The sequence below is a fragment of the Saccostrea echinata genome, unplaced genomic scaffold (assembly GCF_033153115.1).
Source record: "Saccostrea echinata isolate AGI-Se365-2 ecotype Australia unplaced genomic scaffold, CSIRO_AGI_Sech_v1 ptg000002l, whole genome shotgun sequence".
NCBI classification, from domain to species: domain Eukaryota; kingdom Metazoa; phylum Mollusca; class Bivalvia; order Ostreida; family Ostreidae; genus Saccostrea; species Saccostrea echinata.
The window spans coordinates 9,532,138-9,604,226 of record NW_026889751.1 but is presented as its reverse complement, the minus strand read 5'-3'; the positions used below and the strand labels follow the sequence as shown (position 1 = coordinate 9,604,226).

The 72,089-nt window shown below is 33.2% G+C and overlaps 6 protein-coding genes across 16 annotated transcripts in view; 5 read left to right on the top strand and 1 right to left on the bottom strand.

Annotated features, from left to right (window-relative positions):
- Positions 1-11,471, top strand: part of LOC133171976 (sodium/calcium exchanger 2-like) — a 52,335-nt gene extending 40,864 nt beyond the window's left edge. For 9 of the 10 annotated variants that reach the window (XM_061306799.1, XM_061306819.1, XM_061306785.1 and 6 more), the window contains 15 exons: positions 2,186-2,325; positions 2,787-2,886; positions 3,590-3,617; positions 4,017-4,199; positions 4,611-4,773; positions 5,003-5,126; positions 5,385-5,514; positions 5,843-5,857; positions 7,264-7,354; positions 7,494-7,575; positions 8,014-8,136; positions 8,343-8,418; positions 8,548-8,701; positions 9,131-9,306; positions 9,723-11,471. In XM_061306799.1, coding sequence (XP_061162783.1) covers positions 2,186-2,325; positions 2,787-2,886; positions 3,590-3,617; positions 4,017-4,199; positions 4,611-4,773; positions 5,003-5,126; positions 5,385-5,514; positions 5,843-5,857; positions 7,264-7,354; positions 7,494-7,575; positions 8,014-8,136; positions 8,343-8,418; positions 8,548-8,701; positions 9,131-9,306; positions 9,723-9,857 — 1,720 coding nt within the window. In that variant the 3' untranslated portion in view covers positions 9,858-11,471. The remainder of the gene's footprint in view (positions 1-2,185; positions 2,326-2,786; positions 2,887-3,589; positions 3,618-4,016; positions 4,200-4,610; positions 4,774-5,002; positions 5,127-5,384; positions 5,515-5,842; positions 5,858-7,263; positions 7,355-7,493; positions 7,576-8,013; positions 8,137-8,342; positions 8,419-8,547; positions 8,702-9,130; positions 9,307-9,722) is intronic. The other variant, XM_061306777.1, reaches the window with a different exon arrangement.
- Positions 11,472-16,018: 4,547 nt separating this feature from the next.
- On the top strand, positions 16,019-21,401 carry LOC133200144 (uncharacterized). The gene is made up of 2 exons (XM_061335901.1): positions 16,019-16,243; positions 20,193-21,401. The coding sequence occupies exon 2, from the start codon at positions 20,245-20,247 to the stop codon at positions 21,346-21,348; it is 1,104 nt and encodes a 367-aa protein (XP_061191885.1). The 5' UTR covers positions 16,019-16,243; positions 20,193-20,244; the 3' UTR covers positions 21,349-21,401.
- Positions 21,402-24,908: 3,507 nt separating this feature from the next.
- On the top strand, positions 24,909-31,040 carry LOC133204184 (MAM and LDL-receptor class A domain-containing protein 1-like). The gene is made up of 9 exons (XM_061339935.1): positions 24,909-24,975; positions 27,516-27,656; positions 27,985-28,080; positions 28,174-28,340; positions 28,447-28,513; positions 28,861-29,067; positions 29,167-29,426; positions 29,609-29,693; positions 29,956-31,040. The coding sequence occupies exons 1-9, from the start codon at positions 24,909-24,911 to the stop codon at positions 31,038-31,040; spliced, it is 2,175 nt and encodes a 724-aa protein (XP_061195919.1).
- Positions 31,041-35,695: 4,655 nt separating this feature from the next.
- LOC133200130 (ankyrin repeat domain-containing protein 11-like) lies at positions 35,696-45,059 on the top strand. 2 transcript variants are annotated; one of them, XM_061335882.1, is made up of 7 exons: positions 35,696-35,894; positions 38,413-38,481; positions 39,124-39,153; positions 41,601-41,754; positions 41,964-42,244; positions 42,519-42,704; positions 43,498-45,059. In XM_061335882.1, exons 1-7 carry the CDS (start codon positions 35,784-35,786, stop codon positions 44,497-44,499), a joined length of 1,833 nt encoding a protein of 610 aa, XP_061191866.1. In that variant the 5' UTR covers positions 35,696-35,783; the 3' UTR covers positions 44,500-45,059. The 2 variants fall into 2 exon arrangements, with proteins under 2 accessions (XP_061191866.1, XP_061191874.1); XM_061335890.1 differs by lacking the exon at positions 39,124-39,153.
- Positions 45,060-48,014: 2,955 nt separating this feature from the next.
- Positions 48,015-54,168, top strand: LOC133171966 (proteoglycan 4-like). Its single transcript, XM_061306762.1, has 10 exons — positions 48,015-48,266; positions 49,952-50,034; positions 50,138-50,395; positions 50,685-50,753; positions 50,881-51,027; positions 51,773-51,908; positions 52,303-52,439; positions 52,820-52,996; positions 53,299-53,370; positions 53,508-54,168. The coding sequence occupies exons 1-10, from the start codon at positions 48,035-48,037 to the stop codon at positions 53,946-53,948; spliced, it is 1,752 nt and encodes a 583-aa protein (XP_061162746.1). The 5' UTR covers positions 48,015-48,034; the 3' UTR covers positions 53,949-54,168.
- A 551-nt stretch (positions 54,169-54,719) lies between these two features.
- LOC133172099 (peptidyl-glycine alpha-amidating monooxygenase B-like) lies at positions 54,720-62,015 on the bottom strand. Its single transcript, XM_061306911.1, has 10 exons — positions 61,835-62,015; positions 59,510-59,682; positions 59,226-59,345; positions 59,046-59,118; positions 58,813-58,952; positions 58,648-58,721; positions 58,198-58,300; positions 57,797-57,909; positions 55,934-56,043; positions 54,720-55,691 (listed from the first exon to the last, which is right to left on the bottom strand). The coding sequence occupies exons 1-10, from the start codon at positions 61,949-61,951 to the stop codon at positions 55,590-55,592; spliced, it is 1,125 nt and encodes a 374-aa protein (XP_061162895.1). The 5' UTR covers positions 61,952-62,015; the 3' UTR covers positions 54,720-55,589.
- Between the last annotated feature and the right edge of the window lie 10,074 nt (positions 62,016-72,089).

Here is a 72,089-nt window from a genome sequence, read left to right as displayed (position 1 = left end):
TTTAGAAATAAAACTACATCATCAGTCTCAGTTTCTCATTTGCTTTGCAATAAGGTACATTTTAAACTGATTAAATTGAACTCGCTTATATGAAATTATCACTTATTTTGAAGGAAATTATCAGTCTGATGAGCTGATAATAAGTTTCTTTTATAACAGCCATCTTGAAGTGCTAGCTGGCCTGGACACTAGCTGTAATGTCAGGGTTAGCGACTTTGTAATTTCACAGAAGCTCTTCATGCTGAGTGTCTTAAAAATTTTTGAATATAGTGCAAAATTCAACAAAAATAAACAAAGATTACTGACTTATTCAAATACAGTTAAACTTAAATTGATCAAAAGGTATCTAGAACATCAATATCTTGAATACCATGGATATTTCAAAGTGTTGCAGGAATTAAGTCCCAACCATGTATTTGAACCTCAATATCTCTAATCTCAAAGTTTTCTCAAGAGTTTTTTTTTCTCTGTTCCATCAAATTCAAGATAATGAGGTTTTACTGTAAATTTTTAATGGACAGTCTTTATTTCATTATGCAAGTGTTTCAAATTTTGTAATGAAAATGTAATAAGTAATGAATGGTGTAACGTTTGTTTGTGCTTTTTAGATTGTAATCAGGATTGAAAACAGTTTCTTCACATTTTTCAATTTTGCTCCTTTTGAATTTAATTTTTTTTTTTTTTTTAAAAAAAGAAGTGTTGGACCCCTGAATTTCAATATATCTGGAGTAGACTGTAGTTTCAATGTTGATGCTTGTACATATTCACTCATTCACACATATATATGAATGTACATCCACAGTTACAATGTATAAAAAAATTACATTCCCAAATAAGATTTAGTAATTGATCAGAGTTATGAAACAATGAATGCAGATCCATCATTTTTTAACTGATGAATTATTATATCACAATTTAATTGACATTGTATCTCATATATGTTAATTATTTTGTTTCATTGTCAAACTGTCACACATTAAGATTTTTTTATATAAAAATTAATAATTTATGTTATATATAAGATTTTAACAGGAATATCATGTAAAGTGGGTAGCTTTTAATATTTAGAAAGAGAAAAAAATTGACTGTAGACTGTGTTGGTAATTATATAGCTTCATGAATTTGTAAGTAAATAACATACACTGTATGTATCATAAAAAAAGAAAGTCAAATATTAGAATTATAAGAGGTACTAATAATAAAAATAATAATACAATATATATGCAAAGTCATTTTTAATTAGCTAATTGAGAACATATATTTCCAAAGATCATCCTTGTAATAAATGCTAGCTATGAATGACATATGACAATTGGGATGGGGGGTGGGGGGGTGGGGGTAAATTTAGTCATTTAATAAATGTGTCATTGAATTGGTTAACTTTATTGCAATTTAGTAATGGTAAGCTATGCAGAGAGTGGAGATTGTAATTATAGAATTAATAGTTAAATAAAAAAAAATCTTTTAAATCTTGAAAATGCCAATATATTGATAAATATGACAAAATGGAAACCCATAGCCCTGCAGTCTTGTCTCTAATCATTGCAAACTAATGAGCTTTTTAAGTGCCAAGATAGGAAACAATGTGTCTCAAACTCATCTATCCAGGCTAATTTCTGTCTCTGAACATGCAGCCTGAGGTCTTCTTTAATTGGTAGGACATTTTCTAAGCTGAGACATACAACATGGCATGGAAAGTATAATTGGAATCAGTCTGTCAATGAATATAGTCCTAATATTCACCATGTTTTCCAGTTAAAATGTCACACCATTAACAATTGTCATGAATCTGCACAAGACAGTGTGCTTCTTTCTAAATAAATGGCATGACTGATGAATTGGATTCTTGATGCTTTTATCAATTAGACAAATTAGAAATAATTAGGTGAAATGAGTTCTGCTTGATCAGTGCCATCTACTTTGAAGTCTTTGCAATTTTTATTTCTTTAATTGTAGTATACAGAGAACTGTAGATGTATAGATTTTGATATTCAGAATAGTCTTCAGTATAAAATCTTCCTCTCTCCTTTATACATATAAAATGTAAAGCAGACTTATTTTTTGCACAGTCACTCTCTATCTGATAAAAACAAAATTCTCTTTTACTAATACATAATTGTTACAAAGAGAATTATGATGGGTCAGAGTTTGAGAAATGATTTTCTTCCCATACCTAATTTTGTAGATTCAGGCATGCGGTGGTCAGTGCAATGACTGGTACCAAAAAGAGAGTTGGTAGTGGTCACAAGTCTGCTAGGTTCGCTGAATTGGTCAAACAAGTTCAGAGCATCAACCAGGCAAGCAAAGAGGGCAAAATGCCTGCAGGTTAGTCTCATTTAACAGTTAATTTTCATTGGAAAATGCTTTGGGACAAAATGTGGCTTCACAATAAGTAGGCATTCACTATAAGAAGTATATGTATTTTTGTACTACAAGAACATGTGCATCCCATAAATTAACCCACTGGTTTTGTCATTTCCCTGGATATGAGGGCTGCCGTATAGTTTAGCTGCATGCGTTTTGAAATTTTATGAAATCTGAAAAATTAGATAATTATATGCTTTTAGTTTCGTTTATATTTTACATGTCCAAAGCAAAGAATTTGCAGTATTTAATGAATAATGTTCTGAGAACTTTTGAAATAAATTTTCCAATGTATAATTAGAAAAGCAAAATGGTTATGTAAGTGCCTTATTATGTTTTCAATTTCAAATATGTGTCAACATCTAACCTGCTGATTTTACAAATAAAGAAAGTACAGTTAAGATTCCCTGTTGGTTTTGTAGGTGACTTGTATGGAAAGTTCACATTTGCATCTGACAGATATGCTGTTCTTGAAAGTGCTGGAAAGCTCACCATTGATGTTCTCTTTCATCGAAACATGCCGTAAGTGATTGTACTTAACCCTCCTCTTATGTAAAACAGAGTTTTTGCTTCTTTTTACATGACATTTCAACTTTTCTATCTTCAAGGACATGTTCTTCCATTCCTACATGTTAAAAAAAATGTTCATTGCTGGAGAATTTTTTTTTTGTGTAAATATTATCCTTGATTCCAACATCAGTACTTTGTAGTGTGAAGCATGTGGTTTGAAAAGGAGACAAAACATATCCCTGAATCATGTTAAAGTGTCAATTGCTTTATGAAAACTTAAACTTTTTCATTGTTTAATTTCTCTGTGAAGAAATAAACATAAAAGGTGCATTATGCAAATAATTGTAGAAGTCTGAAATTGTGGTTTCTGGGAGGATTGAGGTCTTGTACACACTGGAGTACCATGATGTTTACATTTTGACAATCTGTATTTTTATACACAGGAAGGAAAACTTGTAAAAATCCTAGCAAGTCCTTGACTTTGTTATGTTGCCCCATGTTGTTTTCAGTGTACGATTTAAGTAGATGATGCTAAGAATTCTTTGGAATTCATTGATTAAAAAAACCCAAAAGATTATTTAGTTTTTGTTTTTGTTTTTTTTTTTTTGATATTTAAATGAGGGAAAAAATATTGATATATAAAATATATTTATATTTCTCCTGGAATCTGTCCTTTTACAATCATGTAGTCTTATTTATTTCTCTAAATATACAGGAAAGCTGGCATGAAAGCACAGATTATGGTGAGTAATAAGTCAACATTAATAAGTGACTGTACTGCATGTATGAAAAGATTTCCAGTGAAAGCAAGGATTTGATTAAGTATAGAATGCTTCGATTGTGAGAAAGTTCCATCTAAATCCTCATTTATACAATAAAACTTGGTTATAAAGAAATCACTGGGACCTTGAAATTCTGCTTTCTTATTACTGATATTCTTTATACAGTAAAACTTGCTTATAAGGAAGTCCTTGGGACCTCCGATTTTGATTGCTAATAACTGACATTCTTTATATCTGTATAAGGAACATTAGCGAAAATTTTTCTATAGAATTTGTAAAAGTTTTCTTATAAATGAGATTTCCTTAAAAAGCGAGTTCTGTATAACAAAGTTTTACTGTATTTTTACTGATTTATGACAGAACGGAGACACTGTTGCTTTCAAGAATGGTTCTACACAACCAACATCAATCCCTGCCACTGCCAACCCTGCCAGCAAAAACAACATGGAGCAGGTTTTTGAGGGGACGGTCACTGTTGAATATGAGACGAGGGAAGGCTCTGGGAAAGCTGGCAAAGATTTCAAATACAGGACTGGTGTCTTGGTTAGTATCCATTGAGAACAGCAAACATTTAAGAAATACTTTCTATTTGAAAATGTTAAGAAGTGTTTCATATTCTAGTTGGAAATTTTAAGAGTGTTTAAAGTGCAAGTATAAGTTTAATTTTGCAATTAATTCAGGATTTTGCTAGGATTTGTTATGGTGAGTCCATTAAAATTTTAATTAGTTCCAGCTTTTTTTTTTGTCTTAATTATAGCTAGCATAAATATTGGCTATCATGTTCACTACTCCAGTAATGCTAGCTTTCCCTAAGTAGCAGCCAGGCTAACTTGTTCAAAATTTGTTCCTATATGTAGAGGCTATATATGGCCATTACAGTCTTGAACATAATTAACCCAAATATAAACCGATACGATTTTATGCTCCTTAATGACCAAGGTCTGTTTATTTTAGACTTTCAAGGACACAGAATACAGACAGAGCATCACTATTGATATCATCAATGACAACCAGTTTGAAAATGATTGTGATTTTTACTTGATTCTCAAAAATGCGACAAATGGCACTTCGCTAGGAGATCCCAGTGTGACCAGGATCACCATTGTGGATGATGATGGTTAGTGTTTTATGTTTTGATAAGGAAATCTTATTCAGCTATGGTTAAGTCCATAAAGTTTAAACTTATGAATTGTATGTGATAAATGCACAGTTTCCTTAATTAATCTTGGATAGTATACATTATGCCATTTCATCTAAATTCTTTTGCTAATAAAAAGATTTATTTCATTTTTTTTTTTTTTTTTGATTCATTGATTTAAAGTAATTTTAAACTTCTAATTTTGTAGAACCTGGAGAATTTCAGTTTGAGAGTCCACATGTCTATGCGGATTTGTCCTCTGGGAAAGTAAAGGTCACTGTACAAAGAGAGTTTGGAGTAGATGGCAAAGTCACAATGGAATACTCCACCATGTAAGATTTCATCATCTCATTTGTATGCCCCTGATAGTCTTGTAGAAATGGTACTTCTGATCTTGAAAAATGTTTAGGTTCATATTTTAGCAATAAAATTTTTGTAAAGTTTTAAAAAATGATTTTTATATATGTATAGATATCAAGCAACAAAAAGTGATTACGTATTTAGAAAAGACTTTATTTGCCAAATTGCCATAGAAGTATTTTGTACTACCAGTATATATAATTCTTGTACATGCATTCAATTTTTTGTAGTGATGGCACAGCAGTAGGCGGGACAAGTCTTTCCAAAGATGTGGACTATATTCAGGTGTCAGGCACTCTAGAATTTAAACACCAAGAAACCAGCAAAACAATAGAAATCAAAATCAATAAAGAAGCCAAGGTACGCAGTCGTATCACTATAGATTAAAGAGTAATGGTGTTCATGATATTATGACTACATGTATGTTTGCAATGTTGTATCAGATGTATTGCTGTATACATGTTTGTATATTGGGTTTTTGCTTCCTGTAAAGTTTTGATTATATTATTTAGAATATTAGTTTGTAAGAAGTATTTTATGTGTTATATTAATTTTTAGTGGTACAAAATTTCAGTAAGTTAAGTAGCATGAGAAATATTACACAAAATATCCACATGTATTTATGCCAAACAGCATGTACCCAGTCTTCTTATATCAGTGTTAGCTATGTACAACTTAATCATTCTAGTATCTACCAAGTATGGTAAATATTTTCTTATATTTTTTTTGCAAGTTAATTTTAATTGTTTCTCAAAGTTTACATTATTTACCCCTTAATGTCCCCTTTTTGTGCACTGTCCCATATTTCTCTTTAACACACGTACGGTGTAAATTTGAAAGCCAGCTAGATTACAAGCATGTCATCCCACTGTATAACACTACCCTCTACCACACGTGTAAGTGGTGGTTTTGATGTCAATTTAAGCACCGAAATCCTCAACCGAGATTTAACATTTTGAAGCTAATACCAATCAATTTATCACTAGACTACTGTAGATCACCAAATTTTCGTGACACCTTATTTTTGCAAGAGAGCTAGTTGTTTGCTATTTATAAGGAGACAAAAAATAAATTGCGAATTTTGGTTAAATTTTTTTTATAAAATCTTTTATATAATCTTAAATGATACAAAAGAAATTTTTGTGAGCAGAGGTCTCATGTAATTGCGCGAAAATAAAAAGTGGTTTGCAGTATTAACAGAAGTAATCTGAGTGATACTGGCACTTATATTTTTGTACGGTTTTTGACAATTTTGACTGCAAAAAGACCAACCAATAACTAGCAGCATTTAAAGACAATATTTGCAGGATAAGACGAAGTGTTTTTGGAAATCTGCTAATTTAGTGAAGTGCATTTTTGCAAAATTTGATGAGACATATATTTAAATATTTAGTAGTTCCACAATATTTTAATTATTTTAGTGTACTTATAATAATAATTTAGGCATACTTGTAAATTAATTATATTGTTCTACAATATTTCTTTTACTTACTGTAAGTTTATTCAATGATAATTAATCAAGTGAAGGTTATGCCTAAAATATATTGAGGGATAAATGGGACCAGTGCTTCAAAAAGGTGGAAAATAGGAAACAGAGACAGTTGTTTGATATGGACTTTGTTTCTTTGGATCCCTTTACTTTTATACTTTTATTGGTGTTCACATTTTAATCAAATCAAGTTCTGTTAAAATTGATTAAGATTTACTTGTCTTCATAGGAATTGCATTCATGTTTTGGCTCTACTGGAAAAGGACTGAAAAATTAATACATAATAAATATAATACAGACTGTTCAAGTTTATGGAGAGTCCTATGAATGACTTTCATATGTTTCTTATTAATGTATAAATATGTTCTCAAAAACTTTCTCCTTTGAGAATAAAGCTGGTTCTCAATACAGATAGAACTGACAAATAATTAACACTATTACAAAGAATTCTTATCATTATAGTCATTTAAATTTCTTATGCTGCTTCATTCAAAATCCATTTTATTGACCACGCATGACACATTTTAAGTGTTAAACTGATGCCATAGTAAATGTCCATGAATTCCATATGCATGTGCCTTTTTGTTCATATATATGTAAATTGTATTTCTTTTCTTCAGGGATCTAAAAACTTTGTTATTGCTCTAAAAAATCCCAGTCTGGGTGCAAAAATAGGTCACAGAAGTGCTGTAGTCTGTCATATAAATAAAGGTAAGTATATTTAACTACTGAATAGAAATTAAAGAACACAATTATTAAAAGTTGAGATGTGGATCTATGTGCACCCTGAATATATTAAGGTAACACTCTCATTGTAATTAAGCTAACGATGAATTGCTTGCTGTTGTAGAATCCATAGAGGACCGTATCGCAGAAGTCATTAAGGAGGAGGAGGAGGAAGAACCAGTCACATGGGCGGGGCAGTTCAAAAAGTAAGTCAGTTAATATACAGTCAAACCTTGTTATCTCAAACTCAAATGCGCCAAGAAAAAATGGGATAAAACTGAGGACTCAAGATATTGAGGTTGAAATACAAAAAGTTGGCACTTCCAAACTCACTTCGAGATATCCATGGTATTGGTGGTACTGGAGATATCAATGGTTGAGATAGCATATATCACAAGGCAATTCAAGAATTCAGGACATATACCAAAAATTTATACATATATCACACAAGTAAATTTATGTGTCTATTTTGTGTTAAGTAATACCCAAGAAAATAAGGGCAAAAATATTCAAATAAAGTTAATAAGGATCAGTGTAGTTTGATTGGTGCATGATACAGATATCAGTCTTTAATCTCTGACAATTTCTGTTTCATGCATGAAGCAGATATCAGTCTTTAATATCTGACAATTTCTGTTTTCCAGTGCCATGTCTATAGAGGGGGGTCAGGATGACGATGGAAATGACATTCCTCCAACATTTATGGATTATTTACTCCACTTCCTCACCTTCTTCTGGAAAATTTTAGGAGCTATGGTGCCGCCAACGTAAGTCATAAAGCTCTATTAACAGCAGTGCGATATTTTGGTTCTGTTTATTATGTAAAACAATTACATTATCTCAAGAAATCTAATTAAGAGCAGATTAAATCAAGTTAATCACTTCTTTAATGCTGAATTGAAAGAGAGAAGAGTGCACATAAATAATATGGCAGACAGTCTGTAGTCCTTTCATGTCTTTTGTATTTTTGTAGGACATTGTTAGGTGCTTGGCCAGCATTTGTATTTTCTCTGGTATACATTGCATTACTCACATTAGTTATAGAACAGGTATGTTAATCAAAAAGGTATATAAAGATTACAAATTGTGGGGGGAAAATGTATTGAAATTGCTTTGATTTGATTTTATGTAAGATTTCACACATTTGAATACTACATCAACATTTTTTTCTCTGGCAGTTGGGGCATTTACTTGGTTGTGTAGTGGGTCTAAAGACTAGCGTAGCAGGTATAACAATCATAGCTTTGGGAACCAGTTTACCGGATACATTTGCCAGCCGGACTGCAGCCATTCAAGATGAGCATGCTGATGCTGCCATTGGAAATGTAACAGGTACACTGCACAACATAAATGACAAAAGATTCAGAAATCCACAATACAAATGAAAACAAGAATTTAGTACAGCAGTTCTAAATGTTATAAATTAAAATCAACTAGCTGAGAAAGGGTATACTCTAAACATTGATATTTAGGCAGTTTTTAATTACACCAATTGGTAGCAAAAAACATACTTTTGGGGATTATATTGTTAATAACACATTACCAGAATAATGTATTGTTATTACTGAATCAAAAGTGAATAAAAGCATTGGTGCGGAAATTTTTATGCAAGAAGCTTTCTTATGTCGTATTTAGCGTAAATACCCCCATTTCCACATGTACAGTCCCCCTTTTTTTTTTGCAAGTTTTTGTTACGGTAATTACCAAACAGAATAACCTTTTGTCATAAATAACTTTGCCATAATGAATGTCTATTTGCAGGTAGTAACAGTGTGAATGTATTCCTTGGCCTGGGACTGCCGTGGGTTCTGAGTACCATGTATGCTTACGCCACTGGAACCCAGTACAAAGTTCCCACTGGAAACTTAACTCAGAGTGTCATCATCTTTTCCACATTAGGAGCTCTTTGTATTCTTATACTTGTCTTAAGGAGGAAGGTAAGAAAGCAGTTTGTTGTGGAATTGATACATGATCAAATTATTTGACTGAATAACTTGTTGTTCAAATGAACTATGCTGAAAAAAAAAAAATCAAAATTATTTTTCCTTTGCCATATTGTTTAGAAGAAGGATTTGTACTTAAAATCTTGTGTATACGATATATTGGTTTGCCTGTATTTCATTTATTACTGTATAAGTGGAATTTTTAGCGAGAGGCAAATTAAGCGATTTGTTCCTAAAAACTGGTATATAATTTTAGCGAGAAGTAATTTTAGCGATTTTATGATGCCTAGGCACATATCAGTTTCCTCCAATGCACAATGAATTGTTAGCGATATTCAATTTTAGTGATCTCAACACCCTTGCTAAAAATGCCAAAATTGAATACGTTAATTTATCTGATGATTTTACAGTTTGTTGGGGGAGAACTTGGAGGCAAGAACCGCATTATCAAGTGGGGGTCCAGCCTGCTTTTGTTCTTTATGTGGATGATCTACATCGTCTTGGCCAGTCTGAAGGCATACGACATCTTGGACTGGGAGGTTTGAAGTGGAAAAACAGTAATAACTGTGTGAATGTGAGTGCCAAAAAACCGAGCTAAAAATAACTGAAGCAGTGGCCACCAAGAGGGACTGTGGAGGTGTATCTCAGCGAGGACTTATTGGTTTTTAATTGTTATGGTTGTTGGATTCTTCATCAGAAGTTTGAGAGAGAAAACAAATTACTACTTATGTACTAATTTATGAAAATGATAATTATGTATTATCCTCAAGTGTGAAAATTTATTGACATTTTTGCATTTTTTTTTAAGGAATACATCTTAAATATTTCACAGAGAGGTGAAGAAGAACTTGCTTGTAAATAGAGGTAGTTATATACTTGTTAAAGACTTCACGTGATTTTTTTTTAACAAGGCATTTTAATTTTGACACCTGTAAGTATTACCATACAAAATGTTATAAACTTGATGATGATATTGTTACATCCTAGAGTGCTATAATATTAGATGCTGTTAGTCGTAACCTTAAGTTAAAAAAAAACAAACAAACAAACTGTGATAAATTCTTTGTTGTTTTTATTTTTGTAATAAATGAGAGTTTATATACATTCCTCTGTCGACCTGTATATTACCTACCCACGGTGATCGATATTGTGCTTCTTAGAGGAGATTGTTACTAGATTCTTTAGTATGAATTCTTATTTTGTTTTTATGTTTTATTGTTTTCATTAATTTATGTACAGATTTTACTCCATGTTAGAGCCAAATGTGATTGCGAGTGTTGAACAAAAGCCACGTGAATTTGTGTGTGTGTCAGTTTGTAGTATTTCATTGTTACGCATGGTATAGAAAAAAAAAATGCATGTGATATTACAGTATTGAAATTTATTTTTGTTGATTTTCATTTTATGTGATGCATTTTAGTATTCATTTTTAATCCGGATCACCAGTCCATACTAGCTGTTTTATTTTACACCAAATACTCAGTGATAAAGAATACCTTAAATTGTTATTCATTTGTGGAATGCAACCATTTAATTTGTTTTCCCCACACTCATAAAATGTAATGATGAAAAACTATGATGCATTATTGAAAAAAAAATTATTTTATTTTAGAATATCAGTGTTGTATCCTGTTCAAATGAAAAAAAAAAAACAAAACCCAAATTACCATGTTATGATCTGAAAAAAATAATTAACATGCACCAATAGAACATTTCATACTTCACTAATGAGAGATGAATGCTACTCTGCCTCTAAGGTTGAGCATTAATTAACCATCAACTAAGTTGTGATAATTTTTTCCCCTCTTATTTGTGTAGTTAATATAGTGAACTTCATCTCTAAGTACTTGTGTATTTAACTGTTATGTGATGTTTATCATCTCAATTTTTCAACTGCTGATCAAAATTCCCCTACAGGAGAAATGTGATTATCAACAGTATTATCCTTATCTTCAGCAGATACATCAAAATAACTCACTCTGGTGTGTGTGCTTTTTTATTAACGATTCTGTGACAAACATTTGTAGAGTTTTTTTTTTCTGATTTCATGGCTTGATCTGATCTAACAGTTTCCAAACTTTTTTTATAAATAGGTATTGTCTACAAGAATTGTTCAAGTGAGTTTAAAAAAATGATAATAAAGTTTGATATTATCTGTATTACCTTGTTTTATCTACTGACAAACATACTGGATGGAAATTTATGGATGCCTCCTGAAGATTGGCCTTGGTTTATCTGTCTTGTGACATATGATAAAGTATGTAGTGATAAGTTCATGGAATCAATCACTTTGAACGTGCTAGATTGAAAACAAATTCCAAAGATAGGGATAATTCCAAAAAGAAAAAAAAACTGATATACAAACAATGAGGAATAAATGAAAAGAATCTGTTTTCAAAGAATTTGATGGACTTCACTTACTGGAAGTATAAAAGAGAATCTATTAAAACTCTGTAGGTTTAAATTAGCTTTTGATTTCCATTACATTGTTGTCCAGTGTTCCATTATGGAATATAAATACAGTAATTAAATATAATGAAGTATACTGTGGAGGAAACATCACATGAAATAGATGTGCATGAGTTTTACATGACAGATGTTGTCTGACAACAGGAGTTTGACATGATCGCAAAAAAATAATAATTCAGGGAATTTGTGTCTCTCACTTTATAAGAAAAAAAAAGAAAAGGGCGGAAGACCTGGAAAAGATGCAGATGGAGAAAGAAAAAAGTCGACCTTGACCTTTTAGCCTTGAAGTCAATAGGGTCTTGTAAAGAAATTCATTATCTTACGTTTCATTGCAAAAGCTTACAGAGAACTGAAGTTATCTGAAAATTATGTATACAGTATAGAATTTCTGACCTTGTTCTTTGACCTCAAAATCAATAGGGATTTTCTATGAATCATAATGATGAAAAGTAAAAAAAAATTCGTTTCAAAATCTCCGAGAACTGAAGTTATCACCAGGAAACTATTTTATGCAAGATTTATATTTTGGACCTTGGCTTTTTGAACGAAAAATCAATAGGCTCTTCTTTAAGTCATTTGGAGTTAAAAGATTTCATTGAAGAAGCTCAAGGACAACTAAAGTTAGCATCTGCAAACTTTTTTTTCGTTGCAATGTATGAATTTCTGACCTTGACCTTTGAACGTTTGACCTAGTCAGAGGGAGTTATAAAATTTCATTGAAAAGCTCAAAGAAAATTAAGTTGTCATCTGGAAACCATATTTGCAATGTATGAATTTCTGACTTGACCTTTGATCTTTTGAATTCAGGATCAATAGGGGTCTTTTAGGCCATAGGGAATTGTGATATAAAATTGCTAAAGCTCGGACTTCTTGAGATATCGTCCGGAAACAAGTGTTAGACATAGAAGTATGAATTTCTGATCTTCACCTTTGACCTTTAATTCATTAGGGGTTTTCTTTAAGATATCGATAGTTATGATATAAAATCTCATTGAAAAGGCTCAGAGAAAACGAAAATTATCTTCTTGAAACCATTTGTTGCAATATATGAATTTCTGACCTTTACCTTTGAACTTCTATATTGACAGATGTCTTTTTCATGCCATAAGGAGTTGTGATTGAAATTTCATTGCAAAAGCTCAAAGGCTTTTTGGGATATCGTCCAGAAAAGAAAGTGTTACACACAGACAGAATGACAGCTAGACGGACGGACAGACCAAAATGAAATATCTCCCACTTTCAGTGAAAAAAAAATCCTGATTTACCTGAAGATATGAATCGGGTTGCACATTGTTGGACACTTCTCATGGACAAACCGCTTTCTTTCTTTTATGACTTTTTCTCTTACCAACTTAAGGGGGTGGGTGTATTCCGTGTTTCTTGGGGGGATAGGATGGTAGCTTCTACGGTCCTTTTCTGGTTACTTTATTTTATAAATAGTAGTTCCTCTCTCCATCAGCTCTATATCGAAAGAGAGATAACTACAAGTATCTGTGGAGAATATTCGATACAATTCCTTTACAAGTCAATGCTTTGTAACAATGTGTCTCGAAAGCTTAAATATATTATATTTTTTCTCTATTTTTGCTCTATTATCTATTAGTATGATTAAAATTTAAAAGCTATTGATTAACTGTTATTTACTCATGGCCGTAGGAACCGGGGGGGGGGGCGGCAATAATTTTGCCGACATATAGATAACTATAGAAAATATAGCTACTATTATCTTGTGCCCCCTCAATAAAAACGTCTGATGAACTTTTTTTTTTTGCTTGTCATCAAGGTATTTTTGGTAGTTGATAGTGCCCCCCAACTGAAAATGTATGGCTGTGCCCCCCCCCCCCCCAACTGAAATTGCTTCCTACGGGCCTGTGACTATTTGTCACGTAAAGATAGTCAAAATATGACGCTACTCTGTCAGAAAGGCAAAGTTCCCATGCATTTTGAATTGATAGTGTAAAGTAGGTACTTTTTTGCACTACACTGTACCTGGTAAATCAATTTCCGTGAGCTGGAGGGGGATCAGTTTTATGCAACACAGAAATAAGACACCTCATACATGTAGCAGATAATTTTGGTAATTACCTGCGAAGCATTGGTTGTTCACCTCCAGGGTTCCAATTTTTCTAAAGATTACCATGTTTTGACTTCGTAAAAAAGCACATAGACCCGTAGATTCTCAGTTTTTTTTTTTTTTTTTTTTTTTTTTTTGCATCATTCAGTTTTCATTCGATTTTGAGGTTTGTTGGAAAATAGTAGTAATTTTTTTCCCTCTATTCCGGTAAAATTCTTTACAAGAATTAAGATGTGGGGATTGAGTGCCCCATTTCTTTCTCTTTCATACACCTTTTTTTTTTTGACATCCAAGACATGTATGTTTTGGAATGTTCTTAATCAGAGAGAGAGAGAGAGAGAGAGAGAGAGAGAGAGATGTGAACCCCCTGTCCAGACATCACCATGGAAATTTTTCTGTCTGGGAAGGAGGTGAACAAGTCTGGTGTTTCTTTGTTCATCTCAGTGCTTATTCTTTAATCTACTTTTTTGAATGATGATCAATAGAACAAAAAAATTCTCAACAATCATCGTCAACTCAATCAGCCTTTATCAAAGTGACGAATCGTCTTTCGTACAAAGAAGGGTAACTCACAATTGTCAGTTATAATACAATTTAAAACTGAAATAATAACTTAAATGTCTTGGGCACAGGGTTGTAGACACGGTTACGTAATGCCTCAAATTCCAATTAGCTGCACTCCGTTGAATACAAGGAGTGCGCTCGAGCAGGACTGCAGTGATTGTTTTTTAAACAAGACATCTGTTCTATCGGCTGAAAACGGAAGGAAGGGGGTGAGTTTAGCTCGGAGTTTGAACTGAATTTATTGATACCGAATAATTTTTAAAATGATCAATTCTATATTTTTAGAGATACATATCTTTAAATTCACATTTTTTTCTTTTGTCTTGTACGTTGTTTATTTCATTCTGGTCAACCATGTGACTCATGGAATGTTTGAGTATTTAGGATTGACAATCCTTTCATAGTTTATAAGGAACAGGTAAATATAAATCTGTTAAAAATTCAAGTGGATCTTAATATATATATATATATATATATATATATATATTTAGATTATAGTACCCCATTCGTTATTAACGCTTCAGAACACTCCTGTATGAATTCCTAGACCCCCCCCCCCCCGGTGGGGGACTATCATCCCCTGTTTAAATGGACATTATTGTTTATTTATGTATATCGTAAAGGTGCAGGGAAGTCTACATGTAGTTTAAACATGTACACGTATTCAGAGGCCCCCAGGGTTATTTTGTGGTGGAGGGATGGGACATTGTCGGCTAATTTCTAGACTGAAGTTTGACTAGAATATATCTATATATAAATGTAGCCTGTGCGAGTTTGCTTAGTAATCAGCTCCCACAGTATAGTCCTGTAAACGAAGAAAATCACATGACTAGCGGACTAAATGCAGTTAAATTGCTATTTTCATAGCGGAAAAAATAACTGGAGGTCATATATACAATTGTAAGGTGTTCACATTGCTTCTGTGATTAAAAAACGCGATCGAGCAATGTCCCGCATGAAAAAAAAATCGCAATATTTTTACATGACGAATCCTATCAAATTCTTGTCATTTTTTGATATTTTGCTATTTGTAGAGTCAGCGATCTATAATAGACAGTCCAGGAAATAAGTCTGAATCAATATAGCCAATCTTCCCTTTTCCATGAATATAACTTGGAGATGTCGTACACGTCCCTAATGTGCAGTATATGCTTAAGCCTAGTAATAGATGCAATGTAATACAACATTGCGTGCAATATTGCAATTATTTTTCGTAACCATTATGCAGTATAAAGGAAAGACATTACAGGGCAGGAAAATCAAATCTTTATGGTGGAAAAGTTGAATAAAAATATCTAAATAGAATAAATTAAAGTTGTGGTGTTTTAGGTTGAAAATGTGTATAAAAAAAAAAAAAAAAAAAAAAATCCTATTGGAGTTAACTTAAATAATCTTTTTTTTTTTAAAGATTAATCATGTATGCTAAATTCGAAATGGATAATGAACTATTTTTATCTAGGATTACATTTGTAAGAAGCGATATATTTAACACTCATTGACAGATTAATAACAATACATGTATTATTACAATTTATAATCACCCTTTCTACACAAGTTTCACAACTTATCAAATCTTATATGATCCGCCAGACGATTATTTCATATATTTTCTTAATTTTTCGGCAGACGATATATAACTGCAATGGAACATAACATATGACCAAACGATAGACAGAAATGATGTTTCAGCCTTTTTCATTGATTTTTGTGGAATCAGGAAGCAGATTTTCAGAGGAGGGGGAAATAGCAGACAATTGTGGTCTAGGGTCGACCGCCACTCCACCCCGGACAGGACAGAAAGGGATCTAACTATAACCATTGAAGGTAGGTGGCGGATTCAACAATTTGTGGCTCGATTTTAAATATACTTCAATTTTTTTTTCACAGATCGGAACAGTTGTCGCATCCAAGTTTCCTTTGATACTAACGAAAAATTTTATCATAACGAACTGTTAGCATGAAAAATGACCTTTATGCACCAATGATAAAAAAAACAGTGGATCTTTTTAACCGTTCGTGGGATTTTTCAGAGGTTCTGAAAGTAACACCCCAGCGGAGATTTATTTAAATGGTACTTATGAAGGGTGTCGTTGTCCTTGCATGTATCAAATATCTTGTTCCAATCTTTAAACCTATCTCCTCTGTTATATTCACGGTATATTTAATCCAAGGATTGTAAATTTGATGTATATCCGATATGCTTTGAAGTCTGGGAGTAGGGTGTCTATGTTTGGTGTAGAATTACCAATTGTAATTTTTTGTGTATTATTTACTGCTATATTATAAAATTTTATGTGTATAAGCGCTGAAATTTTAGATGAACAGCTTGACGTCTTCATAAGAGATTCATCTTAAAAATCCTTTAACAATGATTTTGTTTCAGAGAGAGAGAGAGAGAGAGAGGTGCAAAATTAATTAGACAAACAAGATCGTGTCTTGACTACAAGGCTACTTCCAAGTTCTGGAGTACAACAAGACTCATTGATTTTCCTCAGCTAATACAAAGCACAGCGTTCTTATCAGACAATACATGTATATTCCATCTATTATATCTTGCCATGATATTTCTTAATTAACTGAAAGTCCCCATAAAGATGGTTGTTCACGTAAGTGATAATATATTGGGGGTTTTTTTTATTGTAATACAATTTGATTTCATTTTAGATTTTCTTTTTTTTTCGACACGATATCTATTTTAACCAAAATTGAAGATTCAATACCCCATTCATGAGCAAAAAATTAGCACTCAAACAAACAGACATTGTAAAAACAATATAGCATTAGATTCGTGCATCTTTATATGATTCAAAGTTCTTTGGGGTCTCAAAAACGGTCTGTTAAAAGTAAACATTTTTACCCTCATTAGGTACAATAAAAATACATTTTTATGGAAATCGAATTTTCTTAATTCTTGCCTTAGATATCAATGCTTATTAGCATGAAATGAAATTGGAAGTGATCTGTGATATCTTGCAATTATGTCACATGCTTATTACACTATGTATTTTTCAAATAACAACTGAAGTTAATAGAGAACTAAAATACTGACGATTTTCAAAACTTGGTGAATGGACTACCATAAAATATCTTTAAATTCAAGATCAAAGTAAATAATTGGGTCATTATAAACTTTCAGAGATAACTAAATTGAATTATTTCAAGGAGATACCAAAATATGCATGATATGCAAAACTGTCTATACTGTTTGAAGCAGAAAATTCAAAGAAGCCAACAATCTCATCATTACCCACAGCAATTCCATAAAACCAAACACGTATTGATTTCTCTTTCGAGCGAGAGTGATCTTATACATGAAGTGCACATCTTATGTAATTTTTGGTACATATCGAGTTCATATCGCCACGGCATAAGTTGCGGCCCTGTAGGTTTCTTAATTAGGTTAGCACATTTCACCCATAAATCATTTCTTCCATCGATTGAGAATTACCAACTAGGATAATATAACATCGTAACCTTCACTGTTACATGTATTTAGTTATACGATTTCAGTGCCTGGGAAGGTCAAGCAACAGGTGGGGCCAATGGCCCCACTGTTCATAAAATGTTGGGGACATTTTGAAATTTAAGGGGCCGTGGGGAAATATATTGGGGCCATTCTAAAATAAATCATAGTACGATGCTATAGCATAATGCATATATCTCTGACAACAAAATTTAGGAAAATTAAAAAGAAAAATGCGATAGGAATTGACAAGTCATATGACATTGACTAGTGCAAATGATTTTTCCGTTTCTAAGAACTTCAGTCAATCGTCATCTAGATTCTAACCAACTAGTATTTCGAAAAAAATATATTTAAACCAAAAGCACCATTTTTTAACGATGCCGATTTAGAGATCACGGGACAGGCTAAAATAAGTGGACTTAGTTGAAAAGGTTTTTCATTGTAAGTATATAAATTTTCCATGTGCGTGACTTTCGTAAAGCTGTGGTCAACCATCGAAAACGACTTGACACTTACGAATCGAACAACATTAAAAAAAAAACTGTTTCTTTGCCAGTGGATGTCAATATGCCGGATGATGGTTCCGATTTTATTATATAATACATTACAGATTCCATCTAACTTCGATGAAGAATACAGATAGTGCGGACTGCGATGAACTTACAAAGTAATTAAATATGCATACCCGCATTTTGCGGGGCGCGCCGCGTGGCGCTGCGCACCATTATTTCATTCAAACTTCCCAGGCCCTGCGATTTGTCAAAATATCTTGGAATAATTTTCAATGTATTGTTTTGGCGCCGAAAAGACGAATATGGGATCAGTGGTGACTAAAATGAAGTTCCGAAATAGAGCAATTGAATCTACATGGATGATATTTCAAAACATAAACTAGAGGTACTGTGAGCACTGGGCTCACAAAATGATACCCCCCACCCCACCCCCAGCGTGAGTATAATGGCAAAGCCCATTTTTGCCATTGGAAACGCCAAATGATTGTTCGATCAGAACATAAATTAAAAGATTCTGTGAAAGACTCGTTAAACTTCATTTTGTGCTATATATTTTGTGCTATAAGAGGAGTTCTGGATAAGAGATGGATATCCGTATATTATATAGAAGGATGGGAATTTTCAATTTTTGCTATTTTAGACCCTAAATATCCATCCGACCAGAACATAAAATAGGAGGTGCACAATGACACAATGTAATAAAGATTCTGTAAAAGTGTCATTAAAATTTATTCAGTGATATAGGAGGAGTTCCGTATAAAAGATGGATACACTCAATATCATAGAAAGAATGGCATTGTCCGTGTTTTGTTATGGAAACCCCAAGTATCTTTCCGATCAGAACATAAAATAGAAGGTGCATAATGGCACTTTGTAATAAAGAATTATCTGTGAAAGTCTAATTAAATTTTATTCAGTGGTATAAGAGGAGTTGTAGATAAAAGATGGGTACCCCCAAATGTTATAGAAAGAATGGCGGTGTCCATGTTTTCCTATGGTAAATCCCAAATAATAGGAAGTGCACAATGGGACTACGTAATGAAGATTCCGTGAGAGTCTCATTAAGGTATAAGAGGAGTTGCAGATAAAAAAAAACTTTAAAAAGGGAGGGGGTACCTTGTAAATCAACCCACAGCTAGTGTCCTAACAATGAATAATTTTTCTTCTGATGCTTTTGATATTGATTATTACTTTGCAGTTGCCCGTTATTTTAAAGCTTTAACATAGCAAGACTAAAGAATTTCAATTTCTGCACAATTATATACATACATGTGTATTTTCCGAGAGTACAGCTCTTGATACAAAATGATGTTTTGCTTTAGGACATCTTGCGCGCCAAAATAATTTTGACGAGACTCCAAACAAATCAGAAAATGAACCTAGAGAGTTTGCATCGATTAGAAAATTTCTAAAGCTATGAAACTATACGATGGCAACTTTTTTAACATTTAGACGGATGCATTTATACATTTGTTAAGTTTTGATTAACTGACGGACATTTTCATTAAAAAAAAGGGTTGAATGCAAAAAATATATGCCGATCGAAATTCTCAGTCTGTGATCCTGTTTCCATACTGAGGGACATTTTGTAGCCTGTTGGAACAGTTGCACAACAATTTTACGTACACTGTTCCTTTGATCTCTAAAGTGACACTACATCTGACTACAGCGGTTTTATATGATTACCTGTATTGCAGAGCAGCTTTATAATGTATTCAAGTTTGGGAATATTTCTTCCTTTTTTAAACGAACTTATCATAGTGGTAAAGTCATGTTTATTTCTGTATTGTTTTAGATTGATCCACGACATGTAAGGTTATCAGCCCAATATTGTTGAATAGATTAGCATGAGCGGTCAATCCGACACCTATGTAAGAGAAATGGTGAGACACGTCATACAAAACATGGAGGACTTTCAGCATAGCCTTGATTCCATGGTCAAAGATCTTCAATGTCTCATTCACGACATCGACACGGTTACCACGGAGATTCAGGCGAGAATCGACCGGAAGTCTGCAACACGCTGTAACCATCCTAGTGATGCTGAATGTCCACGTCGTGAAGACGCTTTGCAGAAACTTCTGGACAATGTCCGAACTGTGGACGAATCTCCCGATCTCGACTTGTCGTATCTTCAAATTACCTCGTCATATCAGCGACCAAAGTGGGGAAGATCTCTGTCGTTTCCAGTATCCTCATTTACGCTTTCATCCATAGTAAATCCGAAGGAGGAATTTTGGGACGACCGTAACGCTACAAGTTTTGTCTGTGACATTCCTAATTTCGATGCTAGACAAGTATCAAAAGTAAGAACTACGAGTTGCACTGCGCAATTAAAAGATTCTGCTAAAATTAAAACCATTCCAGAATTTAAAAGTTCATACTCTACCATTGATAGACAAAGCTCTGCATCAAGTTCAAGCGGTACCTATAAAGAAATAACCTCCATTAAAAGGTCAATTTCAGTTTTTGAGAATGCTCAGAATGAAATGGTGGAAGCAACGACACAGACAAGTTTCTCATTGGACACTTTTGATACATCGACTGTTGATTTTAACAGTGAGGTTTTTTATAACGATGCGCCAGAACCACCTTCCTACACAGGTTCGTATGAACGTGAAATGGAAACAGAACTTGAAAACTTATTCGAATCTCTTCATCAGTCATGTGACCCTGACGTCAATGATTGGGTCATGGAAACCGGAAATTCTACTCTTTCTAGTGATGGCGATACAGAGCTTGATCAGGACTTGAATACCTGGGTGTCTTTCACTTTATCTAATGCTGCACAATCTTCTGAGAGTTCTGAAAGCAGTTTTTCTGCATCGGAATCGGACATCATAAACCACAATACCAAAGCAACCAACGTGTATGGCAATCTGATATTTTCTGATAATCTAGTCATCAATCCAAGTAAATCTCGAGAAGTTATCAAACGATTAGAAGTTTGACAGAGGTTTAATCTGACTATAGATTGTTAATAAAAAAATGTCATTATGTTACATTTTCTCTCTTTTTTTTAATTTTATTTTTATCATTCGTTTATTTTATAATTTGCTTGTTTATTTTTTTTATTTTATTTTATTTTTTGTTTTTGTTTGTTTGTTTGTTTGTTTTTGAGAATGCTTTCACTTACATGATTGACGACAGACACATTCTTTGTAAAGTTAAAAAAGTAGTAAGATAAATTATAGATCTTGAGAATTAGATTTAGAAGTATACACATCAGAATACTAGTAAACTCACAAACCCAGATCCCACAACGTCAATTTAAACAGCAAAGCCATTCTAGCGGCAAAGGGCAGTAACTCCATTTGAAACATTGGTCTTGTTTTCAAACAAACTTGCATTTCTTTCACCTTAAACTGACCAGATGATAAGTTAAAACAATATAAAAACGATATCTCAGTATTCAGTTAAAAGATAAATTACCAAGTAAACCGACATTTATAATTTTTATCAGTTTAACGAAAACAGCTTGCTTTTTGCCAGCGATCACGTTGACATAATATCGATAAACATGTTTACAGCCCAGATAGATAAAGAAATCGACATACTTTTACGTTCACTTACTGACTTTCATTCATTTTTACGGAGAAGGAATCAGGTTCAATCTCAAAGGATATTTTTGGAATAGGGTTAAAGATATTATTAAATAATGTGTTTATTTTCATAAATAATTTTATTTTAAAAATTGAAATGACTGACTTTTCTGGACTTGTTTTATTAGATTTTTTTTTACAATATTCATTTAGTAAGAGCAAATATTTACTCTTAAACATCTTTTGCAAATTATATATATATATATATATATATATATATATATATATATATATATATATATATATATATATATATATATATATATATATATTTGTAAATTTTCTCTAGATAAAAAGTTATAAAAAATGTTGCTTAAAATAATTAAGATTTAATATTGGTCTTTCAATACTGGAACATATTTTAAAAGAAATATTTATCCATTAAATAATTTTTTTGTGTGTATCATTCCTCCCTAAGATTACAGACATAATTACAATGAAAAGTAAAGAAAAACATAAAATAATATTTCGAGATTATAAAATAAAAAACTCAAAATGCGTCGACTATATACCAAGCTACATAGTTGATTGGCATGAAAAGGTTCCTCTTATCCATACTACGTGTATTGATTAGATGTAAAATGATGTATGAGAAACAAATTAGTACGTACATGTATACATGGATGTATAAGCTCTTTGTAAAGACTAAAACCAATTCCGGTCCTATAGGTCCATGCTATATTTATAACGACGTGATCTTTTCTATACATGTAAGCTTGATAAGTTTTCCTAAATATATACAGTTTTTTTTTAATTTGTCCCTACCCATCATATTCCTACACTATTTGTTTGTTTTGTATTTTGACAAGGTGTTGTATTTTTTTATGCATTTCATTTATCAGTACAAATCTTCATCACGATAAGTTTATGTAATAACGCAGTTTACATGTCGAAAGGACAGTGCTGCACAAAATACAGATTACAAATGTTCATGAAGTGCAAGTTACATTTTTTAGCCAATAACATCTAAGATCTACATGCTAAATGAAAGTAAGCTTACTAAAGCAGGTATAAGTCCTCACGTTCAACTACGCTTCAACAAATTACATGTACTTACATATACATTTTATATGTAGAATATAGAAGAAATTTGTCAATGCGATTTTAATTTCATAGCAAGATATCCGTCCTTACTTTTTTAATGAACCCTTAATGTAATATTTCAAGCTAAGTACGACTAGTAACTAGTAAATATATAGCGATAAGAAATCAAATCAGTTTTTTTTTTTTAGCAATACCCTATTCCTCACAAATACCAAAAATTGTGAAGAAATAAAGATTACTAGGTTTATATACTAGTAGTTTATAATATATCTACAACTTTATGATGCAATATGATGATCAACTGAATCTCGCAGTTGTTTTGGCACTGCTGTGGTGCTACAGTGCTTAGCTTCAATATTGAGGGTATGCATAAACCGATTTATCTGTACTAAGAAATGACTCCTCTGAAGTCCACGAACACTGCGGCATTTGGACTACTTTTCTGCATTACATTTTCAAAATTTCTTTGTCCGATGTAAAAATACAAATTGTAAACATACTTGATTTCCACAAAAAGCTACTGGTTCATCGATAAGTGTGATTAAAATAAAATCACGTGCGGGGCGGGAGAAAGAAAAGAGAAATAGGCGGGGCTTGTAGCACTTGAATTTACGGAATTAAGAGCATGTAAATATCAGAAATTAACTGTCAGATTTTTTGGTTTTATGATGATGAACAAGCAATTGGCTTGCGTGATAATTTTATGCATAAACGCCTTCGGCGTTTATGCAAATTATTGCGCAAGCCAATTGCTTGATCACATCATGAAACCAAATAAGTTTTACGTTGTTAATGGTTTTGCTTTGTTATAATACACGTATTTGCATTCTCTATCTTTAAAAAAAAATACAAAGTGAAGCCCGATGGTTTAGCAAATTGAAAAGGCTTTGAATCCTCAAAAATATATTTGAAGTGGAATCACACAAAATAAGACATTTTCATGATCCATGATATAATTATAATTAGAGGGTGAGAATAGAATAATGCTTTATTAGTCCCCTACCGGTGAAACCGGAGGGGACTATAGGTTTCCTCTGAGTCTGTCCGTCCGTCTGTCTGTCTGTCTGTCTGTCCCACTTGGTTTTCCGCACTTTTTTCCTAAACGCCTGCAGATATTGAGCTGACTTTTGGTATATGAGTGTATCTTGATGAGTTACAGATCAAGTTTGCATTTCGTCCCGCTTCATTCATTTTTGACAGAATTATGGCATTTTCAATTCTTAACGGGAACCAGATTACAATTGCCGGTAGGGGACTAGTATTGCTAATGCAATACTCTCAGAATGCTTGTTTTACTGAGGGAGAAGATTGGACTGTGAGGGGCCGACCCCACATAATCCACCCATTTTTTCGTTAATTTGAAAGTACCACGTATTTTTGCCTCCAATACTTTACAATATTAAAGATTTAATATATTTTGAAAATTTTTAAATAGGGTTCAAAAAGCGTTATATCCCTCCTTTCCTTCCTCCATGTCATGTCATCCATTTTCTCACTTTTTTCCTACCCTAATAAATTATCAAAGTCATTAAAATTATTATTTCATCTGGTCAAGGCTGGTTTACTATAAGCCCCGCTTCACTATCCCTTCAAATTTAAAGACACTCCTCCATTCAAACCGAGAACGGCCAGATAAGCTTGGGAACTTGGCACTTTGGTCTCCCCGACTTCAGTCATGGGGACGTGGCGGCGATAGGAGGGGGATACCGCGTAATCTGTTGGTACAGCCGCCCCTTACGCGTCATTTTTTTAAGGACCAGATCACTTGTTGTTATCTCATTAAACAAATACTCAAATATTGATGTGATAACTCATTAAAACTGACTCCTATTGAGAACAGCAGGGGCTGTACAAATCTAGCAGGGATGTGGTCATTTGGAAGTACATTATTCCTGGTAGTAATCTTTGTTCTTGACCACACTGTATCTGCAGGTAAGTCTAAACAGCTTATTATTTGGGATTTATTTTTTGGGAGGAAAATGCTCTCTTTTAAAAATTATGAATTCATTACCTCATTTAACATTAAAACTTCGATTAGATTCCATTCTCTTTTAGAAGAATATTTCTTAATTATCATATCCTTATGTGATCTTTGAATTTTCAGATGATATAACCAAAAATATATGTACGTTTAAAAGTAAATTCCTCTTGAGTTGATAGATTCTTCCGTTTTCAATGCTTCAAAAAAATTTTAAGATTAAAAATGAAAGATTAAAGATCTGATATATCAAAGTTCCTATACAGCAAGAATTAATCTTGTCATTTATCGTTTTGCATAATTAATTTTCTTTCACATCCATTTATTTCATAAATGAAGATTTGCGATGCCCATTCATGGCACGATTCAAAGTGATAAGCTCGACTTAGTGAATCGTACGATTTAGTTGTAAAATTTTATCAATGGGCTGACCTTTGACCAGTGCCAATTTGATCAGCCTAACGTATAGTAAATACAAATTCACCTCGTACAAAAACATATCATCTTCGGATCGAAACCCCTTGGTCAGTGAAGATGAAAACATGCAAGAACTTGACAAAAATGTATAATGATAAAATATTTCCAATAGGTTATCTTAAAAAAAAAATGATATGCTCTATTAGATAAATATTTTTGTGGGTATAAGTACAATGTACTGGTTTGAATAGTGTATAAAGCGTTCTAGCAGTGCAAATTTTGTTAGGGATTTTCCTCTTTTTTATTTATCAATTGTCACTTGGGTTAATGAATAATATTTTCAATAATGGCAATTTAATGTAAAATGTATATTGTACGTAAGCCCCATTGGCACTAAACTGTTCTAGAATGACAAGTTATCACACTCTGCCTTGAAATATTTGTTCAGCATGCAAAAGTAAAAACATGCCCGCTTCATAAAATAAATGTTTTCGGTTGAAAGTGGTTGGAACTCCACTTTCCTTAGTTTATTTTCCATTGATTAATTTTACATATAGTCAATAGTTGATGTGATAAGGGTTACCCTTGTCGTACACCTGCTACTGATTAAACGATTTTTTAATCATTATTCATTAAAAAGGTGAATTTATATGATGATAAAGGACATCTTGTGAAATCAAAAGTCCTTAAAAACATGGTTTTTAGACGTACTGGAACTTTCACTTAGAAGTCAATAAACATATTCCCATAATGTTGAGTGGATACATGGTGCATGCAATATTCAAGCGTTAATGAGAAAACAGTTAAAGAAGGAAGAAAGGGTTATCAAATTACACAAAAATCAAACTAGCCAGGTCTTAAAACTTGTGTTCTCAATTTCCGTCCATGTACCAAAATCATTTCAAATTCTGTTTTTGATCTTGTTGAAAATGTCTTTTGAAAGTGAATGTGGACGTTACTTGAAATTTAAGAAATTTTACAAAAATTATTGAAATAATTATTCTGATAGATCATTATCCACTATATAACAATTTATTCAATCTATTCAGAATACGAATACATATACATGATCATACATGTAGTAGTTTACCAGTCAATCAAGATTTTTTTTTATATCAAGGATATCAATCAACGAACGACTGAATCTTGTATTTCAAGACAACTTAAAGTGTCATAAACGTAGATTTTAAAAAATAAATAATATAATTTTGTACTATTTTTCTGCAAAGCATAAAGAGCCACACCTTTGATTTACGCGTTAGTTTATCATATTGATTGTAAATAAGTACTCCAAGTTAGAAGTGACTTTAATGATAAAGGGCATCTTAAGTGACGTAAAGTTCTTGTACGGTACAAGGGCATTTTATCATGTTCACATTGAAGTGCATTAATGTATCATCACTGAACTTTTTTTGAACTGTCGAACCATAATGCATCATCTTATTGCAAATCAGATGTCAAGGTTGTACAATGTGGAACTGCTTTTAAAGGTTTTAGTGGCTCAACAGTGTACTATATCTCTTAGGATGAAGATTTTTATTTATGCCAAGGGCATCAATGAATGAATGACCAAATCATGTATTTCAAGTGCATTGTGAGTAGTTGTTTTAGTTAGAACAATTTTCACAGCGTCTAGGTGAAGAAAAATCCGATCACTTAAAAAAAAAGAAAGAAATTAAGCCACTTGCCCAACGATAGCCGAGAGTAAACAAACATGCCTACATACATGTACGTAATACTGGTGTAACAAAAAAAGGGAAAAAATTATCTATTTTAGAAAAATAAATAATAAAAATTAGTATGTTCTGCAACTTTCTTTCATCCACTTGTAAGGTAATTGACCTTGTACTATATAAATATCTACTGTTTGTTTCGGGTCATCGCATCGATTTGGATTACTTTAATTGATAAAAGTTACTGCAGTTGTATAACAGTTATCAACTTTATCAGATAAGTAACCAACAGAAACTTATCTGGGCCACAGGACGCTGACGTCAAAAGTACTGCAAAGTTACTTAAGTTTGCAAAGACAATATGAAACAAATTATGCATATCTTGCATGTCGTTAAAATTTCAGTATTACCCCCATCATGCACATTTGATGATGGCTGGTGTCAATGGCGACCTCAGAACAGCGCACAAGGTTTCCAATGGCATCTCGGGAACGGGTCAACGCCAGATAGATCTTCCGGGCCAGTCGGGGACCACACAACAAAATGTAAATCAGAATTTTGTAGACGCCTACCCTGTATATAGCATGAAATGACCAATGTGCATTTTCCATTTTAAAAAAAAAAAGCAATCTTAAAGTTTGCAGATGAAAATTTAAAAAGAAAACGCAAAAGTTCATAGATTTAAGGAAAAAAAAAACATCTGAAGCAATTGTCTGCATTAATGTTGACAATAACTGTTTCCAGAATGAAAGATTGATTTAGTCAAAATTCTTCCATTTTATCATAATTTGCATACTTGAAAAGAAATCATTGTTAAGTTTTATTCAGAAGTTGAGTTATTTTACATTTTGAAACACAAGATCTACCTTGCAGTCAGGAATGGCAGTTACATCTTTATCAAGGGAATAGAAGCCCACAGGAACAAATCAATCAAAGCTGTCGTAGAGGCGAACATTGACGTAACTTCCGGTAAATAAAATGAATTCTTTCACTAACAATTGAAAAAAAAGAAATTCTAAAAAAAAAAAAAATTCAAGCAACTAAATGGATTTTTTTCTAAAGATCTGCAAGTATCCTTCTGGTATTTTATGAATGGAGTTGGTATTGGTATATTAACTTTAAATAAAATGGAGGGTGATGGGTCAAAGACAGAACTTTGGAGAAAAGAAGGAAGGCAAAACCGAGGATGGAATCAAGCAACAATTAGTTTACCTCGAGGAAGTTTTGTGGTAATGATATTTTTAGTACCGACATTCTTAATAAATATCTTGAATTCTTCTCGAATTCATTTATTTTTTCAAAGATTTGGATAAAATTAATCTTTATTCTTTGTAGCTAAGTTTTGAGGCATCTGCGCGTTTATTTTATGGAAGTGACTTGGCTGTTGATGACATAGAAATCAGTGAGTATTTAAGTACCAGTCCATATAAAAATCAGACAAAATGGGTATGGATCATAGTGCAAGAGAAATCTATGTGTGGAAAATCATTGAATTCTGAGAGCCTTCGTGTATCACCTTTTGTCTGATTTTTTATATGGACTGGTATATATAAAGTGCAGTATCATTGCTCTCGTGGATGGATTGTAAGGTTTGAAAAAAAATGTGTGCATTAGACTTGTTTGACACATTGAATTCAGAGTAGACAATATAAACAGCGATTATTCTTATTAAGTAAAACTTTTGTCGACCAAAACTTAGATTTTTTTTAAAATGTCTCGACCTAAAATTGATTTTTGCTTCTTTGTTAGCACCAATCCAGACCACAACAAATCCTCCTCCGTCAACATTACCGCCTGCCATGGAACTTCCGTTTCATTGCGACTTTGATTTTGAATCCGGGCGGTGTGACTTGAAGCTTATACCCTCTCTAGGAAATACTGTTGGCTGGAATATAACTTCTGGATCTGTTTTATATAAAGGCAGAACACTAGTATCTGGCGACATTTCTGGAAAAGGTGAGTAATTTGCATAATGTTTTAGAATGAAAGGTAAACATTCAAATATATTTTATATAGTAATGTTAGAAAAATAAACAATTTTTACTTGATATATAGGTAAATACTTAATTTTAAATAACTGGAACTTGGGCGAAAATGGTGACGCGGCACAAATCATCTCCCCTGTTTTTGAAAACACTGGCGCTGCCTGTTTGAGCTTTTACCTGTATTTAGCAACAGCTACAAGTGGAACGCTATCCGTCTACCAGAAATTGCTTCCCTCAATGGAACTTGTCTTGTTACATGAAGCTTCATATATAGATCCGCCTGGCTGGAAGCTTTTGATGTTTACCCTGAAGGGATCTCCCTACTTTCAGGTTTATACTCTTTCAGAGAGGAAATATAGATGAAAAGTTCTTTCAGTGAATAGAATATGTCGACAAATTTGTTAATGAAGAGTAATTGATGGTTTTATCCTTTGATAAACTCAATAGATGGTCTTTAATGGTTACATTTTGATATACTTTTTTAATCATGATGATGTATGAATATTTCGCAGATTATTATGGAGGGTTCTTACGCAGATTCGAGATACTATGGTTCCGTAATAGGCGTTGATGACGTCACAATTCAAAATGGAGAATGTAAATACATTAAATCATTGAATCAAAATAATTATTTTCATTTTTTTAATATCGTTAAATTTTCGCGTCTTCAGTAAAGTCGAGAATTTGCTTAGCAGTAAATATTTTTCAAGTATGATCATTTACAACATCAAACACATGTTTGATATTTGTTGGATATCAACACATGCGATTGCCCACCAAAGAAAAAATAAACTCTTGCGAATTTAAACCTCAATACAGCATGTCACTTTATATCACAAATATTCAATATTTTCAAAAGGTGTGCTTACTACGACTCCAACAGCAAAGACAACGTCACCAAAACCATCAACAACAGTCTCAACAACACAGGTTGGTATATCATCTACATCGAAGAAAACACAAAGTTCATCAACTCTCTCATCGACGTCATCGAACTTGGATGTGTCGTCTCAATATTCCACTCGGACATCTACAATGACTACTAAACTAACAACAAAAGGTCATACATCTTCATCTTACAAACCAGATACAACAATTAACCCTTCAGAACTATCATCATTGGTAACAAATTCTCAAAGAACAACGAAATCGTCATCACATCAACCATGGCTTTCATCAATTCAGACTTCTAAATCATCTACTTTGTCATCAAGTGTGGCAACAACAGAAAAGGAGGCTGTCTTCATTTCATCAAAATCCTCATCTCCATCATCACTTCAAACATACATTCCATCAATGACAAATTCATCGTTATCTAGCAAACAAACAACTACTCTCTTGACAACGAAACCTACAAGTAACACATCTGTCACCATGACAAGGATATCATCACGTTCACCGTCAGTCACATCCAACATGGCAAAGCCAACATCACAAAAATCAAATTCATCAACTTCATCGCCACCATCAACAGGTTCTACATCTGTAATTCTATCAACACTTATAACGGATGTCTCAACATTTACTTTCCAGTCATCCATGTCGTCGATTACAACGGGGAAGTCCGAAAGGAGCACATTAGGAAAACACACCACGCAACATACATCATCGTCAACGTCTGATATCCCGGGAATGAAAACTTTGACTGGTTCACATACAACCAGTTCAACAACATCTTCACTTCCTGCTTCAACAAACGAAGCGAAATTAGCGGGAAGAGAGACTACAGCCATTGTTCTTGGCGTTTGCATACATGTACCTATCATAGCATTAGTAATATTGTCGGTTATTGTGCTTATATGTAAAAAGGACCATTCAATACATAAATCAGCGCAAATCAAGTCAAAAGTTGGTCCTTACAAAGTAGAAAAATGTGCTAATGCTGACACTATTGAATTAGATGATCATGTTTCTATAAAGGGTTTTCGAAAGTTAGAAACATGACCCTAGTAGCATAATATGGAGATGAGGATCTCATTTGCCATAATAAAACGTTTTCTTTTGTTTAAAATTCATAAGAGGTGATGCACATTGTTTTTTTAAATACATGTACAATTATATGTATTCATATTTATTACTTCTATTAAAATATCCAATAAAGCCGTTACCTATTTTATGTATGAATAATTAGATGATGATTTTGGAGAAAATGGCATAGAAGGTTTTGTTTAAAATTCATAAGAGGTGATGCACATTGTTTTTTTAAATACATGTACAATTATATGTATTCATATTTATTACTTCTATTAAAATATCCAATAAAGCCGTTACCTATTTTATGTATGAATAATTAGATTATGATTTTGGAGAAAATGGCATAGAAGGTTTTTTTTTAATAAAAGATGGATGGAAGCAAGAAAAAAAAAAGATCGCTGCTGCGTACATGTGTTGAAAAAGCGTATTTTTTAAAAATCAAAATAACACTCTCTTATTTATTATGCTCTGCTTCATTTAAAATTTGATTTTTTTTTTACTTTCCAGTGAAATCTTTTTAATTTTTTCCATGACATACCGTAAATTTTTAAATGTCTTAGATTATTAGATTTATAACAAGAAAGATAACTGAGGAATGATGACATTTATATTACTTCAAATCGTAAGTTATGTCTCTTCAGTTTTGTATAATGATTTTTTTCTCCATAGCGTGTAAATATATATATATATATATATATATATATATATATATATATATATATATATATATATATATATATATATATATATATATATATATATATATATATATATATATATATATTCATAGCCGTAGGAACCTTTTGTTTTATTTGTCAAGGGAATTTTAGTGGTTGATAGTGCTCCCTCAGCTGAAAATGTATGGCTGTGCCCCCCGCCCCCCCCCCCCCCAACTGAAATAGCTTCCAACGGGCCTGATATATATATATATATATATATATATATATATATATATATATATATATATATATATATATATATATATATATATATATATATATATCTTCATGCATGTACCTGTATGAAGTTTTTCGAAAGTCATAGGTCATTACGTGACCTTATCACACAGCACAGTAATACATACATAAATAGACTTACTCTACTCTGCAATATAGCATTTTTTCATGTACAAAAATATACAAAATACGGAAGTAAAATAATGACCATTTTATTTACAATGTAATCGAGTATTTAATAAAGTAACTTTGAAGATATATCATACACTTTACTTCGTGAATTCGGGGACATTTTTGCGAGCATTTTCAATTACTTAAGTTCTGATTTTCAGAACCTGTGGATCATACTACCTTAAAATCGAAGTTGTGTACAAAACGTGCACTCAGTTAGCAGATATGTAGCAAATGTGATCATATTGATAAATAAATTTTTAGTACAAAGAATTCTTTGAATTTCCATTTCTTCGTACTAAAGATATCTACCGGTAGAAGAAAAGAAGACTTATTTATTTTTTCATTAAGTTTAATAAAGATATTAAAAATGCACGTGAAAAGATTTGAATTTTTATTTGAGCGATGGGTTTTCAATTTCGTGAAAAGAAAATATGAATATGTTCATTCTCATGGCACACCGGTCACCCTATCGTCAGGAGCAACTGATTGTTCTCGAGTGCGAGCTTCTACACTACTCTTCCTGTACTATGACCTTGTCAAAAATTACACACTTTGGAAACCTATGAAATTGACCTTGCCACATTGACCCAGTGACCTCGGATCATAATCTTCATCTTGAACGTCAACCGTTTGTGCAGAGTACTTATAAAGTTCTTACGTTCTTTACAAGTTAAATCTCGAAGTTATACAACTCTAAAGTCTGTGACCTTGCCCTTGTAAAGAAAATTAGTTTAGAGTACTGACACATCCTCTTGTCATCTGCAATTTTTGTACCATGCATGTGCTTGATTACATAGTTGTGGTAATCACACGAAGCGGAGAGGATAGGCAGACAGACAGACATATAGACAAGCGGGCATGGTGATATCATTGCTCGGTACGTCTCTAAACTTTGCGTATCTCAATACAAAAACTAGTAAGCAGCAATATGACAAGATTATGGAATTCAACATTCCGTATACTAGTATACGGTGTGTCATATGCATTGGCAGAATTGGTTTGTTCGTCTATATCAATTTAAAAATAATTACGCCTGTTTTCAAATTCGATTTTTTTGTTCATTTTAATATACTTCCATCTCAAAGTGTATTGTTCAACGGAAATTTAAAAAACTTATATCCGGATTTGTTGTTTTATATTGTTGAAGCACGTTCTATGATTAAATTTTAGTTCAATTATTTTCAGAGAAACGAGTGCTTGTGTAATAACAAAGACTTTCTCTATTAAATTTTCGGTAGTTATTTCACATATACATCGCTTTATGTCACACTGAATGCAGGCTTTTAAACACGCCTTACAAAATTTTTCATCGATGTAAGATTTATATTGAACACGGCTTTTTCTATTCGCCGTATCTCAACCTTACACGGAACGATTCGTTATCGCGCTTTTGGTAAATATTCTGTTTCTGGTGAGGTGAGGGAAATATATTGAAACCATTTCAGACCTCAAACAAACATTTTGGGGGTTGTAATTGAAAGCAATACAAAAAGACAGACAATGTGCAGTTTGGGATTGACAAAAATTCAAAAGGGGTACGTCTTTGTTAAAAGGGGCTTCTCATTTCAATGAATTTCTGAAGGTTTATGTCAAACGTCGTTTAACACGAATCGGAAATCTCATTCAATCTGTGTTTTCCCTTGTATACAATTCCGTTGTGAAGGAGAGTGATAGAGGAAAACAAACTTTACCCTTGTGAGGCGGAACTGAGATTTTAACAGTATTTCTGTTGGATGTTTCACTTATCTCGAAAATGAAGGATGCGAAATAGATTTTTGAGATTCATTAGCTTTAAAAAAAGGTAAGTATATACAAAAAAGGATAATTATTACCATGCATACTATAAAAAATCTTTTAAAAAAGTAAATTTATTGGAAAAGGTTAATTATTACCATACATACTAAAAACAATGCTTCATATTTATACTTAAAAAGATTGAAGTGGGTCGTTAATAATTTCAGTTTAATCTAAATTTTCAAGGTAGATCAATTGAAAGGTAAATAATCTAGATGTACATATTTGGTACCAACTTAATATTTCCAGTGGAGGTACTCTAAATCTGGAAATACGTTAAAAAATGACAAAGATTAAGAATCAGTCAAAATGTTTTGGGAAATCATTTTATTTTTTAGTATACACATGCATGTAAAATTCAATCTAGTTTCTATGGGATCTTTTTTCTTACTTTTCTAAGATACATATGTATGCTATACATTCAGTCTGCTTCGAGCAAAGGTCTATGAAATAAATTGATTTAAAAGGGCGTGCTACTTTTTATAGCACCATATAAAAATTATCTGCACCCTTAGAGGGATTAGTGACATTAAATAAACTGATTTAAAATGCCAGTTATTAATAAACACAAGGAGGTTATAAATCAAAATAAACACTACCTACTTGATAGGTTTACAATGCAAAAAAAAAAAGGATATCCCTATGCATTATTCTCTCTAGAGAAGTGGACGGACATAGCCGTGGATGTTACTTTGCCTGTCCACTTCACTCAAGAGATGAATATATTAAGTTATTAAGAACATGAAAAACCACACCCCTTTCGGTCCTGTGGACATGTGTCCCTTTTAAACATGGCGCATTCCAAAAATTGATTGAAAATCGAAGTACATATCTCCCCTACTGTGCTCTTAGCTCAGGAATTGTTTCAAAAGCATGTTAGTTTCCTTTATTAAGTTTTTCTCCTGGAATCTCTTTTATGTTTTTCTTTATTTGTTATCCTGCTCAGGATTAATATCACGAGATGTGAATACAGGGACAGTAGGGTATCTTTACACTCTACAGAACTAAACTACAGGGACATTTTTTTAATTGATGAGAAAGAAGATGAAAAATTGCTTAATAAAAAGTTTCATTATGGATTTTTTCCCCACTGCCCACTGATTTAAGCACCCCTTAAGTGTTTGACTGTATCGGTGAATTAACCTCTAAAGCCAGTTGATGCCCAAATGTTTACCATTTGAAGCCTTGGTAAACATTCTGTCGACCATTCCTGGGCTTAAAAGTATTGAATATCCCTGTCCATTCAATCTCACAGTAGATGTATAATTAAGACGCGCTCTTTTCAGTGTCATACAGAGATTTTTAGAAGGCAAATATAATCTATTTGTAATAAACATTCTGTAAATAGTCCGCGATAGAAAGTTAGCGATAAATCCGTTATCGACAAAAAGGCACATCAAAACATTGGAATCGTCCTATTAAAACTTTATTTTACACTAATTTCTACGGTATTGATTTTACATCTATGTTTTTTCTCATCAAAAACTGGAAACGTTTAATGTTTTCATTCTCAATTGGAAAAGTTTATCGCACAGTGTATCGAGTATGTGTGCATTTGCTTTTAACACATTGAATTAAAGGAAACATTAGCATTCAACAAATTAAGTTGAATTGGGCTTATATAAACGAAATGATTATGATTTAAAATGAAATTCTGAATAGCAATGTATGATGTTGTTTTTATGTGTTTAGAAACGGCGAATCTATCTTAACACCAACAGCAGTAAGTCGAAACATTAAAAATAAGTTAAAAAAGATGGCATAACTCTGGTGGAAATCATTGTCCAAGATGGGCTGCGGTGGTTCCAAAGATGACGTCAACACGCAGGCCCAAGGTAAAGGAAAGGCCCAAGGAGGAAAGGCTGTGGGTGGCAGAAAAGGGACTGTCAAGAACCAACAGGTAAGGGGAAACTGTACATCGAAAACGGTTTCTCAAAAAAAAAATCATTAAGGGAAACTGCACCTTGTGACCAATTACTGAGGGAAAAAAATACCGATTTTTTTCTTTCATTTTTTTCCCCAATAGATGTATTCACGAAGAAATTTGATTGAATTATCATCATCCCATAATCCAACATATATGATATTTTGACATGCCTTAAAGCTTTGACGCAGAATTTTTATCAAGTCATTAATAGAAGTATTCTGTCATTTTTACGATAATTCGGTGCTTTATTTGCATTTTATGGGTCTCTATTTTATTGATTTTTCGCTTGATCGCAGAAATATACATCATAAATAGACTAAATAGCTGGAATAAAGACCGGTGATCGATTTGAAGGTACTCAATTTGGGAATAACCAGTGTATTGAAATTTTCATAGGCGACAAATCTTTTGATCCGAATCAAAAACGGCAGTTTATACTCTTTTTTATCCCTGTATCCAGAGAAAGTGAAACCATTGCAAACGTTTCATAACTACAAGTATTATAAATTTTAAAGAGAACAGTTTTTAAAAAAGTTAACTCCTTCGAACCCACATATACATAATTACGTCAAATTTACTTATGTATGAATAAAGTATTGCCATAATGAAATTTTTTTACACTAAAATTTGAATGTTATTATTTTTTTTCTCTGTGATCTTTCAAATAATAATACACTGTCTAATCCAATTTATAAAAGATTTTTAGGTTGTTTAAATATCATTAATTGAAAGAAATTAACACCTTTTCATCTCTGATCATGTTATCTCTTATACATGTACATGCATCTTCAGCTCCAACATTTTAAACCATTACTCACACCAACTCGAGGGTAAATGTAAAATACTAGTAATGCATGGAGGTCTTATGTTATGGTATTTGTTACAATTTCTGTGCATTTTTTTTTTTTTTTTTTTTTTTGGTATTCATTAAAAAATTATTTTTACATAATGAAACTATGCATGTATTTTGAGTTTACTAGTAAGTCATTTCAATCTATTTATTCATGCCTTGTTTATGAGTGGTGGATTTGAATGCTTTCTTTTCCATTTACGCATACATGTATATGAAACTCAGAGTTTCTAAGCTAAATGATTCTTTGAAATATGGATCCGAAGTTTTCAAACAAGACCCCCCCCCCCCCCCCCAGGAAAATCGTACTAAAATCTGTAACTTAAAAAAAAATCACCTCATATATAACATAAATGTTTGGTTGTAATACTTAGTAATATGTATATCTCAAGCCGAGGATTGTTGTGAATAGCCTGTGGGTCATTACCGGTGTATAATAGCTATCTGGAGTAATTAGTATCAATTACCATGGAATTTTATGGGTGTGTTTTCAGCAAAAAGAGTTCAATACTATAGTGGAAACTGATGACGTCACTTCCACAAAGCGGAAACCTCAAACCGTGACCAAATTAGATGAGGTATCAACTAGATATCAGGACTTTCCCTTGTTACAATCTATATTAATCAGACTGTCAATATCATTTTTTTCCTTCTTCTTTTTCCATCTGGGAAAAAGCGCACTGTATGGATCATTTTATGTTTGTACCTCAGGAATGGAACTTTACTCTTGCTCGTTATGTGTACCACTCACTTCTTTGCATATTTAACCCCTCCAAAATATATAAATACTCTGTATTTCTCTTGTTAATAAATTCTGTTTACTGAGTATATATATATATTTTCCCGTGTAATCAATTTAAATTCTGTCTCCAATTGAAAGTCTTCCCCTATTACAGACTATAAATCATGCAGGTCGATCTGTCAGATGTAGTAAAAATTTTTAAAATATAATACAAGAGTAAACGCTTTAGTGACGTTGTCAGGTGGATCACCCTCATTTATTTATTTACGTAACTAGAAATAAAATCTGTATGTTCAAGAAATTGCTTTCTGTAACGGTATGTTATTTGTTTAATTATATTGAAATAACTTTTGAAATATTTTACGAATTCTTATCGATCAACGAAGAAAAATTTCTTTGAAATCTTGAAGCAAAACTCTTCAATATGAATTATGGAAGGCTTTAACATTTTTCATGTATTTTTCTTATCTATCTTGAATCAGGATTAGCCACGTGTCTACAAAAATAATGAAAAATGACTTTTAATATTACTCCTTCTAATGAAAAAGCCTCGAGTTTGAAGTGGGGCAATTAACTTCAGTATGGTTAAATATTACGAATGTTATTCTCGTAATGTTTTGAAGTTACCAGAGTTACAGTAAAAATGCTTCGAAAATCATTTGTATTCTTAATGCCAAAAATTTTGACATAAAAATCAATACTTATTCTCTTATATTTTTTTTTTCAAACACTTACATATGCCATAGTTTGATTGATTCAATTTTATGAATCTTTTAGATCGAAATAGAGGTTCATTCTTATTTATTCATGCATCATACTGTTCCCAATAACTTATGCTATGTACTTTTTTTCTGTCAAATTTCGATAGTAAAAAAATAAAATTAACTTATTCCTTTTAGCAGGGAAATAAAGGTGGGAAGGGGAAAGTTAACGAAGTAAGAGAACCAGTCAACGAAAAAGGTTATAAGGTGAGAGGTCATTTGCATATTTTGATGTATTAGGTTACGTATATACATGTACATGTGTATGTATATTTCTTTCTTTTGACTCGTGTTTTGTTTCTTAGATATTTTAATAGATATTTATTAATTAGCTGGAAATGTGTAGCCCTGTTAGTTTGATACTTTAATTTGTCTCTAATGTGTTCAATTTGACATGACAAAATTGAAGATCATCGGAAGAGAACACTAGAATTCCAAAATTAGTATGTTATCAGAAAATAAACAAATTTCAACAATGGCGCTGATTAAAATATCACTGTATTTAGTATGCATTTATCTGAACAACTCTAAACGGCTTAAAGAAGAAAAGTAAATATCTTAGATAAAACTCAAACAGAGCTATGTAAATACTTGTCTGGTCTGTTTAAGGATCTAGGGATCGTTGTTAGTAACTTTAATGTTTTAGAATATGATGTGGATGTCGTTAGGCGAAGGAAATGCTAATTAGTTTGGCTCGTGATAACTAAAATTTATGGATACGATCCAAGTCTATTGATAAATCAACAAAAAATTAAATATATTTCTCTCTATAATTGAATATATTTAACTTCAACCTTTATTTAAAAAAATCAAAGCAAAATAACAGTGAACATTATTCCATTTCACTAGGGAAAACCACAGAAAGAAATAGGATACTTGGTAACGTTGAGTTTCCTTGGTAACGTTGATATATTTCCATGGTTACCCTACCGCATATAACTGTCGCATAGTTTGTTTTTTACGTAACAGAGAGTGGCATTCATTAATTATAAAAGTAGAAATTATTTCTACTAGTATATGTAACAATCTTAACTTTCTTTCCCTCTTATCTTCACTTATTTTCTGTTTTTATCAGTATTTTCTTTTAGATAAAGAACGCTTATGTTTAGGCACTGCTACTCGGTAACGTACTTTCAAACAACATTCAAAGTATATAAGTATGATAATTAGTCTAACAGTGGCATTACCAAGTCAACACAATTGACCTGACACAACCAAGAAAGTTCTCATAGTTTTCAGTGACAAATAGTGGGAGGTCCACATAGTTAACACTGACACAACCAGGCAAGTGCACAGTTAACACTGACACAACCAGGCAAGTGCACAGTTAACACTGACACAACCAGGCAAGTGCACAGTTAACACTGACACAACCAGGCAAGTCTGTACAGTAAATAGTGACACAGCGAAGCAAGTCACACAATTAACACAGACACAACCATATGTATACAGTTCACACAGAAACATCCAGGTAAGTCGATACAACCTTATCAGTTAACACAGACACATTAAGACAAGATTGACATAAAAAGTAAGTCACACTGTTAAGACAGATAAAACCATGCAAGTTTATACAGTTTACACAGAAACATTCAGGTAAGTCATGCAATTAACATATATACCCCCAGGCAAATTCACACACTTCAAAGAAAACCGGAACATATATACATGTAGTACCATTTAATACTTCAGTCGCTTTTGACAAAAAATGACTGCCACAAAAGGTAACTTTAACATACAATAACAATAGATCAGCACTGAGTTATTGCCGTTGTATATATTTTAAAATATCAATATATGACAGTAATCATACCAATTAGCAACCGGCATGATATACTTACCGGAGAGCATAGTTTCAATACTGATAAATCGCCATCTTGACCTCATCTGTCTCAAATGCTTCTTTTGTGCAAGTATTACTGTCTGGTGTCTTTCCTATATGAGGCTATATTTTTATAGATAGCCTTCTTTTCTTTATTTTTCTTATATATTTTTTTTAGAGTAAACTTATCTACAGGGAAAAAATCAAACATGTAACGCATTTTTTTTTAGAACAAAGCAATACGAGCACATGCACATTTTTTATCTAAGTTTAAGTTTTCAGGTACAGATATTTTCACATTTATATTGCTAAATGAGAATTACGGTCACCTTAGTCGCCAAATTGAACTAATGCTATCAATACCATCTGTCGTAAACTGAAAGAATTTTCATCTTCTTCTCTGAAAAACGTATTTTAAGTGGAAAGATTGTAACTTCACCCTCTTTCGGTATATATAGGATCTAAAGGTGAAAGGATTGTAGACCTGTAAAGGTCCTGGACCTCATCATCTTGAATCCTGCTATAGTAGGAACCTATCGTAAAAGTTTAGCAATCTCAAAACTATACCCTTAATCCTGGACAATTAGAGTGACACGAAAACGATTTGTGCTAATTTACAAAATCTCTCTAAAACCATGGGTCCAGTGCTCAAGGTTCTAGGTAAGTTTAAAGCCATTCACTTCGATAGTTTTGTCCATTTGGCACAAACTTTGATATAACTAAAGGCTGGAGAAGAACAAAACCGGATGCTCACACTGAGTATAAAAGTTGCATACATCCTTAAATTAGGGTTATTTTTCGTGGTCAAGGTTACCGAAAGACTGAAAGGAAAAGCGTGAATCTTATTTTGTTTATAATTTTTGTCGATGAAAAGAGTAAGATTTTGGTTTGTCATAAATTTTGTAGCAAAGCAATATGAGTAACTCGCATTTGACATAAGTATGACTCATGTTTTAGAGATAATCTGGAATTGTCCAAGAGATTCAGTTGACTTTCAAGGTCTTTGGGTCATGTACAGTGTACTTGCAAAATTGTAGCGACACGAAGCCTTTAGCAAAATTTGTACCTGTAATCTACGGATTAAAGTATTTCTTATATACAGCAATTGAAACAAACTAGACAAGTAATTGACTTCAAGGATTTGCATTCCAAAGAGGAGACCTCATAAAGTATTAACAGAAAAACTGTCAACCCTATCAACCTTGAACTTCCTATAACACGTAAATTTACTAAAACAAATGAAACGTATAACTTGTCTACAACTAAAATCAACACATCTTTCCATTCACATTTCAAAACTGAGAGATATAGGGCACAACTTCTGTTCAGTAGCTGCTAATATATTTTGTTTTTGGTTTTTTTTTTCGCTAAATACGCTAGGCTTTGTCTGTAACCGAATACTAAAGTAGATTAAGAGAAATATGATACCAATTTGATTGAGAAACTAAGACAAAATTTGGAATAATAGTAGTAGTAATATATAAACGTATATTGTATTATGTAGAAACGAATTCGAGAACAATTGAGGCAAGCTGCCACAAACTCGGACATCGAGGAGCTGGAACATGCCATAGCTATGTTCGAGAAGAATAAGTTGGAAGACAATGGCGACTACACAGACGCCACAGAGAGGCTCAAATTTTTATATCTTAGAAAAGGTAACATTGCACACACGCATAGTGATAACTAAATTAACATACACAAATGTGTGAATTCTTCCCACTACATTTTAATAAGCATTCTTGTACAATTTAGCAAAACACATGATTGTCTTTACAATGCACTACAAGATTACTATTTGCCTTTAAAACAGTGTATATTCTTGATCAGTGTTAATGAATAAGGTAACTTTTTCTTTATTACACAGAACTTCGTGATGCAATATTACGACGTCATCCAGGCATTTTAGACAAAGCAATCGAAAGAGTGGAAGCCTCGGAGTACGTTTCCGAGTTAAGTCAACCTCTTGACACAGCTAAAAGGCTGCGCGAGCATTTGACGGAACTTGATCAGTATCGCCATGATATCCTCGAAATGGACCAATCAACGATCTCGGAGATACGAAGCTATCATCACCCACCAGATGGCGTCCATGAGGTCATGATGGGAACGTATATGTTACTTGGTTATGACGAGGAAAAACTAAGTGTATGTGTGAGGTGTTTTCTTTTCTTTCTGGAAATGAGGGACGACATGACTTTTAAAAAAAAATAAAATGGAAATCGTTTGATATTGCGACTTATAATACGGTCACTCCTTCACTCGCCTAAATCAACAGACACCAAACATCTCCAATGGAGATGAGAAATTTCAATTACTACATAAATGAGTACTTTTGAAATAATGATTTATCAGAACAGTTTTAAATGAAAAAAAAATAATGATACATAATTTACTATTAATGATTCTGTTATGTTCTTAGGACTGGACTGATGTACAATGCCTCCTAGGTCGATATGGAAAAGAGAGTTTAATAAGGGAAGTTCGAAACGCAGATACCATTAATATAAATTCTAAAACAAGTCAAAGAGTTCTGAAGATGCAGTCTAAATTTTCACTAGAACAAATTCGGGGAGTCAGCAATGGAGCAGCAACCTTCTATGTCTGGGTATGCTTTGAGTTGTGTTTTGTTTTTGTTTTTTGTTATTTTTTGTTTTATTTTGTTTGTTTGTTTGGTTTTTTTTTTTGTAATTTAATTTTAATTCTGAAGTAACTACTAACTTCAAAACATAGGCTATATTCAATGTTTGAATTTTAAAAAAAATCACATGGAGGGGGAACAGAAAATCAATTGTGCAACAAATAAACGATGTTGCTAAATGTTCAATCGCCTGCATTCTTTGGTGAAGATCACTGAATTCTGGCGTCGATATCAAGGATTGTTAAAAACATTGATGCAAACAATTACAATGAATATTTTTTTAGATTTATGATAGGAAAAATTGATTTTTGTAGTGCCATATTTGTGGGAACACTATTTGTTTGACGAGCGACAATACTGTTTTTCAAGAGTTTTAATTAATTACAAAACAGTTTGTTGTTTACATTAAATAATGTACGGTAATTAAACAAATACAAGAGAACAAAGAGAAAAGCATTTGGTTTTCATTCTTCCAACTCTGTAGTACTAATGGGAAATCGCGATGTTTTTTGATGTCATATAATCAATATTGATATCACTTTGATTTTTAAAAAAATCAGAATATCAATATGGCTATTTTTCTAATGGAATACCAATATTGCGATTTTTTATATAATATTAGAACACTTATATGGCGATTTTTAAATTAGAATACCAATATGGATATTTTTTTTATTAGAATACTTAGTACCAATATGGTGTTTTTAAATTATTAGAATACCAAGAAAACCAATAATTTTGGCGATTTTTTTCTCCTCAGAATACCAATATGGCGAATAAATCTGACAAAGATAGGCAACAAGAGCAGCAACCTAGCCAGACTCCTACACCGGGCAAACAAAGCGGCAAAACAACGCCTGCGCAGAAGAACAACAAACAAGCAAAGCCAAACTCAAAAAATGTTCAGCCGAACGTAAAAGACAAAAATCAACCGCCACCTAATGCAAAAGCTGATACTAAACCAAAGGATAAAAATCAACCACAGCCTAAGGCAAAGGATAAAAATCAACCTCAGCCTAAAGCAAAGGATAAAAATCTAGCTAATAGTAATCCAAAAGATAAAAACCAACCAAACCCCAAAGCTAACAATCCGACACAGGCTAATGCTAAGGACAAAGGTCCGGCACAGCCTAGCACGAAAGATAAAAATCAACCTAATTCTAACCCAAAGGATAAAAACCAACCCCAGCATAAGGCAGTGGACAAAAATCAGCCTAATGCTGACCCCAAAAATAAAAACCCGGCGCAGCCTAATACAAAGGACAAAAACCAAACACAGCCAAAGACGACGGACAAAAATCAGCCCAATGCAAACTTAAAGGATAAAAACACGGCACAGCCTAATACGAAGGACAAAAACCAACCCCAGCCGAATGCAGTGGACAAAAATAAGCCTAATGCTAACTCAAAGGATAAAACCCCGGCGCAGTCTAATGCAAAGGACAAAAACCAACAGCCAAAGACGGTAGATAAAAATCAGTCAAATCCTAACCCAAAGCATAAAAATCCGGTGCAGCCCGATGCAAAGAATAAAAATCAAGCAACGCCAAAAGCGCCTAATGAAAATGATAACAAGCAGTCTGATACAAAGAAAAATTCTTCTAAAGCTAACGCATCTAATGATATAAATCAAGTTCAAAAGAATTCAAAACCCCAGGTCAGTTCGAATTCACAAGTTCAGTCGAACCCTCAAGGTAATACTTCAAAACCAAAATCAGATCCTCAGCAAACTACGACAGACAGGAAGAAAACGAAGGGATGATGATCATAGAATAAAATGAACTTTGGGAACTAGATAGTGCGCAGAACTGCTTTACAAAAAATTAATTCAATATTTTCATAGGCATGCATTTGTTAGATAAAAACAATTTTGGAGCTTTTTTTGGTGGGTGATTTCTTTTTCACGCAAGTAGAAGCTCCATCTTTGGAGTCAGTTAACCTCCTTTAACATAGTAAAATACACATTTTTTGCTTTTGGTGGAAATAACAAGAAGGGTCTAACTCAACAATTGCCATATCGTTTGAGAAGGAAAAAACAAATTCTTGATTCTCGCTAAAGCCAGTTATTAGGGAAAAAACTTGCAAAAGTTGGATAGTGGAAATGACAGAAATCTGGTTGAATATTAATGTTCACTTTGAAGTCGCCTATTGCTGCAATGACGTCACGCACGCAAATATTCTAGTGACCAATTACGCCAATTTTCAGATACTCATATCTTTTGCTTACGGGCACGAAGCCTTTAAAAAAATCTGTGATATTCTGTACATAGCACTTACAATTTATGATTTGTATTTTCGACATGATACACATGTATTGAGATATATGCCTATTGAAAAGTAAATTAAATACAATGAATAATTTGAATTTAAATATTTTAAAATCTATGTTTACAGAAATGAAATAAAATGTGAACTCATTGACGAAATGGGGCAAAATTTATGCAGAGGGGTATGCAATCTAAGAATTTTTTAATAGACAAAATGGCGATCTCTTTGTGAAACAGAAAAGCATAAAATGAATATGATTGTAGAGTTTATATACATTCTGAATTATGACACTTTTATTTTCGGCACAAGCAAACAAATTAAAGTAGAAATAAGATCTGACAAATTAAAAATTTATTTTGATTAAATTTGAATTCTTCAAAACTGGACATCAAAGTGTATTATAACTTTGTCCGAATCCCTACTCATTCATTTCTACAGATAAACTCTAATATAAAACAAAATTTTAAAAGTAGTAAACACGCAAACAAAAGAACAAAAAATGCAACAAAAATTCCATTGGCTTTAGGTTGTTTTCTTTGAACAATTTTCTGCGACTTTACCTGAAGCACATTAGGGAACGGTCAAAAATAGATGAATTTGCAGTAAACAACTATTACATGTAAGTCCTTGTATCGCCATTTTGCAGACAAGAATTGATTCTTTGCTAGTGTTCGGTCTAAATCTTTCGTTTTGTTTTTTTGGTTTAAAGTCACCTTTTTTAGGTGTCCGAAGATGTGACAACATACACCATATGACAGCATCAAATTTACCCGAAAAACACACACACACACACACACTCGCGCGCGCGCATTAATGACCTCGGGGAAATTGGTAAAGTAACGAATCAAAAACAAATAAAAGCGTTGGTACTAGTATTAAACAGAATTAATTTAATGTGTGCATCATTGTCCATCAAGACACATATTACGGTATCCAAAACAGCCCGGACACCATAAAAATACTATTTCCGTGTGTTGTAAGATAAGTGAGGGCACCTGTCAGTTAAGTTGACGATTTGTACAATGTATCACGTTAAGTTTCGCTTTGTCTGGCTGGACATTACTAGATAGGTTATGGGACTTTAATGCACATAAAATTGAAAATTTCTAAAACGGAATTCGCATGTCTATAAACGGAATTCGCATGTCTATAATATGGAAACTACCCAATGGAATTGTTTTTAATACTAGTACGTGCGCATGTATTCGCTTCTTTAATTATTGCTATCAGAGTTCGATACAAAAGCCTACAAAGGCAATAAATAAAGTAAATTTTCATGATTAAGTTTGATAAGCGTGATACAGTACGTATTATTTAATGCAGAATTAAATCTAACATTTTCACTGTAGACTATCTTACATCAAAGAGCAAATTACTCCAACTGCATAAATTTACCATGGAATTAGAACTCTTCATTGTGCAATATTTAGATACTCGTAAGATTTATATCGGAGTACATTTGTCGTATTGGACCATGGGGTTTACATCACGATAAAAGGCTCTCGGCTAATTTGATTAACATTTAATATGTAGTTATTATTATACTTTCATGTTAAATACTAAAATCTGATTGGTTTAGACGCATTTAACAATCCGTAATATTACCCTCAGCGTTAGCAACACAGTTGGCAACGGGTAACATTACGAAAATGTCACATGCGTTCAAATCATGCGCGTACGGTTCACCGTAGAATTCTCAAAACGTCAGTTGTGCGTTTGAAAGAAGCCAAATAAACGACGTCAATAAAAGCTTGCGTCCGATGTAGCTTACTTGAAAACAACAAACGACAGACGAAGCTTTCTTATTGAGAAAAATAGAAGCGGTGAGTTTGAAAGCTTTCTAACCGTTTGAAAGCTTTCTAAGCGTGAACTTAACGACGATCTCCGAATTTTTTTTTTATGACATCCGAAATCAATAAGACATTCAGTATAATAAAATAAATAGTGCACGTTTTTTGAGGGTAACAGTTGAAATTGACACCCCTCGGAAAACCATTGTCAACCTCCGCTGACGCGTCGGTTGACAATGGTTTTCCTTGGGGTGTCAATTTTAACTGTTACCCTCAAAAACGTGCACTATTTATATAATATCTTCTATGTATACAGTAGCATTTGTCAAAAGAGACAAATTAGAAACTACAACCCAGAGAGAGAGAGGGGGGGGGTTCAAATAGTACCACGTATATTGCAATGCCGAAAATTATTTGACTATGCGTGCTACGGGTGTTCAAGTAATTCAGATACGAATACTCGTAGTAACACACTTCATTAATAAATTGGAGTCAACAAATACATGTATATGATATTCAAATAAATGCATACATATACATCTATATATTTAAAGCAATATGATGTCGGAATATTTGTTGAAATATTGTAATTAACAAATTCAAAGACAGAAAATAGAACGTTTTTAAACTTCTGTTGTTCATATTTGCGATGGAAGAACTATTTATATGCTTTGATCGAAGCAAGATGACATTATTGTCGTCCTGTACAATATTGATTTCTAATATAATACTATACATTCCATTGTACAGAAAAAAATTAATCCTTTCTTTTAGTCTAATTGATCATAAAGGATTAAATTACATACAGATTTATCATAACAGCACATTTTTAACAGCAAAATAAAATTCCCAAAAATGCAGCTTATATTGCTTTAACTGATTTTGCTTAAAAGCAGTGATTTTGTGTCGTTTCGTAGACTGTTACATGCATGTTCCTATGATAGCTGCGTTTGATCCGCTCCTTCTTGGTTGCACATAATTATTCTCTTTTATATTATTATTATTATTTTTTTAGAATATTAAGATAATAATTATTATAAGCGATGTCAAAAAATGGAAATCATACTTGCTTTTCGGTAAAATGGATTTGAATTTATAAAACATAAGAGGCAATGTTTGCCAATCTCATTCCAAGCGATTGCTACTCGGGACAAAAGAATTAAGGGCAGTCAACCGAATCGTCACCAGATTGAATTGTCTTCACGTGTGTAAAGAGTCATTTTACCGCCTTCCTCAGACATGTACAGGGCGGCCATGGAGAGAGAAGCGGAGAAACTAAAAATTACTAACGAAGTTGAAGATAATCACTTCAAAATATGGGAGGAATTGGAAGAAATCCCTGCCGTAGATAGCGCTCTCCAACTGTACGAGAAAACTAAGCAAATATGCTCTGCGACGGAGGTGGGATTCTCTGCTCTAGAATGGGGATGGAATTTTCTAGCAGAAAGTTTGCATATTAAAAGACTGGCTGGTAAGTACGTTCCTTGAGTTTCTCTTCGGAAAAAAAAAATGATTTTCGTATTGTACAGTAAAGTATTGCGAATTCGAACTTTGTTACGTGGTTACAGAGGAAAACCACTCAAACTCCTAATTATTGCTTTCTATAATCTAGCCTGTAGATCTCCGTAGAAAACGGTGATGAATCAGTGATTAACACCCCCACCCTTTTCCTTTGATGCTAAGAAATACAGAATAAATTACTTTGGGAAAAAAATCTCCAAATTGCCACATGCACTGTGTATGCGTAAATTAACTAGTGCAAATAGTTTTATTTCATATAATATCCAAAACTGATTTTTTTGCCACACAAATTATAATATTTTTTTAAAAATATAGAAAAAAATAGATAGGAATTGAGGTTTGCCCTGTCCTAAATGATTCACTCAGGGCAAGATAAGCAACTCTTGCATTTTTCTTGTAAGATTCAAGATGTTTTAATCATTTACTTGTTGCATTGTTTAAATGTTTGAATCTTGTAATTATTCATTAACGTTAATCTTTAAGTACCTAACAGGTCCAGTACAATCAGTACATTTAGCTACGTAGCTACAATTACCAACCATAGCTTTATTTACGCGCAGAAAAAGACACATCTCTAAGAGTGATTTTTTTCATGAATTGTTTTCAGATGAGTTCAAAGTTGAACATTATCACTGCTTCAAAGTGCAATTTTCTGCACTTTCTGAAAAAAATGCTAATTTAAAAAATAAGTTTGATTTAGTAGCTAAATAAAGCTGCTTCAGGTAGGTAAATAAATCTATATAGGTAATTCAAGCTACGTAGCTAAATGTAGTGATTGTACCAGACCTGTCTAAAACGCATAAAAACACGTAGGTCATCGATACATTCAGATATTATCAGGTCCAGCACAATCTCTTGATTAAGCTATAAAGCTTGAATTAGCTATATAGCTTTATAAAGCTATTCAGAAATACTTGATTTAGCTATTTCATAACACCTTTTTTTATAAATGTGTTATTTCCAGCAATGTACAAAAAGTTGCACCTTAGTGCAGTGATAAGTGTTCAACTTTGTCCTGAAAACATTGATGTAAAAATCAAACTGCGTCTCCTCGAGAACCTTACTTCACACAGTGTCACACAAGGTGGTGTACAGTTATCCAAACAATGTATACATCTATTGCATAAAAGTATTCAAAAGCTGCAATGTTAAAGCTATATCTTTGATTTGGGCTGCTTTTTTGATAGTACGTAGTACATGTATTACATGTAATAGTCAAATACTTGCGACTTTTTTGTTCACTTCTTACAAAAAACGTTTTGGATTTTTTTTTTGTGAAAAATTGCATATGAATAACTTTATCAAGCTATTCTGAATAGCTTAATAAAGCCATATAGCTAAATTAAGAGATTATACTGGGCATGTTTAGAAGGTTGTACTAAAAGTAGGTCTACATCTCATTTGAAGGACCCCTTTCTCAGTTACAACGATTCCATTATATTGGTAGTACCTAATATTTCTTAATAGGTACACAGTAAAGTATTTAACTTCGTACATGCACCTGTTTATCTTATATTTCTTCTCTAGACTTAGTTAAACATATTTAGCAGCATTATAATGTTCTCAATGTTCATAAGAATATCCTTGACGCAATTGTAGGACAAAGAAATATTAAATTGTATCTATATATTGAAGGCTCCAATATTGATGCAGTCGTTGGAGATAAAATAGCCGACTTGAAAGATTCATACCCACTGCTTCAGAAAAGACCAGAAAAGGTATCGAAATTTTGGTCTAACATTGAACAAATTTTTAGATTTTTTTTATTTTCAGCATTTGAATAAGAAAATTCTTGAGGATAAAATTCTCTTTCTTATACAGATAATAAGAAAAACACGACAACGATCAATGAGATATGTAAAAAAGAAAACCCGCTCGGCTTTCAATAATTTTCTGGGAAAATTCCTGATATTCGGACTCGACTTCATGCTTTGGATGACAGAGGGCCCAATGCAACTTCTGGAACCCAGATCCACTTCTACGTCAGAGAAACATGTGCAGACGTCACCCATCTCTAAAGAATCAAGCAAAGGCCAATTATTGGAGGAGAAAAGTAGGGGGAAAATCTGGGTTGACAAGGTTAGTTAACAACACATCAACAACACCATTGCTGTAGAACTCTTCCCATGAATTTTTGTGTCCAATCTATATTCTCAAACAGGTTTGCTGAATCAAATGGACACAAATGTTACAAAGCTTTTTCACTAGTCTCGCTCGCTCTCTCTCTCTTTCGAGTGCAACTGTTTTTATTGTTGAAATGGTGATTATAGGTAACGTTATTTTTATATAACTCAAAATTTTGTGTGTTTTTGTTGCAACTTTCTGTAATTTGTAACATTAACATCTCGTCGTATTTAAATCATAACAGATTTCAGATGAAGAGAAGAGTATATTAGAATTGATCAGAAGATTTCTGCTGTTTCCGATGTCCGTTTTTGTAAGTTTTATTTAAACAGAGAAAAATTGAAGGATGTATATGTATACTTAGCTACAAATAACTGAATAATTGTTAAATTGAATGTAAAAAGTTTGAACACACATCTTGTATTTTATATTTGAATCAGATTTGTTTTCTGAAAGAAACAAAAAGCTTCATAAATGGTTCAAAACATCATAAAGCCACCAGCAGTGCTAGCAGACGATCGACCCGTAACGTCACTTCCAGGACAATGAGTCCTGAGAAGCTGGACGAGATCTACTCCCGCAGAAAGGTAGGAAAAAATAATTCCAATGTGTTTGAGAGAAAAAAAATGCAAATGAAATATTGAAAATTATAATCGAAAATCTGTCGATAGAATATAAGACTTGAATGAAATATGAAGATAACGAACAGTATTCAATCTCAAAAGTCCAATGAAACGATACAAATTTGGAGCAGAGCAAACACAGACCTCAAAATTTAGAGGTGGGATCACATGGCCGTAGGAACCGGGGGGGGGGGGGGGGCACGGGGGGCCGTGCCCCCTAATTTTGCCGACATATAGAGTACTATAGAAAAAATAGATACTGTATGCTTGTGCCCCCTCAATGAAAATGCCTGATGACCTTTTTTCTTTGCTTGTCAAGGAATTTTTGGTAGTTGATAGTGCCCCCTCAACTGAAAATGTATAGCTGTGCCCCCCCCCCAAAACTGAAATTGCTTCCTACGGGCCTGGATCAGGTGCCATGGAGGCATCTCCTGCCGACCGGTCACACCCACCGTGTGCTCCTTGCCATGATAAAAAAAAAACCGGAAAAATCCGTAGACAGTGTATAAATAATGGCCTAACAATTAGTATGAAAAACGTCAGTCAACATTTATATAATATAATTTCTCTTAAATTGACTGCATATTCTTGTTGAAATTCACTCTCTTATTCTCCACTGAAAACTTTTCAAGTAACTCTAAATTGGAAAATTGACTTACTTTCTGCAATGCAATTTATATTTCAACCCTGTGCACACAACATTTTAAAGGTATCGCCAAAAAAGCGGCTCCCTCCCTCCTCCTTATGGGGTAATGTGAAGAACGCCGCCTTCCGTTTGTTTGGGATCCCGACGAGTCACGTGAAACAGACAGACATTAGGAGGTTCCTCACTTGTAGCAAACACAGTAAGTGTTAAATTGGATACTTTAAGCATATGGTAGTGGAATGCAGGTACATGCCATCGTTTTGCAAAGTAAGTGGGAAAGGGTAAAAATGGCAAGTAAATGAGCAATAAAGAATAGCGCATGTCACAAAAAAAGGTGGAGGTAGGCCCCTTTGTCATCTTGTCCCAGGTGCCTTGGATGTACTGTAACCCAAAACATTAGTACAGGGGTGACAGACAAAACTTGTACAAATTAAGTTCTAATGGTGAGGGGATTTTTATATCTATTATGCTATTTTGGATGGAATAGTAAGTTTTGTTGTTGTTTCCAGGAAGGCTGCACTTTCCAGTGGGCTTTGTCTTCTAATCTTTATTTAGACTACTTCCTTATTCTATGTACCTATACATTTTTCTAGAGTCGCTGAACGAGTGCTCTCTACTGACGTGTGAACAGAAGAAGAGGAAGCACCCTGACTTTTCTGATGATTCCGAGGATGACCTGACCAATCTGGATCTGGACAACTACTTATCTGAGGATGATCCAGATTATGAGGTACATGTATTTACGTTTGTAAACACCTTGTAGGGAGGCTCTTTTACAAAGCAGTTGCATCCTTATTCATACAGAAACATTTTAAACGCAAGATAAAAATATGTATATTTGTAAAACATTTTCCATCACCATTAATGGTACCCATTAAATAGTTGAAATAAATAAACATACCTGTTCAGCATTTTTTCTAAATATACTGAATGTTGCTTAATTTATGAATAAGCTTAGCATGTTTGAATACATTGCCCAACCATTGCTTCGATGGAGAATATTACTACATATGTAGAGACCATTGCAATTTGCTTTGTTCTCTGGTTTAGAATTCTAAAGTGCGAAATACCACGAAATCCTTTTTTCTTTTCTCTCAATGAATTTTGTAGCCCACAGACGAGGACAGCACGGATGAAACGATTGACTCGGAGGAAGAGGTGTCGGAGGGGGAACTGGAAGTGGAGTCTACTAAGGAGGGGGGATTCAAGATGCTGAAGGAGAAAACCACCAAAGATAAATCAGAGGAAAAAGTACAGATGTCCAAGGACAAATCTGACCTGAACAAGGTAGGTATTCACTGAAAAGCCCCCCCCCCCCAAAAAAAAATGCACACACGCAGACATGATTTCCATTCCATGACACTAATTTTATGACATTAATCAATTCAGTGTCATGGAAATATTTGTCATTGTTAAGAGTATCTTGATAGTGACTGTTTTAGGATGTGCTAAGAAGCAAATAAATGCATGCTGTCTGTGCGTGACTCGTTTGCCTTTTTTTATCCTACATGTTTACATTTATAATGTTTCGTACTTATATACTGTATATGTTGTGATGCACATATAGTTTCAGGATCTATCTCTTTCAGATCTCCGATGAAAAGCAGGGTGAAAAAACTTCCGATTTGAAGAAAATGGACAGTAATAAAACCGATAAATCTGTAAGTATATAGCACATGTTATCTCTGTAATGCTCTGTTATGGCTTTATTTTAGGCGTAAAGTTAACGGCAATGACCATTGCGTTTTATTGTTTTCTTGCAGAATCATTAGGACAATTTGATTTTCAATTTGTGTAGGTGTTGAAGCCGTCGTTTGAAATTACAGAAACTGATACATCAATATCAAAGACAAAGGAGAAAACAGACCCAGTACCTCAAACAAAACCAGTGGAAGAAAATCCTAAACCAGCTCAAAAAATCGCCATCGCTTCTGTGGCTCCTATGCAACCGGAAAAACCATCTCAGCGTCCTCCATCAACATCAAGCACACCCCCGCAACAAATGATGTCACCACATGGAAACAAAAAAAATAAGCATGGCAAATTTGGAGGAGGTCCCAAAACCATCTCGTCTCCCAGCTGCCATGTAATTAAACAACACAGTTGCAATCCTCAAGAAAACAAAGAGAATACCGAAACTACAACTTCGAAAGAACTCTCTAAACAAGGAGGTGGAAAAAGTGTATCCTTTGCTAAGGTGGCACAGGAGCCAATGAAAATTCACAATACTTTCATTTAGGAAGTCTGAAGGCAAAGAAAAAAAAAACACTAGCACCTAATCATTGAGTTACTGGTGAAGAAAAAATTTGATTCAAATGCATATAATGTGTCAGTTTCTCTAAAGAAAATCACATGCACCTTGTTTGCGAATGTCCTATTTTCTTGTAATGTATAATACGTTTCTTTATTTATTGCGCTATTATGGAATTGTTGTGTGTAATAAATTAAATTAGATTAGAGTACTTGCATTTCATGAACTACAAAAGGCGACAAATCATTTTAAAATGCAAAGAATGCTTGGATCTTGGAGTGAAAATTAAGCTTGTCTCGATATATGAATGGAACAATTCCAATCAAACATATCTCGGGTTTTCTTGTCTAGGCGAGAGTAAAAAGGAAACACCACGGGAAAAGGCATCATAAAATGGGAAATGCAGAAAATCTGCATCATATAGGACAGAAGGTGTGTCTTGTATACTGTTGATAACTCCACTGCACATAATCCTATCCTCTTACTTAAGTGAAGTGGACAAACATAGCCTGCATCCATCTGGATGTACACTATGCCTTTCCACTTCTCTAAAGAAAATTTTCAGAATCCATTTTCAACAATGTTCATGTCATCTCAGCAATTTAACCATAGTATCGTTTTCATCCACTTCTTCCGTGATCTAGGAGGTGCAGAATAAAAAAATAAGTGAATCCTTAAATTCGAATATCTGTCTCCTATTTCTGCGCTAGTGCAGTAAGTAAATACATTCTAAATACTTGATAATTAACAACGAATAACGTATGCAACAAAACGACGACCTTTATTTCAAACAAAAATCAATGACTAGATTTTGAAAGTCCTTAAGCAGATTTTTCAATTATACATCTACAGAAGGCAAATAAAACAGTTCCTGAGGAAAATCAGTTCCACAGTTTTGAATAAAAAACAATACAATTCCACGAGAGAGTTATACGTGAAAATTTCTGAACTCCTATATTTAAAAACACACCACAATAATAATTCAAATTGACAAAACGTTCACTCTGCAAAATCACAATTTAAGTAGGAAAAGCCGCTTGATAGTTAAACGTTTTACTTATTGATATCACAAACACAAATAATACATTTACAATTCATAGAAATATTCCTTATACGCGAAATCAGACTTTTCTTACCCTCATTAAACCCTGGAGGAAACGGTCAAAATCGGTACGGAAAAGCAAATGCTGCTGTTTCATGTAGAAATGGTGGGCAGTAATATTCAGAATTACATGTAACAGTGAAATAAACAATCATGGTTTATGAATATAACAACTATGAATGATATGGTGCTTGAAACGTACATCAGGTCGAGTCTCAATGTTTACCGCAAAACGCAAGTTTCGTGAAAGAGCATTGAGTGCCAGAGCACTAAGTCTTTAATTTTCTTCCTTTGGTTCAAGGAAGGTAAATGGAATGTACACCTTTGTTTCTCTAAAGTTTTTGATATTAAAGATACAAAAAATTCATACAAGGAAATTGTGTTGTTTAGTTGGTAGATTTTGATGGATGATTTCTCAAATTCATGTCGATTTTATGCCTATTTTTGATGGTGTGAAGGTTGACAAAACAACACTAAACATTGAGAAGTAAACATGTTTCTTTCAAACAGACAACATATTTTTGGAATCAGGATCTTCTGAACTTTGTGACTCTGTCAGGAGTGACCTCACCTACGTAGATACTGGAACCATCGGGGGAGACAGCTACGTCATGGGGCATCTGAAAGCCCTGCAACAGGGATAACAAAAGAGTAATGATAACTATCATTCAGATCATGCTCGTCCTTTTCCGTAACCGAAAACTGTAATTTCAGGTTACGGAAATAACCGAAAAATTACGATTACATTTAGTAAATTTTCAGTATCATATATTTTGACTGACTCCATGTCTTTCGACATTACTGAGAATGATCAAAAATTATCGATTTTGAAAAAAAAAATGTGATGTTCAAACTGAGAAGAGAAGGTTACCATTCCTGAAGGAGACCATTTTTCAACAATGTTTCCTGAGAGTTCTAAAGTGAAACCGACCACCTCGGAGACGAAGTAAGTTTGGCCATTTACAGCATAGATCACATCCACTGAAAAAAAAAATTATTTACACCATAGATCACATCCATTTAGGGCATAGATCACACCCAAAATAGTTATTTACATCATAGATCACATTTATTTACAGCATAGATCACACCCAGTATAAAATATATAATTACAGCATAAATAAACACCCACTGCACAAGTTAACATAAAATGTCGGGTCAGATTTTCAGAGTGGACACACAAATCAGAAATATATCAATTAAAATTTGTTCCATGTTGCACTGTTTTAACTCATTTCTAAATACGTGTACTTAGTATTAGATATACAGTACTAGTCTGCTAAACCTCTTAAGGTAGTCCGATCCTCAGATTCGGAAAATCAGCTTTTAAGAGGGCTTGGTGGTCGTGGCCATTTTTAGACTATATTGATCTCCTTTAGAAGAAGAGCTCCATATAAAGATATACAAAAATGATCAAATTTTAAAACTAAAATGTATGAATTTTTTTCTTTGCCAAATGATAGTTGACAGCTTAAGATATCATATCTAAAAAAATAAGTTATATCTGATGGTTAATTTGTTGACCCCCCAGTCTCCTTAAGTAATTGAAAATGCTCACAAAATGTCTCTGGTTTCACATAGTAACGTGGAATTGCCCATGGTATTTCTTCAAAGTTCATCATTATAGTTAATCATTTTATATAGGGAAAATTATCAGATCTCAAATATATTTTATAAGAATACCAGCTATGCATTTCTTATTGAAAATTGATCAAAAAATATAATATAGGATAACAAAAATATAGGTATCAAGGCATTTGGAGAAAATTGCATCTTTTTTATGCTTATACGGTATTTTAGTTCTTCTCTTTACTTCAATTATTATGTAATACATAGTGTAAGAAACTTGTGCTATCATTGCTAGACATCACATATCACATCTTATTTCATATCATACAAATAAGAATTGGTATCTATAATGCTAGATGAAAGGAAATTTGATTTATCTAAAAATGAATTTATTTTTTTTTATTTTATTGGGTACAAATGTCAACTTTTTAAAAGATTGCTTCTAAGACTTCAAAGAACCTTGAATCATATTGAGATGCATAAAATGAAAATTGTTGCATTAAAAGATCTCAATTTCAAGCTTCATTTTGAGACTTTTTAAATAAATAATAAATTTAAGAATTATCCTTCCTGGCTGAGGATCGGATATCCTTAAGCACAAATTTACGCTTTTTTGTGGGTAGCAGTGATAGGGTAGGGGGCTGAGTAGTGGGTAAGCCCTATATACTACAACTTGTTTGATTTAATCTTTCTCATCCGAAAGACCCGCGACTTTCAATTCTGGTACCGGGCGCTTGGCGACGGAACAGTCACTACATACGTAAACCGTCTTAGGTTTAATGCGGTGCCGGGAACGAGAATCGAACCCGGAACCTCCCGAACAATGTGAACGCCCTATCACTAGGCTACCGACACCGGTAGAAGAAAAAAAAATATGCCTGGATCGGGAATCGAACCAGGGACCCTATTCAGGTGCTCTAACCACTGATCTATTAAGGCTGATACCAAGGGTCCATATTGCCCAAACAACTGCATTTCTCCAACTTTAAATTGTATTTCGAAGACACACAACCCGTATTATTTCGCCCCTGGCAGGAGTTTCACTTTAAACTCTTCTGTGCTTCTTCAACTGACACAAAACAATTTTGACTATCACATGTCTTTTTAAATCTCTACCAGTCTGTGCAATACACTACAACAGCACAGCTCTTCTTTCAGTACTTACAGTTTGGATCATAGGAAATAGCGAACACTTTTCCGAATTCTCGGTGGTTTATACTGGATACAAACTGACCCGTCTCATTGGCATTCTTCAGACCAGCACAGAAACACTGAATCCTTAAAAAAAGAATTTAAGGCTCATTTTCCCTCTGTTTAGCTGGAGAACTGTAGCGGTTGAGAAAATTCGGTCTCTGGTTTGTGTGTCCGAATTTTCTCAACCAGAAAAGCTACAGTTCTGAAGCTACCCTCTGTTAAACAGAGAGAGAGGGTGGACCTTGCTTAGTAGTACCATCTAGTACAGAGATAAGATTGCAACACTTTAAACATTAGAATAACTTTTGTAGACTAAAGTTACAAATAAACATTTACTTCGAAAATAAACATGTCCAATTACATGTAACTTACCTCCCATGTTCTCTGTCAGCCACACAGATCGTGTCACGTGACTCGATAAGGGTCACACTGTGTGGAATAAAGAAATCTTCGTTCCCAGCCGAATTTACTGGTCCTAAAAGGTTCATAATACTTATATACATGACTTGTATATATCCAAGGTCTTTATATATGAATATGTGTGTGCAAGATTCATGAGGACAAAAATCATTTTCGTGTATTTTCGAACACTCTTTTAAACTTTTTCCAAACTTCTAAATAAGAAGTTCATTGCCTTTGACAAAGTAAAGTAACAATTTTTTTTTTTCTGCAAAAAGATCGTATATACCTCAAACTAAATTTTTTTTTCAAGATGCTCTACTTTTTTCTCTATTTTCTGTATTTGCTTGAATCAAATTCAAACATCAATTCTGTCTGACCTTACGTGCTTTTGTAAAGTTTGAACTTCTTATTTCCCTTTACCTTCAAACATTCTACCCCACTGATGCAACAACTTCCCCTCTTTATTGAACTTCATTACTCGACCGTTGCAATATCTGTCGGATGGGGAAAAAATTATTAATTATACCCTAATAATTAAAAAAACACACCAATCGTTGAATTGACATAAATATTATAGTAGCATACCCATCTGAAACGAAGAAGTCGCCGTTAGAGGCAACGGCAACATCGGTAGGCTTACAGAAATGTGTGTCGTCATTTCCAGGTGTAAGACGAACACCCAGAGTTAAATTTGGTTCCTGGGAACCTTTCGGAATTTTCATGACCTACAAAATAATTATCTAAAATCTTAGTATAGTTTCATTCTGCATGGTGAATTTATTAAGCAGTCAAAAAACAGAGAAAACTAGAAATTAAACCTGGTGTAATCCAACATCCGTGACCCAGATATTTCCCTCTTTATCAATAGTCAGTCCATGGGGCATATAAAATCTATAAAAAGTAATTGGATATTTAAGAAAAAGACAAACAAGAATTCATTGTAGAAAACAGAATTATGATTAAATTCATTTTTTAGTTGGAATCGTTCTCAAACTTACTTTCCGGCGCCAAAACTCTCAATACCATGTCCTGTGACTGGGTCCACCCTGACTAAAGTATTCTCTTTAATTGGTCCACGTCCATCAGGGTCGATAAATCTGTTGTTTTGGTCGAAAGAACTACAAAGATATAGAGAATGATATGTAAAATAATTTTCAGACAGAAGTACTGAATAGTACTAGCATTTGGGATACCAGTAGTTTGAAATACGCAGTTACCATTACTTCTGTATTTGAAAACAATAGAGACCTATCCTGTATATAAACATTCTCTTAATTCTTACTTGTAATCCCACTGTCTGCTTCCTCTGTGGAAAACTAATACTTCGTTGTTACTATCAACTGCTATGCCACCTACTTGGCCCACTTTGACGTCATGTCCGGGCCAATGAGGGACCATTTCCGGTGCTGGAAATACACTTCTTTGATCGTAGATCTCATCAAACAAAGCACCATCCTGTATAAAAATGGAATGACATCACGTAGATTTGAAAGGTGTCACCTTGGTTCTTTGTTACCAAAAGACACCATAGAACGTTTTAAAAAAGTAAAAGTAGGTTGTAAATTAATTTTTACGAGAAGTTTACTGGAAACTAGCTTAAAAATTTAAAATCGTGTAATGAATAAAACTAGTCCCACTTTTCTTTTAAAATATTTGTCATTTGTTTTATTAGTAGCTGCAATAATGTAGCCCTCTCCGATATTTATTATCTGATATTTTCAGGAGAGGGCTACAATTCCATCGGATCTCCGTAATGGTGCAAATAGATTTTTTTGTACGGGTGGTTTCAGGTAAAATAAATTGCTTTTAAATTCAACTGCAAGGTTTTTCCAGGATGGGGGGGTTGGGGGTTGGGGGTTGGGGTTGGCCACCAAAAAAACACACAAAAAAACAGAAGTGAAGTTAAAAAAAAGGGAAGGGGAGTAGGCTGTTGGCTATTTCACAAAACTGAAATCTTGGAGGGGCTTAATACTCTCATTTTTTCTGCAGAAAATAATCTGAACGATATAGTGGGCATTTCAACATACTAACCATAAAAAGTGAGAGGATTGGCCTTAGTGCTTTAGTATGAATATTACCATACATACACATATACATGTACAATGTATCTACAAAAGTCTTTTTCATTTAAATTATGTATATTTTCTAAACATGACATTTCATTTGTATAAATTTACTGTAAGGTTAACTGTGAATTTTATTGATCATAGCTGACGAGAAGGTAGAAGTAATGTTTTAGATTACTACCGGTGTTGTATAATAGGATTTCTCCCATAGCCACCCCCACCCCACCGAAATTTGTACTTTCCCCCCTCTGGGGGAAGTCATAGAAATCAGATTCGGGGGGGGGGGGCTGGGTATGGGGGAAATCCTACTCTACATCACCGGTATGTACGTTTTGTGTATACCTTCGCACGCTTATTTTTGCTCATTATAAAAAATCTTCCCAAATACCTCCTTTGCATTTATTCTATTGTAGTAGGGTATATGTTGCTACTTTCTGTCTGTTTTATAAGGGGTGGGGGGGTGATTTCTCATTAAATTAGATAACATATTTAGAGAGAGAGAGAGAGAGAGAGAGAGATTGGATTGTATTTTCATGGTATGGATATCCAGTAGCTCACAAATTGACACGGAACCTACTTGTATAATTCTAATTATGTAGGCACGCACATCATTACTGTTTTCATTTACGCGTAAAATATCACTTATTTTGCATTTATGGATTCATCTACGTAAGGTTAGGTTTAAAGACTCATTATAAATTCAAAACATTCTAATTCACCGAAAGAATTAAATCATAACAATTATATCCAGCGATGAAAACTTTCGAAGCTGTCGAGCTTTTCGCCATCTTGGGACATGCTTTCCTACTGGTACGCATATCGGCTTAACACCACTGAGTATAGAGGGTCTTTACTTCCAGCTCGAATACAACCATTTTGAATTATAAAACTATAGTAGTAACATCTTGTATGAATTTAAAGTAATAAATCGATTTTTCCTACATCCATAAATCTAGAAAAAAAAATGTAATATTAAACATTTTTGCATAATCTCACTGCAATTTAATTAATCTATCTATTTACATGTATATAAATGTAAACAAAATCATATTACAGTGTAGTTTAGGGAATCCCATAATGTGAAAGTGACACCAGGTACTGTCCACGATCGAGATAATGACTTTAACATAGCAGTTAAGAACATATGATAAAACTAACTCTCAGAATAATTATAGAACAAATAAAAGTTCCAGATAACTAATTCAACCTGTTACAGTTTGAAATTATTGACGTAAGGCCTTATTAAACTATTGACCAATTGAGTAGACTTGTACACCGTAGTTGTTGAATACTTAACAGTGTAGTAATTGATACTATACACATATTGATCTATTGTACATTTCCACATTATTTGAAATAACTGTATAATGAAACTAGATATAAAGGCAAGTAAAAAATAAATTCTATAGGCATTAGGTCTTATTTACATGTTTATAACTGTATACTCAGTCACTCAGTCAATCATTCAAAATTCCTTACGTGAAAGATAAAAAGAACCTGTGAAATAACATTAGATAAGACTTTTAAAAAATGTTACTTACATCAAATAATCTTGGCAGATCAGCGAGAGCGATTTGTCCATATTTTGTAGCTCGTCCATAAGCAGTTAAAACCAAAATATTGGCCACAGCCAAATATCCTACAATGGCCGCGGCCATGACTGTTCTTATCGTCTAATATATATATACGTCAGCGCTCAGATCACATTGTCATTTAGCTTCTGTTTTTGTCACTGAACAGGATTTGTTTTTACTGAGAGAAATGCCTTAAACAAGATGGAGGGATAACTAACGCTCTACCGAGGAGAAAAAAATCAATAATTTGTGTGGGAAGGACTCTATGGACAAATCCAATGCTGAAATCAATATTGGAAAATCTAGAGGAATGCGAGATGGAGTTGTAGTGCTACAAAGATTTCTATTTCTGTTCTGCCAATATAAATCGATTTTACATGATTGAATATCAGTCTTAGTTAAAATTAAGGAGGTACCACCCATATCTATTTTTTTTTAATCTTTGTTCTGTAGTTAAAATATCCAAATATGGCTGTGCACTTTTGCCGATAAGATTCATATATCACAGGACTTGACAATATTTTTTTCTGAACACAATTACCTCATAAAGCACATGATTTATTAGGCATGGAGTTAATAATTGTTTTATTTATTTCTAGTGATAAAAAATAAGACGTCACGAGCTAACGTTATCTTTTATATATACAGCACTAGCAAAAAACTTATTTTTAAAATTACTGGATATATGACAGACATATACAAAATAGCAATCTAGAAATTCTTGGCTTACATAAAAATTGTCAGCAGAGATTTGTACTCTAGTTCTGTGTGCACATGCACTCTGAAAAAAAAAATCCTCCTGGTTGCAGTCCTTCATATCTCTATAATAATATTCTAATTGTTATATAGATCTTAGAAATCAGAAACTTTTCTTAAAATTGATGAATACATTTTGGATAGGAAATCACAACGATGCATCTCTCATCACAACATCAGTTTGCTTGCTCAAGCAAAAAATACATTTATCATCAATGTAATGCATCATGTACAATGCAGTACATGTATTTATTACTCCCTTGTCATGTTAACCGCGTACTCCCTCCGGCTATAATCTTTGTAAGCATTAATAAAATATCTTCGATAGCAATGTATAGAAACATTTTATCTATAATTGGAATTAACTTACTGTTTGTTTATTCAAGACGTCAATATAGTTTTCAGATTTCTTCCTGCTCCACAATGCATTTTGAATGTGTGAATAATGAAGTTCTCCCCATTAATTAACTTAAAAAAACTATTAATTGTATAGAAATCCAACTACCATACTGGTCTGGCCTCTCCTCCCTTTTAAGATCATAAGTGTCAATGTACATGTTTATATGTTTTTGTGTGTTAAAAAAGAGACTTGATACTTCAAACAGAAGGTCCGGCTTAGGCGATGTATTTGATCCTTTTCAAAGTTTAAGGGTCTTTGTATCTGGAACAGCACTGTTTTCTGATCTTTGGATAAACAAAAGACACATCTATACATGCTACATGTACGTATGTATTCTATACATTCTACTCTCATTGGTTGACTCGCATCAGTCCCTTAGGAAGCAATTTCCGGGGGTTTGTTTTTTTCCTTTCCCCCCTTTTTTCTATTTTTTTGGGGGGGGGGGTATTTATTGGGGAAACATGGCCGTAGGAACCGGGGGGGGGGGGCGATATATACATGTAGTTTACTTACTATATGCTTGTGCCCCCTCAATAAAAACGTCTGATGACCTTTTTTTTTGCTTGTCAGAAATTTTTGGTAGTTGATAGTGCCCCCTCAACTGAAAATGTATAGCTGTGCCCCCCCCCCCCCCCACTGAAATTGCTTCCTACAGGCCTGGAAAACATAGGCGTCGGAAGTACATGTAAATTGAACGTGGAAGGCTAAACCAACAAAAAAAAACGTTTGGGAGACTAAGCCCCAATTTTCAAGGCCTATATTATGTCTATTTTTGCCAAAAGGTGGAGGAGGGGGAGCTAACCCCCCTTCCCCGGTTCCGACACCTATGGAAAATAATTGGGGGCATCCTCCCACTTTTTGTACGTCACATGGGGATGTTTCATAAGCGACCGGCATTTTCCGTCATGCTTTCTGCAATGAATAAGAGTTATCCTTCTTATGCAAGAGCGTACACTCCATATTAGTTGTCAGCACTGGCAGGGAATTTCCCCGCCTTTAATGACGTAATACCCCGGTTATTCTGGTATTACCCATAAGCCCCTGTTAGGTAGGAACACCAGTTCCCCTTCTACTTTTTTAATATCCCCTGCTATTTAAATTCTTAGGGACAACCCGGCCTGATAGGGGTATATCCTTTGCATTTGTTATACCTGGGTTTTTCTAGCTATCTGCATGGAATGGACGACACATAGCTTTCATTGCCTTCGTTTACATTTTTTTCATGTATTTGTGTGGGTTTTTTTTACGTGTATTTGTGTGTTTTGCTGCATTGCCCCGTACAATTGATGTCATATTTCTTCGGTAACCTTTTCTCCTGTCATGGAAGAAGCACGCTATAATTACTTTTGTCTCTAGCGGGCATTTTATATGTACATGTATAATGACAATGTAGGGTACACTGTACGTCCACGCAGTTGAAACCTGAAAAGCGTGTGACATTGAACCGTAACCAAGTGAACGGCTTGTATAGGTGCTCTAGAAATAATGAAGAGAAATATGGCAAATAAAAATAAATTCTTTTCCTTTTGCGAATCGTGTTCAGCATTAATAACAATGGGGATAGGTAAGATCACGTTGTTTATGAACCTGAATACCCATGTAATATTTACTCATTAAATTGGTTCAATGTTTCTACAATATTATTACCTTTGTGGCGTGCTTAAGTTTTTCTTCATATATAATTTAAACATGGTCTGGTTTTTACAATGTACATATATAATCTCTACATTATTTAAGCGCTTGTGTAAAGTCATATCCGTTACCTTAATGCTTTAGATAGCCAAAATGTTGGTCAACACAATCAAGACCTTTCTTCATGGCAACGTTACTTGTGGTCATCTGGATGCAGAAATATTAAAGGGGCATGTACACAGATTTGAGGTTTATAATCTTCGACATTTTCTGTTGAGTTTCATGACTTAATTGTGTACATGGCAAGAGCGTTCCAGACCGATTTACATGTATTCTAAAACATGTTTAGAAACTTCTTTTATCTGAAAATTATAAAATCATTGAATTTGTTTGATTGTCATACATCCATGTAATTTCGGGAACTAAAATGTATTCAAAGAAATTAGGAAATCTGGCTATCTGAGTTGTATTGATAAAAGATACTTAAACTATAATCCAGAAAAGTCAAAAAAGAAAAAGCAAGAACCAGCAAAACAAACACACCAGTGTTGTACAGAAAACAGCATTGTTGCAATGCAAGTGTGTTTATCTCTCTTTAAAACTATCTTCTGATACCGTTAAAAGATGACAATATGTGTTACAAAAGTAATAATACTAGTAATATATCGAATATAATTGAAAACCAGCTAAATGGGTGGTTTCCCATACACTGGCTAAACAATGCCCATTATCCAGTTTGACCACAGAAAAATAAAATTTTACGCAGTTGTTGTAAATGTATTTCTCTATTAAAAAGTTAATAAAACCTTTGGCATTGATATATATAGATATAACGTGTGCCATGAATAGACTAAAAACCACCATCAAATGATCTGCTGTAGGTTTACATTTCAGTCGAATAAACAATTTTAATTAAGTATAATACTTAACGCCCACATCAAATTAAAAATTAATTATCACTATAGTTTACCTTCATATTCTCATCTATTTTTCGGAGACTCGCCAAAGCTCACGGTAACAATTTTGTAAACATTTGTAAGTGGGACGCATAAACGATTATACATATTGACTCTCTCTCTCTCTCTCTCTCTCTCTATACAGAGAGAGAGAGAAAGAGAGAGAGGTTGATTAATTCTAGGAGCAAAAAACGATTAGTCTGTAGTGATACAGAAATTATTAAACAGGGCGGGAATCAATGTCACTAAAATCCCTCTTTACCAAATAAATATTAACATATATAGACCCCCCCCCCCCAAAAAAAAGGGGGGGGATTTTCTCCTGTCATGGATTTATGATAATCAGGAAGAATATATAAAGTTTTATACTTCACCTTAGCGAAGATCTGTATGTACATGTTTATTTTCTATATATTTACTGATTACACGTATTTCTATACAAATGATTCACTACTCAGTGAGGATCTTTATATTGAAGTCTACACTAAAAAAAACATAATAAAAAAAACGTGGACGACCGTTGGATAAAAAATGCAGTATAATAAAATTCGCTTGCATCTTAATATAATATACATCAAATCGACGCAAGTTATAAGGTTATACAAACAAATAAGCAAATAAAAACCACAAAAATATGATTTATTGTGAATTTAATTTGTTTACTCTCGAACATATTACGGTATATTACTATAATTTTTGATATTATCAATGTATGGAAATTATATTCTTTACAACAAATTGTGATAAATGATATATGACAGAGATGATAAATAAAAGTTCATTGTGTGATTTATGTTAACTACATGTATACGATAATTCGCACAACTTATCCATGGTATGTAAGGTGTTTTTACCACCGTAAAAGTCAGTCACAATACACGTATTGTGGCATTTATGAATATCTTACGCTGGTGTTTAATTTGTGAACAAACAAAATAACAAGGTTGTTATCACAAACTACCATTACCGAGTGTCCAGTTACAAAGTTCCGTTAAATAATTTGTAATGTGGATCTAAATGATATGTCTACGAGTCATAACTGTCATTGGAGAGTTTAATAAAAATAAGACTTATTTTAAAAAAATCAGCAATTAATTAAATATTGTTGTTTTGTAATGCTAGAATATAAATGTCTCTCCCATAATTCAGATCATATAATTATTGGAGAGATTTATTTTTTGGTGCTGGAAATTTTAGCGGAATTTGTAAAGTTGTAAACAGACATTTTAGCGGAATTTGTAAAGTTGTAAACGGACATTTTAGCGGAATTTGTAAAGTTGTACACGGACATTGTAAATAGCGAAATTTGAAAAGGTGTAAACGGACGTTTTAGCGGGAACTTTAGTGGACATTTTAACGGAAGAAAAATTGGTTATCTGTAAAATTTCAATGGACCTCTTAGAGGAATTTCTTTTTTCTCCAGTGATAATTTTAATTTTTTTTAAACAATCGAAGTCAGCAAAAATTGACTAATAGCCGGAGGATTAATAGCTGCAGAAATGTAGCGGTGTGGTTTTATATTTTAGTCTTATGGTAAAAGACTAAAATATAAAACAATAACGCTACAGCTCTGCAGCTAGCGGATTAATGACTTAGTTTTCAACTCAAATGGAGGTTTTGATGGTAGACATAAGGAAAACTCACTAACTCATATTTATACCGGTAAATACATGTCCTAGTACATATTCATTTATAATTACAACACTGAACATTATGAAAGTAGGGGAAAGGAGTATAATTTGTGACGGGTTTCTGTATAGAGTTCATGGATTACTGAAATCTGATGTTTCTTGGAGATGCTTAATGAAACACTGCAAAGCTCGTATCCAAAATGATTGTTTTAAACATTAGTTAACTGTATTAAAATGAACGATATTCAGTTCAAAATCCCAGTGAGCAGGGGGAGGCAGACTTGGGCAGGTTAATAATCAAGGTAAATGTAAATTACTCTTCCGCTAAAATGCGGGATTTTCTCTAGTTTTAAAAACAAATTGTAAGACGTAAATGGTGACTTGCGTTTTTATTAAACGTTACAAAACGGTTTAATTACATTCTCTTCTAAGATTTTGATTTGAAAATTTTCGAATGACACAAATAATGGATCGTTCGAATGAATTGATAAGATGACTGATTGATTATAGATGATTTATTTCGTTGGTTTCCTTCCTTCAAAAGAAAGAAGTACATGGTAATAATATTAAATCGACACAGCCTCATTGATTAACTGTCACAAATTTCCTAAAAGACGAATGCCGATTTTTTTCCGACAGTTTATCAATTTGTCCTAAAGCAAATAATTTTGTATACTTTTGCAACCCAAGAACCAATATTTTAACTACACCTGTAGTTTATGATGGGAAATTGCTGAAATTGATGGCTACTTGTATTGAATTATAATAAAAAAGATATGAATGAATGAAAAAAGAAGAAAGCAATTACGTCAAAGTCGTGTGTCTCTCCTCCCAGTATACGCTTGTTGATCACTATACAGCTGTATGTGACCTTGGTTATATATATAGAGAGAGAGAGTTATACATGTATATATATATATGTATGTATTTAAATCAATCGAAAACATATATCTAATGGTGAGCAATGTAAACGTTTTTAACTAACCCTACAGAGTTGTTGACTTGACATCATTTGTAACGTTGATTCAAGATGCCAATGCCAAGTGTTCATTTGATATTTAAAACTTCAGATAAGATCAGGGATGTGTTTAAGATCAAAGGGGTTATTAACATGTTGCTCTACTTAGAGCCACGTATATTGAACGATAACAGTAAATTAAACAAAGGAAAGCTAGCATATAATGCATATTAGATGTGAAGACTAGTACCTAACTATTGAAAATTAACTTTAAAGGTATTTGTATCCAAAATCAGACGCCAATCGGCTAGTTAAGCTCCATTCAGGAAAGCTGGATATTTCCAAATAGCTACGTGTAGATCTTGAACGTAATCCCGAACACAGCTTCATTATATGGCTAATAAATAGACTAACAATAACAAAAAAAATAATACTAAAAGCCTTGAGAATTAAATCGTTTGAAAAATATATTGGCGTTTATTTGAACGGTAAATTCGCATTACGTATACGACTACTGCTCGAAACATTCCTAATGCGAGCATTCAATATCGAACGCGCCGTTGTAAACCAAAAAAAAAAAAATGTCTTCTGGTAAAACAGTCAACGGTAACATTTATGATGGGTAGTGCAGCTAGGTAAGGTATGTCTACTTCATCATAAAACTTAAATTAGTAATTAATAATTTAATACATTAAATTAGTAATTTTAGAAATAATTTAATACATTTTAAAAATTAGTAATTAATAATTTAATGCATATAACGTAAGCCTCAGTAAAAACTTCTTTAAGATAGCTATTCGTAAGGCTTGGTAAGGTCATTGGAAAGATTGAAGACCTCCTCGACTGTAAGACAGACGCTGATACAGCGTATTTTTAATGTAAATACCGATATTTAATAATTCTTATTAATTTTTAGTTAATTCATTTGAATAACTGATAAACATCTATGGGAAAATGTTTAAGCTATATAATAAAGGAGTTACAGAACTTAAATTGGTGAATATTGGCACTCGTTGGCTGCACAAATGCACTCGCAATCTCATGCATTTGTACAGCGCCAAATCGTAATCACCAATATATGTTCAATAACCCTATATTATTTGAATTCACGGACTAAAATTAAACACGCTTAATTAAGTTTGAATCCATTTCAATCAGTGCTCAAGAGTAAATTAAGGACATATGCAACGTACTTTACCTTACCTACTGATAATTTTTCAAGATATTCTTAATTTGAGATTATAGTGCCATCAGATGTTCGTAGACAAAAAAAATCAGCATGTATTATGACTATTATCAGGGGTTTTGAAAAGATATCAGTTGATGAAAATTCTTGTATAATTCGAAGAAAAATATACAAAAATTCCTAAACATATATTCTAGGTGTTTTGTTTATCCAAATTTGTCTTAGAAGAAGTGTACAACAGCATATATTAAGACATTAAAAATGTAGCACACAGTTCCTTCAAGTGTTGGAACTCTTCAAATCCAGGGAAAAGGACAATAATAAAGTTCAAACTACTTTGCGTATGTCCTTAAATACAACAAACATAATTGTCCAACGCATTATAGCCTTGACCTTTGAGATATGGCATTGAGTCAAAATCAAGGCAAATATTTTTGGCATAGGGAACAGTACGGAACAACATACAAATGTTTGAGCTTATTTTAGTCAAAAGTTCAGGGGATAGGCTGGACACAATCTTATGACTGACGGAGAACAGTACGCCCACTCTCTGTCTGGACATCAACAGAAGGTCAGTTCAATCATTTCATTGTCACCATATATCAAACGGAAATCACAAGTGCTGCAATCACGTGTCTTCGAAAATTATTCAGCAAACTCAAATGCTGTTACACAAAGTACATTTTATATAGTAGTCAAGGGAAAAAAAATTATTTCTGGCATATTAACTTTTATTATAAATCACAAGAGCATCACTGCCAAGCAAATGGGGATTTTTTTTCAGTACAAGACAAAGGGCTGATCAAATTGTACTCGTTTTAGAGCGGAATTATTTCTTTTTCAATTTCTTTTGCAGCACCTCAAAGTATATTAACTTTGTTTTATGTTTTGTAAATCTTTGGTAGAGTATGTGGTTTAAACAAAATTAAAGCTGTAAATTTAAAAAAAAAAAGCAAACTTTAAAAGTCCCCTTTCAGAGCATAGACAGAGTATATACGTCTCTGTTCAGAGTGAGTCTTTAATTTATCAAGTTCCTGCATGGTTCTTGAATATCAGTGTACATACTGATTACATCTAGTTTATTTTCAAAAATAGAGTACCTGTCATATTTTGAAACTTTGTTGTCAAAATAGGATTTTTCCCTCCCAGTGAAATGCGTGATCGTCACCACCATCATTTGAGCTTTAAAACATTAGGGGTGCTTTCAATATCATAACAACGACATAGAGCAACATTCTGGTCTCACCGACATAAGCATCGAGACCTATAATAACAAATATTTGTTGATAAATGCCAGGTTTTGTTCTAAAAATGAACTATTTTAAATAAGAATATTTATCCAAAATATGCAACATAGGGGTCCATTCAAGAGAGCTTTCTAAAGTGGACATGTTATCCAGAACACAGTTTATTTTAATTAGGTCACAGGCTAAAACACGCTTAATGTCCAATCAAGGGTGCAAGAGTATTACATGGTTTCAAAATAATATTATGTAGTGACCTTGGCCTTTGAGATTGTATATTGATTCAAAAGCAAGATAAATCTTCGGGGCATAAGAAACAGCATGGAACAACATAAAATTGTTTGAACCAATTTCAATCAAAAGTTCGGAGTATAACTTGAACCTTGTACGGACATGAATGTATGACAGACAGGCATTCAGGATAAAAACAGAATGTTCACTCGCCTTGGTATAAAAACAGAAAGTCAGCTGATATCAGTGTTATCGGAATTAAGATGAAAAAAATATTACAAGGAAGGAAACATGTCGATGACAACACATATTGATGAAATAATGTCAGTAGTTTCCAAAAAAAATGCAGATATAAATAACACCTGAAACAGAACATTTATTTCATTCAGCAAAATCAAATACTTTATACGAAGTACATTAAGATCACAATGATTTTTACATGATATTCTAATTATTCTTACTAAATAAAACGTAAGATTTTTATTTCCGGCATATTAAACAGCAGTAATACATCACAATGGCATTACTGTCAAGCAAATAAGGATTTTTATAAGTAAAAGACAAAGGAGTATCAAAGTGTTTTACTCATTTTAGGTGTGTATTACAGAGTTTGTGGTTAAAATAGAAAAGAGTCGTAAATTTAAAAAGTTTAATACCTCCTTTAAATATTGAATTTTTGCTAATTAACTTTGAATCCAACTTTAACAAATTCGTCACAATTAGTTGTATATTGTAATTTTTTTGTTAGGTGTTTTTGTAGCAAAAATCGAAGCACTTAAATTGAATAGTCTAATAGTAAATATAAAACTCTTCTTCTCAAGAACAGCAAAGTCATGATTAGACATATAGATAGTTTTCAGTAGGCCCAAATTAGCAAGAGTTATTTCCCGTTGGCCGCCATATTGGAGGTCAACATGATCATATTCCTTCATTATTCAACCAACTTTAACTTTTTATACTCGCCATTGTAGGGTAAGAAGCATTGTTTTTCTGAAAAATATACATTTGTTAAAGCCTCCTTTATTTCATAATTTTTATTCTATAAAGATTTTTCCCCAAATATTTCTGCTACACCCTCTTAGATTTGGTAAGACAAAGAGGAAAAATTATCAGGTTGACCACCAAGATGGCGGCCAAGGGAAATAACTCGGAGAAAAAATCTGTCATATGAAAACTATCTATTACTGCGAAATCCTCTGGCATCGTCTGGTAGTGTAGATTTAATTTT

Coding starts and splice junctions, on each gene's coding strand:
- LOC133200144 (XM_061335901.1), top strand. CDS start 20,245: ATGAGCGGTCAATCCGACACCTATGTAAGAGAAATGGTGAGACACGTC.
- LOC133204184 (XM_061339935.1), top strand. CDS start 24,909: ATGTGGTCATTTGGAAGTACATTATTCCTGGTAGTAATCTTTGTTCTT. Junction 28,081..28,173: donor GAACATTGACGTAACTTCCG/GTAAATAAAATG, acceptor TTTTTTCTAAAG/ATCTGCAAGTATCCTTCTGG. Junction 28,514..28,860: donor TGTTGATGACATAGAAATCA/GTGAGTATTTAA, acceptor CTTCTTTGTTAG/CACCAATCCAGACCACAACA.
- LOC133200130 (XM_061335882.1), top strand. CDS start 35,784: ATGGGCTGCGGTGGTTCCAAAGATGACGTCAACACGCAGGCCCAAGGT. Junction 35,895..38,412: donor GGACTGTCAAGAACCAACAG/GTAAGGGGAAAC, acceptor TATTCCTTTTAG/CAGGGAAATAAAGGTGGGAA. Junction 42,705..43,497: donor CAGCAACCTTCTATGTCTGG/GTATGCTTTGAG, acceptor TTTTCTCCTCAG/AATACCAATATGGCGAATAA.
- LOC133171966 (XM_061306762.1), top strand. CDS start 48,035: ATGTACAGGGCGGCCATGGAGAGAGAAGCGGAGAAACTAAAAATTACT. Junction 50,754..50,880: donor TGTTTCCGATGTCCGTTTTT/GTAAGTTTTATT, acceptor TATTTGAATCAG/ATTTGTTTTCTGAAAGAAAC. Junction 51,028..51,772: donor AGATCTACTCCCGCAGAAAG/GTAGGAAAAAAT, acceptor AACATTTTAAAG/GTATCGCCAAAAAAGCGGCT.
- LOC133172099 (XM_061306911.1), bottom strand. CDS start 61,951: ATGGCCGCGGCCATTGTAGGATATTTGGCTGTGGCCAATATTTTGGTT. Junction 58,301..58,647: donor GTGGGGTAGAATGTTTGAAG/GTAAAGGGAAAT, acceptor TGAACCTTTTAG/GACCAGTAAATTCGGCTGGG. Junction 55,692..55,933: donor AATGGTCTCCTTCAGGAATG/GTAACCTTCTCT, acceptor TCCCTGTTGCAG/GGCTTTCAGATGCCCCATGA.